General features: G+C 32.5%; 3 protein-coding genes across 3 annotated transcripts in view; 1 reads left to right on the top strand and 2 right to left on the bottom strand.

Moving 5' to 3' along the window:
- LOC143070566 (chemokine XC receptor 1-like) overlaps positions 1-1,831 on the bottom strand; it is an 18,589-nt gene extending 16,758 nt beyond the window's left edge. The window contains exon 1 of the mRNA XM_076244810.1: positions 1,667-1,831. The gene's annotated coding sequence lies outside the window, so the exon portion shown is untranslated. The remainder of the gene's footprint in view (positions 1-1,666) is intronic.
- Positions 1,832-37,477: 35,646 nt separating this feature from the next.
- Positions 37,478-45,679, top strand: LOC143071934 (NFX1-type zinc finger-containing protein 1-like). Its single transcript, XM_076246631.1, has 2 exons — positions 37,478-43,493; positions 44,309-45,679. Exons 1-2 carry the CDS (start codon positions 37,505-37,507, stop codon positions 45,040-45,042), a joined length of 6,723 nt encoding a protein of 2,240 aa, XP_076102746.1. The 5' UTR covers positions 37,478-37,504; the 3' UTR covers positions 45,043-45,679.
- A 2,433-nt stretch (positions 45,680-48,112) lies between these two features.
- Positions 48,113-63,689, bottom strand: LOC143071933 (lim and transglutaminase domain protein ltd-1-like). The gene is made up of 9 exons (XM_076246630.1): positions 63,564-63,689; positions 60,795-60,974; positions 58,909-59,097; positions 58,080-58,315; positions 55,158-56,295; positions 54,361-54,538; positions 53,126-53,403; positions 50,487-50,666; positions 48,113-48,463 (listed from the first exon to the last, which is right to left on the bottom strand). Exons 2-9 carry the CDS (start codon positions 60,972-60,974, stop codon positions 48,407-48,409), a joined length of 2,436 nt encoding a protein of 811 aa, XP_076102745.1. The 5' UTR covers positions 63,564-63,689; the 3' UTR covers positions 48,113-48,406.
- Between the last annotated feature and the right edge of the window lie 8,400 nt (positions 63,690-72,089).

Raw genomic sequence — 72,089 nt, 5'->3', positions numbered from 1 at the left:
ATTTCTGCTGCTAGGATATGACTACATAGTTGAAAAAATATATATACCCACGCACAAAAGGCAAGTACACACTCTTAGGCGCAGTTGTAGTTTGACAAAAAGTAACTATTCCAGACTTCAATTCAACTAATCATTGGAGTTTTTGAAAAACTATTACAAAAGGTTGAAAAAATTATTGTTTTATTATTATATCTTCGCCATGATACGCGTTAATATGGGTATTTTTCCATCTATAATCCATGTCTTAAGATTTCATTTTGCTCTCTAAATGTCTTAGACATAAACATAAAAAAGGATTATATATAATAATAATTATTATTGCTAAGGAGACTCTCAGCCAGACACCAAAGAACAAGGGTGTTAACACAAAAAAGTTTACAGAACGGTCTTCCACAATCATTATGAGAAAAATGCATACCGTATAGTAAAAGAATAGTTAGATTACTGGTTCCTGACTTTAGACCATCCAATAAAGAATATAGTAATGCTAAACATGTATGTAAGCCCTCCCCCTTTCTACCTAACCTGTGGTAGTGGTGTCAAAGTCCAATATGAACATACTATGAATATCAGTTGGAAAGGTCCTAACTCATCAAATCGACGAGAATCACAAAAAGAGAAGAAAGGAAACCAACAAAAAGAAGTGGAATCATTGTAGCTACCGAAAGCTGATTATAAACAAATTTCAACTATAAATATTAAACTATTGTCTGTCGGCATAAAATTCAGAAAAAAAGTATTAAGGACAGCAACTTTAAAGTAATACTTATCTAGTTATGTTTTAATTTCTTAAAAACAAAATCAATATTATAACCTATAAAGACAAAATTCAAAAAAAAAATATTAAAATGTTTTTGTTGTTGATTTGCTGGCATCAGTTTACCCAACATCTCTACTCATTCACATATATATATAATATATATATTGATAAGTTTGTAATTATTAATAATTAGTCACCTTCATGGGAACAACAATAACTTCAAATACGTATAATTTCTTGAAAGTAAAAAAATATCTAATTTATTGTAATTCTACATATAAAAAGTCATTTAATAACAGCCTTCACAAAGATTAATAATTACGTAAGTCAAATAGTGATGCAATATTGTAAATTTTCTTCAATTGAAATAACATTTCACATATAGAAAGGAACTGTTCTACGATAGATATGCGACTGTCGATAAATTTAAAATAGGTATAATCTATTTGACCTTGAAAGTAAAAAAAAATCCTTTAGTAAAACAAAAAATATAAAACATAATAATTTGTAAATATTGTACACACGGGTTAATAAATATAAAGCTAACAAATGATGTAAAATGTTATATAGTGCTTCAGATGAAATATTATTTCTCTAGGCTAGATATTTGACTGTCAATTTCTGTCACTTGTCTTTTTAACCTGTTTGAATAATCCGCCTGTATGACTATTTCACTTGTTTGACATTTACATTGAACATCAATAATTTGAGAATCCATCTTCAAGTTTACTTCCTTTGTACATCCAAACTTTTTAAATCATAATTGAAAATAATACATTTTTTTAAAAAATAAAATCAATGAACAAATATAATTTGCCGACTTTAAAAAAAATAATTGAATAAAAAAGAAATAGTGTTAAAAATTTATAACATGAAAGTAAACAGAAAGTAAGTAAAAGAACTTACCTTTTTATTAGATTTTTATCCAAAGCAAAAGTTTTTATATATAAATATCACATTGTGAATTTTCTGCACTTTTCCAGCGTTTCATAGGAGTCAACTACTTTTCAAAGTTAATCAATTCCTAAATTTAAATTTAAAACCAACCAAGAAACGTTTATCTATACTTTAACTACAGGAATAATGAACTTGAAGACAGAAACAAGTTATAGTCTATTACAATTAGTCATTAGCGTAGTCTTTATATTATAAGCAAAGTAACTATCGGAAAAACCACGTGATTAACTGAGTCAGTATTGGAAATATTCGTTATAGCTGAATTTTCAGTAGATTATATTGCATGTGATATCATGGTTTGTTTAGAATAAAGATATATATTGTTCAATACAGACGATTTTTATCAATATCCAGCAAGATTACAATAATTCCATATGTATAATCCTGAAAAATTTAATATAAATGATCATTTTAATTAAAATGGTTGTATACAATAGCAGTTTCAAGTTCTGGAAGAACATTATGACGCAATGTTCACATAAAACATGGTCTGTTAAAGACGTTTCCAAACTTATGATTTTTATCATTATTATAGATTCTGTGAAAACAGATTGATAAAATCATTTACAAAGAATCAAAGGTAAAAAAGCATGTTATGCAGCGCACGAATAACCAGTACCCATCTAAAAAGCATTTTTTTTTATAAATAGGATATAAGGTAACTTTAGGAACCAAACTTCGAAACAGTGGTGACGTTGCTTCGCTAAACTATCAAAGTTGACGTAGTGTAGTAAAGAGGACGTAATCGCTGTTTCGGAGTTCGTTTAGCCATGTATAACGAAAAATTTAGCGTGATTTTATTCATGTCGGCATCGCTTTACTTACAGAAATGTGAAATTAACTGTTCTCTCACAACTAAAGTATGAAATTATGGCAGTCACAATAAACGTCTAGAGTACGTTGACGTCACATGTTATCTGCAACCCTGTATTTGTATAATAGAAAGGTCAGTTGCAGGAGAAATAGCAATGACGTTAGATAAAAACAATCTGTTATGCATGACAAGCTAGCCTATACGCCAATGACAAAACAAACAAAAAAGACCTCGAAACATCTACTCTTCAGCATCAGAAAGGTGTTTATAAAATGAGTTAGTCTCTTACCCATCCCGAGTCTCTAAAACTTATGAAAGATTTGTTAGAATTTTTTTTATTTGAAGAAGTCGCATTGTTTGGTTAGTACGATAGTTTATATGTAGCAAATACACTTATCATAAAAATATACCAGGAGTAAATTTTGTTTTTACGTCAGACGCGCGTTTCGTCTACAGAAGACTCATCAGTGACGAATCTGAGAATTCAAAATTTAGGTATTTCCGAATTATATTGTATGTTCTCAAAACGTCAAAAAAAAAATCGAACTCTATGGTAAAATATGGAAGTTTCTGTAATAATACATCTTTATAACTATTATCTAATATGTGCTATCATAGTATTGTTATGCATCCTTAGGTTTCTTAAAGCTTTTAGACTTTTGTTTGATTTAATGGTTTTTACTTAAATTAAATAGATACCCTTTTTATACTTGGAAAAGTTGGTTGATATGACAACACATTTGACATAAAACCCAAACAAAACACCTTGAAAAGATTGATAAATAAAATTGGGAAAGGAAATGAGGAATGTGTCAAAGCGACAACAACCCGACCATAGAGCAGACAAGAGCCGAAGGCAACTAATGGGTCTTCAATGTAACGAGAAACTCCCGCACCTGGAGGCGTCCTTCAGCTGGCCCCTTTAAAAATATGTATACTAGTTCAGTAATAATGGACGTCATACTAAACTCCGAACTATACACAAGAAACTAAAATTATGAATTATACAAGACTAACAAATGCCAGAGGTTCCTGACTTGGGACAGACGCAAAATTGCGGTGGGGTTAAACATGTTTATGAGATCTCAACCCTCTCCCTATACCTCTTGCTAATATAGAAAATTAAAAGCATAACAATACGCACAATAAAATTCAGTTCAAGAGAAGTCCGAGTCTGATGTCAGAAGACGTAACAACAGAATATAAACAAAATGACAATAAAACATAAATAACAACAGACTACTAGCAGTTAACTGACATACCAGCTCCAGACCTCAATTAAACTGATTGAAAGATTATGTCTTCATCATTTGAATATCAGGCGAATATCATATGAATATCAAGTTCGTATACTCTGAGCCGAGATATGTCAAAGGTTAAGATTTCAAGGACTGAGCACATAAGCATTATTCAAATAAGATAATGACGTAGATCACTCCTATTAGAAAGAAATTGTTTTTAATAATATCCTTAAAATTTAAGTGAGAAACCGGCATGTCTTATTCTATTCAATTAAATAAACTCACCATAGATCCATAACAGGATTAAACGATTTATATTTTGGCCCAGACGCGCGTTCGTCTACAAAAAACTCATCAGTGACGCTCGAATAAAAAAAGTTAAAAAGGCCTACTAAGTAAGAAGTTGAAGTTAGTACTTGTACATGTATTACAAAACAGTAGGTTTATAAGTGTATGAACTGATAAAATAAGTAAACGGAATATAAAAAAAGACAAACAAATGGCATTAAAATTCTGCTCTTTCAATGTACACATTGTCATTGAAGCCGAACTAACTGGGTTTTCGATAAAGCGTCATTTCAACTTACAACTTGGTATTAAAAAATAGAACTCTATTTGGTAGAATATTAATTTCATAATGGAAAATTTATTGGTTCAACAAACGCTATACTAAAAATCACACACAGAACATAATCCAAACCCTTTATTCTGTAGTTGATAGAATGTCAATGGCACAGTGTAACTTATGATATCAATTCAGCAAGACACACTTAATTGAAAAAGACATCACCATTATTGTTAAATTCCCTGATGTTTCAGAGAAAGATCAACAATTTCGTCTAACAAATGGTTAGCATTAACTTCAATAGCATAATAACGTTTAATAACAAAATGACAACCAATCGCTTATATGCAGACTGCTATAAACAATGCATTCAAAACGAATCATATGAATACTGTAGTATTGTGCTTTAACGGAAAATCCAAATTATTGTTAAAGTTAATTCTACAACAAACCTTTTTACTCCCAAAACTCTAACATTGAAATAGTTCTAGCTGCTACAGCTACAGAATTAGGGGTAAATAATTGATTTTTAGGCCTGGCGAAAAAAAAAAAGGCAATAGAATGCTTTAAAAATGTAAATTGAAAAATTGTCGAGCCAAATGTGACTGGGGTTGACCAGTCTATGTCAGGTCACTGTCTCTACAACCTGCAATGTAAAACAAGATTTAATAAAACATATACCAATCTGCTTTATATAAGAATAAATAAGCTGTAAGGAGTATTACTCTTTAAGGAAAGTTGTCCAACCAAGGAGTATATTAATACGAGAGGCAAAAGATACCAAAGGTACACTCAAACTAATTAGTCGAAATAAACTGACAACGCCATGTATAAAAGGAAAAATAAAGAACAACAGACGCACAATACACAACCGTAGAAAATTAAAACCTGAATAACACTAACCCCACCAAAAACTGGGGGTGATCTCAGGTGCTCTGGAAGGTAAGCATATCCTACTCCACATGTGGTACCCATCGTGTTACTCATGCTACTACAAACCCAGTAATAAGTCTTATTTGATAGGTCACATTCGGGAAAAGGGGACGGTATTGTAGTAACGATAAAAGGAACATATCCGCTATCATATGTGAAACGGATATTCCATAACGGTCAATAAACTCGTGATGGCGTCCGAATTATTACGAAGGGATGACTTCATAACTTCTTGGTTTAAACGCTTCCTTGTGAGCAGTAACTCTCTATAATTGAAATCCTAGTAAGAAAAACAAGCCCTGGAATACCATATCAAATGATAGAAATATACTTCGTATGCAGGTGTTGCTGGAAATTGAAACTGAAGCTGAAATCATCTATCTTGTCGAATAAAGTTTTGTTTTCAACCGACTTTCATTGTCAGTTTCTAGATGTAAGTCAAGATATAAAGCAGACTTAACTGTATCTGGTGTACCCTATATTTCAAGTTCGATGATATAGATGCCTTAAACATTGTCACCAAATTTTGAATTATTTAGTGAAAGAACATCCTCTATATAGCGGAGAGTAAAGTAAACAGTAACTTCTTTTCTTTCTTCCTAAGAAGTTCATGGACGAAGTCGGAAAGAAAAGGTGTACAGTTTGCAGTGTGAAATTTAGGCTTTTAAATACGAATCAAAGACCGTTTTTACTCAAGACATGTGGTTAAATCGTAATTATACAAAGACTGCTAATTCCTTATTACGTAAACTAATTTTTTTTTAGATATAAGCAAGAAAACGTAAAACTAAAGGAAACAAAAGTATTCTTTTCTAAACAGAAATGAATTCATCAACTCCATATAATTCCTAAACTTAAAATCTTAATTAACAAGAAAGCGCAACACAATTGTTCTGTATAACATAGTTCTAAGATTTTGCCTAATCTCGCCAATTACCTGAATGTTAAGGCATTTGTGGCTGTATAAACTTTGATAAACTTATAAGATTTTTCAAACCAAATGTTCAAAGATTCAACATTTGTTTCTGAAAATCAGAAAAGTTTGTAATACATTTGACACTTGGCAGGACCCAATACATTTGACTGTAGGTGTTATTCATTTGGGCCTAACTGTTCCACCCATTTACCCTCCTTGATCTGGGACATATTATATATGGACAGTACTGTTCCGAGCTGTGATCAAATACGTGTACAGTTTACATCTATTATACAGTAATTAAGACGATTGAACTGCTTATTTATATATTATTCATCAAATTTATAAATTATCCTTATCAACATGCAATGTATCGTACCAATATTTTGATAATTTTTAGACCTTATCTTTGGAATGGAAGGGTGCAATCTAATTAAAATATTGATCTCTGATCATAAGTAGTATAACGTAATCAGAGATCAATATGACGTCAATATTTTAATTAGACGTTATACTACAAAAGTAGTATAACGTAATCAGAGATAAATATTTTAATTAGATTGAGAAGGGTGTTGTTGTTTACGTTTACATTACGGTGTTGACAATCGTTCTAGACTGCTTTAGCCAATTTAGAGATATTATGACTTATATCAATACCCTTCATTTCAAATAGACTACTTCTGATTTATTTATATAATGCTTCCATTTTCCTCGAATTGCATGTAGTTACATGTTTGTGTACGACTTGTTCCAATAAAGTAAACGATCCCGTCAATGAAAAGGGGATATGCTTGAGAAGTCACAGTCTGGGAAAAAGAAATAAGGGAAATAGCAACAACAATCATAGTTGTCTTAGGATATTGTCAACTGTTCTTAATTCTTTTTGTAAAAGTACATGATTCAGATGCTGCAATGTATTATTACGTAACAAACCAATATTCACGAATAGTCTCTTACAAATAAAATACACACACTTGGTTTATGCTATAGTATAAAGTTAAATCACAACAAATGACAGGCTGAGTTTTTTCTCGATTAGAGTTTATCAATGTTGATAAAAGGAGAATTTGTGCTAAAAGATTTAAAAAGAAAAACAGATAAATAATAACAATAATAGAAAATATAAACTAGTATCTCAATTGTTTGTAAAACAATTGAAAGGTCTTTCCTGTAAAAGTGATGTTTTCGTAATGTACTTTGTACGACCTTTCGTTTGATATACGACAAGCATACCTTCTCAAACTTTTCGCTTTTAACACTTAATGACCTCATCCGCCTACATTTTAGAGATCGGAAGTATGATATATGAAACACAGAGTAGATGAGCTTTCATTTGATATGCGACAATGCCATGTTCTAGAAAGTTTGATTTTTGCACTTAATAACCCTATCCAACTAATTTTTGGAGGTCGGGAATTTGATATTTCAAATGTACACATCATGACATTTCATTTGATATACAACAATCCTATCTTTTATATTTTTTTTTAAATTTATTTTTTGCACTCAATGACCTCATCAAACCAATTATTTGGGGACATCAATTTGAAATTTGAAATGTACGCTTTATGTTCTTTCATTTGATATGCGACAACCTTACCATCTGAGAAATTTGAATGTTTGCACTTAATGACCCCACCCGTCCCCCTGGAATGAAAAGGGGGTTTAAAATTTATATTTTTAAGTGGAGTTTATTAAGACCTTCAATTTGATATATCAGATGACCCCATTTGACAAAGTGCAAAAAATGATGCAATATCAACTATATAAATAGAAGTTATGAAACTTACAAAGTCAATGCAAAACTTGAAAATTTCAAATTGATTTTTTGGTGTTTTTTTCCATGGAATGTTTTTGGTATTTGGTCAAACATATAACTATGTTAACCTCTTCAATTTCTAAAACATTTTAAGTGGTAAGCTCTTGTTTATTCAGAAATACATGCCTCCGCTCGCAAAACTTCAAACTGCATTATCTCTATAACGATAATAGATATCTCAAATCTGTTAAATGATAAATGATCTACAGTTGAAGATCAACATTATAGAAAAAGAATTGGAACAAATTCAAATTTCACCAAGGTCACAATTAATCATCAAATATATGATGCAATATCAAACTTGAGAACCAGAAGTCGTAGAGACATTAGACTAGCACCATTCAACTCAGGACTACTTGACCTTTCAACTATCACAAGGTCAAGGTCATAGTAATATGTGAAAGTCAAGGTGAAATTTCATCATGACCTGACATTGACCTCAAATTGAAGGTCTTGAATTACTGATCATCTTTGCAGTTTATAGTAGGTTGATATCTGTTACCTATAAAAAGATATACACACAATACTATACTTTTAAGAATCATCCCGTCGTAACTTTTGAACAGACAGTCGGACATTTTTGGGCTTATTACATAAAAGGTAGAGCTCGTCGAGAGGAACATTTTATACGCTGTAAGTATGCAGCAAACTCTTATCGTTTTCTTAATATGCAAGCTTTAAATTGCAGCGTAATTTTTTTTTGCACTCGGTGACCTTTGACCTTGGGTGCAAATTAAAGTTCACATGAACTTAAGATTATTGGTGTAGGTCCTAAGTCTTTACGACTTCCGGTTCTCGAGATACAATTTTTCAAAAATTGTGTATATTTTTTCAGGGAAATAACTCCTTATAAGGGTTAACAACAAAATGATTGTATATGTTAACTAACATTGCCATCTGGTCCTGTACATGTTGTCGTTTTCAAATCGATTCTATCTTGAATACTTTTTGAGAAAAATGTAAAAGAAAAAAATTGCTTCAAGGGGACATAACTCTCATAGGGGATGATGAAATCCTTAGCAGCCTCATATGGTAACACATCATGATGAGATCTAACTTTTGTTCAAATAAGGTCATGATATCTTCAAAAACAACGAGGGGGGGCCATGTCGAAAAAAACCAATAAAAGGGAGATAACTTCTAAAGGGGATGATGAAATCCTCCACAGCCTCATCTGGTAATACTTCATAATGAGGTCTACCGATGGTCCATATTTGGTTTTGATAACTCCAATAGAAACGAGGGGAGGCCATGTCAAACAAATGCTGGATGAAAAAAAAAAAAAAAAACATGCGAAAAACAATAAGGTCTTTCCTCGCGGAGAGGAAAGACCTTAATGATTAATGATAACAAGAAAGTTATTAGGTACATGTATTTCACCTTTCATGAGAGTAGTAAACGGTTCATACAGTGATTAGAACTGTGTGATTATCTATTTCATAATGTGTGAAATTGTATTAGTGCAATTGAAAGGTTTGCTTATAAATATACGTGATTACTATAATTAAGGTCTTTCCTCTCCGCGAGGAAAGACCTTATTGTTTTTCTCCTGTTTTTAAGGTCTTTCCTCTCCGCGAGGAAAGACCTTATTGTTTTTCTCCTGTTTTTTTTTTTTTTTTTTTTTTTTTTTTTTTTTTTTTCATCCAGCATTTGTTTGACATGGCCTCCCCTCGTTTCTATTGGAGTTATCAAGACCAAATATTGACCATCGGTAGACCTCATCATGAAGTATTACCAGATGAGGCTGTGTAGGATTTCATCATCCCCTTTAGAAGTTATCTCCCTTTTATTGGTTTTTTTCGACATGGCCCCCCCTCGTTGTTTTTAAAGATATCATGACCTTATTTGGACAAAAGTTAGATCTCATCATGATGTGTTACCATATGAGGCTGCTAAGGATTTCATCATTCTCTATGAGAGTTACGTCCCCTTGAAGCAATTTCATTCTTTTACATTTTTCTCAAAAAGTATTTAAGATAGAATCGATTTGAAAACGGCAACATGTACAAGACCAGATGGCAATGATAATAAACATGAACAATCATTTTGTTGTTAACCCTTATAAGGAGTTATTTCCCTTGAAAAAATATACACAATTTTTGAAAAATTGTATCTCGAGAACCGGAAGTCGTAAAGACTTGGGACCTACACTAATAATCTTAAGTTCATGTGACCTTTAATTTGCACCCAAGGTCAAAGGTCACCGAGTGCAAAAAAAAATTACGCTGCAATTTCAAGCTTTCATATTAAGAAAACGATAAGAGTTTGCTGCATACTTACAGCGTATAAAATGTTCCTCTCGACGAGCTCTACATTTTATACACTGACCTCAAAAGAGTCCGACTGTCTGTTCAAAAGTTACGACTGGATGATTCTTAAAAGTATAGTATTGTGTGTATATCTTTTTAAAGGTAACAGATATCAACCTACTATAAACTGCAAAGATGATCAGTAGTTCAAGACCTTCAATTTGAGGTCAATGTCAGGTCATGATGAAATTTCACCTTGACCTACACATTTTACTATGACCTTGACCTTGTAATATTTGAAAGGTCAAGTGGTCCTGAGTTGAATGGTGATAGTCCCATGTCTCTACGACTTCCGGTTCTCAAGTTTTGTATTGCATCATATATATGATGATTAATTGTGACCTTGGTGAACTTTGAAATTGTCCCAATTCTTTTTCTATAATGTTGTCCTTCAACTGTAGATCATTTATCATTTAACAGATTTGAGATATCTATTGTCGTTTTAGAGATAATGCAGTTTGAAGTTTTTCGAGCGGAGGCATGTATTTCTGAATCATCAAGAGCTTACCACTTAAAATGTTTTAGAAATTGAAGAGGTTGACATAGTTATATGTTTGACCAAATACCAAAAATATTCCATGGAAAAAAACACCAAAAAATCAATTTGAAATTTTCAAGTTTTGCATTGACTTTGTAAGTTTCATAACTTCTATTTATATAATTGATATTGCATCATTATTTGCACTTTGTCAAATGGGGTCATCTGATATATCAAATTGAAGGTCTTAATAAACTCTACTTAAAAATGAAAATTTTAAACCCCCTTTTCATCCCAGGGGGACGGGTGGGGTCATTTAGTGCAAACATTCAAATTTCTCAGATGGTAAGGTTGTCGCATATCAAATGAAAGAACATAAAGCGTACATTTCAAATTTCTAATTGACGTCTCCCAAAAATGGGTTGGATGGGGTCATTGAGTGCAAAAAATAAATGTTCTTTTAAGGTAGGGTTGTTGTATATCAAATGAAAGGTCATGATGTGTACATTTGAAATATCAAATTCCCGACCTCCATAAATTTGTTGGATAGGGTTATTAAGTGCAAAAATCAAACTTTCAAGAACATGGTGTTGTTGCATATCAAACGAAAGCTCATCTACTCTGTTCCATATATCATAATTCCGATCTCAAAAATGTAGACGGATGAGGTCATTAAGTGTAAAAAGCGAAAAGTTTCAGAAGGTGTGCTTGTCGTATATCAAACGAAAGGTCGTACAAAGTAGAATACGAAAACATCACTTTTACAGGAAAGACCTTTCAATTGTTTTACAAACAATTGAGATACTAGTTTTTTTTTTTTTTTTTTTTTTTTTTTTTTTTTTTTTTTTTCATCCAGCATTTGTTTAACATGGCCTCCCCTTGTTTCTATTGGAGTTATCAAGACCAAATATAAACCATCGGTAGACCTCATCATGAAGTATTACCAGATGAGGCTGTGTAGGATTTCATCATCCCCTTTAGAAGTTATCTCCCTTTTATTGGTTTTTTTCGACATGGCCCCCCCTCGTTGTTTTTTAAGATATCATGACCTTATTTGGACAATAGTTAGATCTCATCATGATGTGTTACCATATGAGGCTGCTAAGGATTTCATCATTCCCTATGAGAGTTATGTCTCCTTGAAACAATTTCTTTCTTTTACATTTTTCTCAAAAAGTATTCAAGATAGAATCGATTTGAAAACGGCAACATGTACAGGACCAGATGGCAATGTTAATTAACATATACCATTATTTTGTTGTTAACCCTTATAAGGAGTTATTTCCCTTGAAAAAATATACCCAATTTTTGAAAAATTGTATCTCGAGAACCGGAAGTCGTAAAGACTTGGGACCTACACCAATAATCTTAAGTTCATGTGACCTTTAATTTGCACCCAAGGTCAAAGGTCACCGAGTGCAAAAAAAAAATTACGCTGCAATTTCAAGCTTTTATATTAAGAAAACAATAAGAGTTTGCTGCATATTTACAGCGTATACAATGTTCCTCTCGACGAGCTCTACATTTTATACACTGACCTCAAAAAAGTCCGACTGTCTGTTCAAAAGTTACGACGGGATGATTCTTAAAAGTATAGTATAGTGTGTATATCTTTTTAAAGGTAACAGATATCAACCTACTATAAACTGCAAAGATGATCAGTAGTTCAAGACCTTCAATTTGAGGTCAATGTCAGGTCATGATGAAATTTCACCTTGACCTACACATTTTACTATGACCTTGACCTTGTAATATTTGAAAGGTCAAGTGTTCCTGAGTTGAATGGTGATAGTCCCATGTCTCTACGACTTCCGGTTCTCAAGTTTTGTATTGCATCATATATTCGAAGATTAATTGTGACCTTGATGAACTTTGAAATTGTCCCAATTCTTTTTCTATAATGTTGTCCTTCAACTGTAGATCATTTATCATTTAACAGATTTGAGATATCTATTGTCGTTTTAGAGATAATGCAGTTTGAAGTTTTTCGAGCGGAGGCATGTATTTCTGAATCATCAAGAGCTTACCACTTAAAATGTTTTAGAAATTGAAGAGGTTGACATAGTTATATGTTTGACCAAATACCAAAAACATTCCATGGAAAAAAACACCAAAAAATCAATTTGAAATTTTCAAGTTTTTCATTGGCTTTGTAAGTTTCATAACTTCTATTTATATAATTGATATTGCATCATTATTTGCACTTTGTCAAATGGGGTCATCTGATATATCAAATTGAAGGTCTTAATAAACTCTACTTAAAAATGAAAATTTTAAACCCCCTTTTCATCCCAGGGGGACGGGTGGGGTCATTTAGTGCAAACATTCAAATTTCTCAGATGGTAAGGTTGTCGCATATCAAATGAAAGAACATAAAGCGTACATATTAAATTTCAAATTGACGTCTCCCAAAAATGGGTTGGATGGGGTCATTGAGTGCAAAAAATAAATGTTCTTTTAAGGTAGGGTTGTTGTATATCAAATGAAAGGTTATGATGTGTTCATTTGAAATATCAAATTCCCGACCTCCAAAAATTTGTTGGATAGGGTTATTAAGTGCAAAAATCAAACTTTCAAGAACATGGTGTTGTCGCATATCAAACGAAAGCTCATCTACTCTGTTCCATATATCATAATTCCGATCTCAAAAATGTAGACGGATGAGGTCATTAAGTGTAAAAAGCGAAAAGTTTCAGAAGGTGTGCTTGTCGTATATCAAACGAAAGGTCGTACAAAGTACAATACGAAAACATCACTTTTACAGGAAAGACCTTTCAATTGTTTTACAAACAATTGAGATACTAGTTATGTTTATATATTCTTGTCACGTTTATATTACTGTTGTATTATTTTCTATTGTTTGTCCATGTGTTAACATAGTTCGTTTGGTTCGAAGTCACTATCAAGTTTTTCCTCAAACAGCATCACATGTGTACACGACTGAGATAACTAAGTATTGATGCTGAAAGGTGAAAAATTTACCAAACTGAATGATGTCTTTATCATAATGATTGCCTACTGCAAATAACAACGAAAAAACTCATCACACATACCAAGATTAAAATTTTGTACGTCAGACGAACGCATCGTCTAAAAAAACTCATAAGTGATACCGGCGTCACACATTGGCGTATAGACCGACGTACACTAGACGAACCGTGAAAATTGTACCGTAAACGTTAAGGGCACTTAAGAGGAACGCTAAGCAATCGCGTGTTGCATAAATTTAAAGTTCGTCGAAATGCCAAGTTATACGCTTAGTGATCGCTTAAATTCTGAGAAATTTAAATGCTACATAAAAATTTGCATCAAAGCTCTAGCGTTTGTCAAGCGTATACCTGTTCGCTACATGTACGTAATTCATACGTTACAAGCGCGTTCGGGAACACTACAGATAAGTTTGAGACACGTTTAAAGCACGTTGTATACGCTTCAAGATGGTTACTTGGACATGTGCAGGGCGTGTTTGTAACATTCACCTGGCGTAGTTTCAGATCTCCGTGAACGAATTAAATGCACCCGTGGCATATCCAAAACGTATCCTGACATTCAACGAAACTTGTCCGTAAATTTACAAGACCATGTGTGTTTTCCAGAAGTAGTACAAACAATAAAATTGAGAATGGAAATGGGGAATATGTCAAAGAGCAGATAACAAACGAAGGCCACTACTGCGTATTCAATGCAGCGAAAAAATACCACCCTGAGATGGGCCTCAGCTGACCTGTAAATAAAAATGTGTACTAGTTCAATGAAACACGCAATGATTACATATCCCAGACACGCCTAAAGCACGGATAATCGTCCCAGGTACGACCAGAACGCGTCTCAAATACGTTCAAAGGACGTGTTTCCTTTGTAGCGTGCATTTCATCTACGTTGCTTCTCGTACGCCATAAACACGCTTAGAGCTCGTGCACACGATACAGATGTGATTAAGAAGTTGAATGCGTTCAAAACTACTAGTTTATTGGCAGCGTGCATGATTTTTTGCCGCAACCGGCGTAGGTCGGTGCTATATGATGATGTGTTACGTAGGTATGACACTAGAATCTAATAAGTAATAAAGCCAAATAAAGTAAGAAGTTGAAGAGCATAGAAATTCAAAAAGTTTCTGCCAATACGGGGTTAGATATTCCTTTATACTTTGATATAGGCACATTTTGTAAACATTTGATTTATAAATAAAATTCAACAGACAGATTCAACATTTGTTTCTGTAAATCAGAAAAGTTCTTAATTTATTTGACTTTAGGGGCTATTGGGACCCAAACTATTCCCCCGTTTACCCTCCTTCACCTGGGACATAATATATTGACAGTGTACAGTGTTAAGCATTGATCAAATACGTTTACAGTTTACATCTATAATAAAAGTAAGTCGATTGAAATGCTTCTATATTCATCAAATTCAAATCCTCCTTATCAACATGCAATGTATTGTATCAATATTTTGATAATTTTTAGACCTTATCTTTGGATAAGAAGGGTGTTGTTGTTGATATTACGGTGTTTACAAGCGTTCTGGATTGCTTAAGCCAATTTATATAAATTTAATCACTTATATCAATACCAGTATTTTTCCAGCTAAACGTATACCTTATCTTAATTTCAAATAGACTATTACTAATACTTATGATTTATTTATATAATGTTTCCATTTTCTTCGGATTGAATGCAGTTACATGTTTGTGTACGACTTATACCAATAAACAATACCTATACATCAAGTCGGGTTTCTCTGTATTTTTCGTGTCTATAGTATCTATTCAATGATATAAAACAAATAAAATTATAACAATAATAGAAACAAGAAAAGTTATAAGGTACATGTATTTCATCTTCCATGAGAGTAGTAAACGGATCAAAGTACATAAATTAAAACGGTGTTATTATTTATTTCATAGTTGTGAAATCTTTGATTCAAAGTCACTATCCTGTTTTCCTTCGACAGTATCAAATTTGTACAAATGGATGTTTTCAACGTCATTGACTGGCTATACAGGCCTTGCACGCTCGGTCACATTTGTATGCGACTGTCAAAAGTTTTAAACTGAAATGTGTATTAACCATGTGTATTCACCAAATTGAATGATGTTTATATCATTTCTTGCTAATAGTAAACCTGAAAAAAACATCATTATAGATACAAAAGAATAAAATTTTGTACGCCTGACAAAACATTTTTCGTCTAGAATAGACTGATATATTGATCATCCAGTAACGCTAGAAATACTTAAGATGAAAATGCCACATCATGTACAAAGTTGAAATGCATTAATATTCAAACTAGAGGCTCTAAAGAGCCTGTGTCGCTCCCCTTTATTTACTGATGCTTTAGAAATCATGTAAAATAAGGTTTAAATCATACTTTATCGTATAAGATATCATTAGATTCTATATTAATATCTAAGATAATAGCCAAAATCGGCAAAATTTCCATAAAATTACTAACTGAAGGGCAGCAACCCAACAACTGGTTGTCGGATTTGTCTGAAAATTTCAGGGCAGATATATCTAAATTTCATAAACATGTTTGCCAAAAGTCAGATTTGCTCTCAATGCTTCAGTTTCAGAGATATAAACCAAAAACTATTTTCAGCCATGTCTGTCATCTTTGTTGGCAGGCAGGGTCATCGGACACATTTTTTAACTAGATAATTTTATGATGATTGTGGACAAGTTTGGTTACGTTTTGTCAGTTGTTTCAGAGGAGAAGATTTTTGTAAAAAATTACAAGCATTTAAGAACAAGAGTGCACACGCCTTTCTTTACTTATCATTGATATTATGTTGATAGTCCTAAATATAAAGCTTTATTACAACTGTCACATAAACTTAACATTAACACAGAAAACAAAAAATTTACCAACGAACCATGAAAATGAGGTCAAGGTCAGATGAACCATGTCAGGCAGACATGTACAGCTAACAATCCTTCCATACAACATAGTTGACCTATTGCTTATAGTTTAAGAAAAACAGACCAAAACATAAAAACTTAACACTGAGCAATGAACCGTGAAAATGAGGTCAAGGTCAAATTAAATCTGAGCGACTGACAAAAAGATCATAAAAATTTCCATACACCAAATATAGTTGCCTTATTGCATATAGTGTTAGATAATAAGACCAAAACTAAAAACTTAACTTTGACCACTGAACCATGCAAATGAGGTCAAGGTCAGACGACACCTACCAGCTAGACATGTACACCTTACAATCATTCCATACACCAACGGGAAGGATTGTGCCTGATGTTCATATGATGAAATCATAATCTTTCAGTCAGTTTAATTGAAGTCTGGAGCTGGCATGTCAGTTAACTGCTAGTAGTCTGTTGTTATTTATGTATTATTGTCATTTTGTTTATTTTCTTTGGTTACATCTTCTGACATCAGACTCGGACTTCCCTTGAACTGAATTTTAATGTGCGTATTGTTATGCGTTTACTTTTCTACATTGGCTAGAGGTATAGGGGGAGGGTTGAGATCTCACAAACATGTTTAACCCCGCCGCAATTTTGCGCCTGTCCCAAGTCAGGAGCCTCTGGCCTTTGTTAGTCTTGTATTATTTTAATTTTAGTTTCTTGTGTACAATTTGGAAATTAGTATGGCGTTCATTATCACTGAACTAGTATATATTTGTTTAGGGGCCAGTTGAAGGACATCTCCGGGTGCGGGAATTTCTCGCTACATTGAAGACCTGTTGGTGACCTTCTGCTGTTGTTTTTTTTTATGGTCTGGTTGTTGTCTCTTTGGCACATTCCCCATTTCCATTCTCAATTTTACCAAATATAGTAGACTTATTGCATACAGTATATGAAAAACAGACAAAAACACAAAAACTTAACTATATAATAACCACTGAACCATGAAAATGAGGTCAATGTCAGATGACACCTGCCAGTTGGAAATGACACATTACAGTCCTTTTATACACCGAATACACTAGACCTATTGCTTATAGTATCTGAGATATGGACTTGACCACCAAAACTTAACCTTGTTCACTGATCAATGAAATGAGGTCAAGGTCAAGTGAAAACTGTCTGACGGGCATGAGGACCTTGCAAGGTACGCACATACCAAATATAGTTATCCTATTACTTATAATAAGAGAGAATTTAACATTAAAAAAATCTTAACTTTTTTTTCAAGTAATCACTGAACCATGAAAATGAGATTAAGGACATTGGACACGTGACTGACGGAAACTTCGTAACATGAGGCATATATATACAAAATATGAAGCATCCTTGTCTTCGACCTTCAAAAATATAAAGCTTTTAAGAAGTTGCCGCCGCCGGATCACAATCCCTATGTCGAGCTTTCTGCAACAAAAGTGGTAAAATTGACTTTAAAGGGCAATAACTCCTGAAGGGGTCAACTGACCATTTTGGTCATTTGACTCGTTTGTAGATCTTACTTTGCTGAACACTATTTCTGTTAACAGTTTATCTCTCTCTATAATAATATTCAAGATAATAACCAAAAACGGCAAAATTTCCTATTAAGGGGTAGCAATCTGAAAATTTCAGGGTAGATAGATGTTGACTTGATAAACAATTTTAGCTCTGTCAGATTTGCTCTAAATGCTTTGGTTTCAGAGTTATTTAGATTTCCCCCATACCTTGTAGTGTTAAAATAATGTTCTGACTCAGACGAAAAAGCATAACACCATTTTTTGAAGTGAAAATGTTGCATTCTTTTTCTAACTCCGAACCGACCAGTTTTTACTCTGACTTCTTATAACGCGTGCTTGGCGAGACAAGCAGTAAATAAAATATCCATTACTTTGGTGTGACCCTGTCGATGATCGGACCCCTTATGTCCCGCACTGGGGAAAAAGAAACATATATGAATGTTTACCTACACATGATTTGACAAACAATGCTTTCTTTGTAAATTCCCGACACAAAATAATTTAAGAGAAGACAGCAATTAAAAGATTTTGACAAATATTAAAATTTGACAACTATAAGCATTATCTAATCCTAAGTGTAAAATTGACCTGGTCCAGTTTCCCATTATTCAAACTGTATGATTTCCTATTTTAGCTGTTGCATTAAGATGTAGATATTTAAGACACTTTTGGGATTACTCATGACAAATTATCAGACTTCAAATATGATACTTGGACATTATATCCATTAATAAATACTGACAACATAACATGTTCTAGTAATTTCTGTACTAAGCAAAACACCAAGACCGTCTGGTCATCAATTATATTGTATTGACCAGTAATGGACAGAACAAATTGTGTGTTATGTTGCCAAATAAGTTGTTGATGTATACAGCCTGTTGTTTGTTTCTTCTGTTATTCCAATCGTGTAAAGTTCGAACCCGTTATTAGAGTTCAACTTTATAACAATTCTGGTGTTGTATACTCCGCACGAGCTTGATAGAATTATTCCTTACCATTTCTTTATTTTCAATAAACTAAAACTTCTGTCCTGAACAAATAAAAGGAATAATTTCGAACCTTGTGACATTATGTTTTGTACGATCACCATTAAACTTTGACAAGAGACCAAATCTTTTCGGAAATTGTCCGTTTTCGTATATGTATCTGCAAGGATCACACTTCTTAAATTTCACTGTAATAGTTGATGATTTGTTATGAGGGTTTTCGTTTCAAGTTAGTTCGATAGACTGTCTTTATATTTCCTATAATCAATTTGGTTTCTTGGAGTGCATGTGTTCTACGACTCGTTTTCCATTGCTTCATTGTAACTTCACAAACGCGGGGATATTCATTCCAATTCGGACTACGTTACTATAACATTCTTGTTAGTTTTGGAATCCATGAGTTTTAACACGCATTGCTAAGATGTAAAATGGACAGAATTCTCTAATCTAAACATTTAATTCTAAATTCCTTTTGTAAGAGTAAATCACGGTCACATGACAAAATTATGTCTATGAGCTGATAGACAAAAAAAAACCACATACCTAGCAGGTAATCAGAGGACGTGTTACGCCCAAAATTATATTATTAATCAATGTTGTAACGAATATGTAGGAAGACTATCGTGAGATATGTAGTTTAATACTGGCATTAATGTTTCTATCACGTTTCTAGAATATTACTGTTGTTGATTCTAATTTCTACATAATGTAACATGTTTGTCTGTAAATTGAACCTCGACCCAATATATTAACCGTATAAAAACATACAAAACAAATAATTTGTAACTTTAGAAGTGTCATTAAAATGTTGATGAAATTGTCGATTCCACGACCTCAATAGATAGTAGTAGGATCTCTGTTTCAATTATTAATAAGTTAAATATTTATATTTAGCAATTTTGTACATTTATTATAGGATTAAACGCCTTTCTTAAGGAATTTATTATTTAACGATTATAGTGATGTGACAATATATATTTTTCAACGTCGAGCCCGGGACTGTGTAATTATCGTCCTTTTTCCAACAATAAAGTCAAAAACCACTACCGGAAGTCCTCTCAACCAATCATATAAACGTATTCCCTAATAGGAATTACTAGCAGCTTATTAATCGTGACGTATAAATAAGTACAATTCATACACCGCATGCGCGTAGCTACGTTTACGTCAAAACGCCCGGGCGTACACTTGAATTTGGCAAAAAAAAATCATCTCAATAAAATTAAAAGAATTAAATAATAGTACATCAACCTTCTATGTCTTTCTTCAATCATGGCTTGTAATTGCGAATAAAAGAGACAAACATTTTTATCATATGATATTTTTGTTCATTTTCTGTCAAAGTCTTAATATACCGTGAATTCTTTACTCACTTTCCTTTTCTTTTTTTAAAGCAATTCATTATGTGCTAAGATTCGATATTCGGTTTTCAATTTGTATCGAGCCATTGCCATTTATGTCGCAAAAGCGAGACATTTCGATCCTAAAGAGGTAGAGCCAATTTGCCGGCGATTTGTTTCATTCGATTAGATAGGTAAATCATGCTTTAAGTAGCCCGATAGATGTTAATTATAGTACATGAAAATACGTCACATCATTTATTTTCATACCTTGAACAGGTATTCCTACAAAGACAAGGCCAAGGCTATTGATTTTTTAATATTGATTTTATTTTATTATTAACATCCTTTATGCAAGGTGCCATACCACGTAACATGCCAAGGAGCCAAATAACATGGAACAAATTCAAATCTTGATTTTCTCATTCTAAATATCTGTATATATGTACTTTTCCTGGTCTTTTAAGGTTTTATCGCCTATAAGATAAGATAAGATACTACATGTATATATTTTAACCCGAGAACATTTTACCGTCAGTTGGTCATATATCACCCTGTGTTACTTACACATGTTATATTGCCTTTTCTGTCATTTTAACAAATCGGACCTTCGTTGTGATACAGATGCAACAGCTTCTTGATGTTTTACCTTCAATCACGATTTGTAGTGTAATTGATTGTTCTGTTGTGTTGTTTTATTTTCTGATGACTTAGGTACCGGTGTAGGGACGTTGGTAAATATATCAGTACTAGTATCTAAACAGTTTGTAAATTGGCGACAAAATTGTTGTTGACTGCATTTGTTACATAGAATACCATGTTCAAAAAAGGTTTCGAAAAATAGTTTGTGTTGTTTTGAAACTTGTATACAATGGCCTTATTTTAAGTTATGTGTATATAACACCCGCAACATCACTGGGGTAAAGCTGATGACCGTAACTGCATTCACGGTCATCCCAAGATGTCGGATGCAAAATTAGGTCAGTTTCTGTATTGTCTGTTAAAGTGTTTCTATATCATTTTCTTTACAAATCATAAATTGAAACGATGTAAATTTATAAAAGAATCACTCGGAACTCACTAATTACTTCTGAGAAATGTGCATGAAACGGGAAATTCGATTTGAAAAAATCGCCAAGATGACCGTAAATCACAATCGAGATGACCGTAACAGAATCAGCGATTCATAACAAGGCTGACCGTAACTGCTTTTAAGATGACCGTAATTTGTAAATGATGACCGTAATTTTTAAAAGATGACCCTCAATTCTAAGAAATATCCGTATTTATATAACTATCTTGTTGTATCAAATGATTAATCGTGTTGGTATACACATATTAATATGAGAGTTTTATCCTATAGGTAGAAGAAAATGAGACGTGCTTCAAATGCCAAGATTACCATATGTATCTTTTTTACAGTAGAGGGTTTAATTTTTAAAATGAATTTGCCAAAAGACATGCAAATGAACAGGAAGGGAAAACATGCTACAAAAGCGCGATAAAAGGACACCTTACAAGCATGAAAAAAATGCGGTGCACAGCCTTCAACTGCTCGACAAAAGATTTTTTGTTTGTTTCTGGGATTCCTTTTAATGACATATAATAAATACACATTTTTAAAAATGCCAAAAAATTGCATGTACACCCATTGATATTATATCGTCTTTCATTTTGTCTTGCAAATAAAATAACAGAAATATTTTGAAAATATCATTCGAATAAACTATTGAAGGTGAGCTCCAGCAAAGTAGATCCTTAAAATAGTATTGTACGAAAAGCGTATCACAAGGCGGAACGTTGTCAATTCATGTTATTCATACAGTCAGGATTCTACTTCTTCAAAATTATCTCCCCATCCCCAGTTCATGCTCACAATCGTAGAAATGGAAGCCATTGTAGGGATGACACTCTGCCAATTTTGCTCTTGAAAACTGATAAATTTATCCACGTAGCACCATTACGATCGATCGTTATATGTCAGTTATATTTTAAAAGACAAATGTATCTACTAGCTAATGAGCATTAGTTAATGATCTTGTCTGCGTTGATTCAACTTAAAAATATTGTCTGTTCAGATGTCAGATGGAATTTTTGAAAAAATTCTAATTAAATATTTCGTGGAAGGGCAGACTAAACATTTTCAGTGGTTGAAGATTATAAACCCTAGTTATCACACACAAGAAAATCATATTTTTTCGAAGATATCCATTTTCATCATCCAAATTAAAAGACTCAGTCGGAAACCAGGTTGAAATAGAACAAAAGAATCGAAGCTCTCTATTAGAGAAGGCGATAAATGTTTACTGTATTGTTTACTATAGTGACAAATTTTTAAAAAGTTAATAGAAACAAACAAAACTGCAATTTTCTTCTCAATTACGAGGTGTTTTATTTCAAAAACACCATTTGCATAAGTTTTCAATTTATCTAGTACATAGTTAAGCAGAACAATTAGATATCAAGTCGACGACATGGGTATCTTTCAAGTTGGATGACAAAAATGCATAACCTCCGATTTTTTTGAAAAAATTACCACGGACGGAAAAGATATCAATCTATTAGTTCAGTAATTTTCGTGTCTGCCCTTCCATTATGTGACTGAAGAAAAAATTCCAAAAAATAGGTAACAATTGTATCGAAAAGAGAAAATCGAGTGCACCTTTTTATGTTAGGGCGTGTTTGAGTTGAGTATTTTGTCTTGATATCGTTCAAAGTAAGAATATTTCATACATCGTCTCGCTTCAGATTCTATCATTTTTATATATTAAAGCTATAGGTTGACTTTATAACACACAAAAATAACAGTACTAAAAGATGAAATATATGGGTCAAGTGAAATACCTATCTAATGAGTCACAAAAACAGGGAAGGTGTGTTCGAATAGCTATTTTTTTACTGAAAGTACTTGACGACAGTCTTACAAGTTGGATGATGAAAATGCATATCTTCGAAAAATTCTAATTTTTTGTGTGTGATAACTAGGGTTTATAGTCTTCAACCACTAAAAAAAATCTAGTCTGCCCTTCCACGAAATATTTAATTAGATTTTTTTTAAATGTTTATTATTTTTCGAAAATTCCACCTAACAACCGATCAGACAATAGTTTTAAGGTGAATCAATGCAGACAAGATCATTAACTGATGCTCATTAGCTAGTTGATACATTTGTCTTTTAAAATATAACTGACATATAAGGATCGTATTGGTGCAATGCAGATACATTTATCGGTTTCCAAGAGCAAAATTGGTAGCGCGTCATCGCTACAATGGCTTCCATTTTTACGATTGTGAAATGAACTGGCGTAATGGGGAGATAATTTTGACGAAGTAGGATCCTGACTGGACTGTCGTCAAGTACTTTTAGAAAAAATAGCTATTCGAACACACCTACTCTGTTTTTTGTGATTCATTAGATAGGTATCTCACTTGACCCATATATTTCATCTTTTCGTACTGTCATTTTTTTACGTTATAAAGTCAACCTGTAGCTTTATATAATAATGATAGAATCTGAAGCGAGATGCTATATAAAATACTCTTGCTTTGTACGTTTTAAAGACAAAATATACACCCCATGCAAACATGCCCTAACATAAAAAGGTGCACTCGATTTTTCTCTTTTCGATACAATCGTTACCTGTTTTGGGGAATTTTTTCTTGATTCACATAATGGATGGGCAGACCCGAAAATTTCTGAACTAAAAGATTGATAAGTTCTCCGTCCGTGATAAAAAAAAATCGGAGGTTATGCATTTTCTACATCCAACTTATAGATACTATATATAAAAAAGAAGATGTGGTATTATTGCCAATGAGACAACTATCCAGAAAAGACCAAAATGACACAAACATTAACAACTATAGGTAACCGTAAGGCCTTCAACAATGAGCAAAACCCATACCGCATAGTCAGCTATAAAGGCCCCGATAAGAACCATGTCGTCGACTTGATATCTTATTGTTTTGCATTACTATGTAATAGATACATTGAAAACTTATGCAAATGGTGTTTTTAAAATAAGAAAATTGTCGTTTTATTTGTTTCTATTAACTTTTTAAAATTTTGTTACTATATCAAACATTACAGTTAACATTTATCGCTTTCTCGATAAACACAGAGCTTCGATTCTTTTGTTCTATTTCAAAAGTGTTTCCGCCTGCATACATCAAGACAAATTAAGATTTTAATCTGCTTCCTCTGGATCCATACACATGGGCTCGATTACCAAATATTCGTATGTATTATTAATGTTTTTAATGCTTCTTTCATTGGCATTATGTTTTTATGGTCTGTGCGTACGTTCGTCCGTTCGTCTGTTTGTTTGTCCGTTTGTCCAGCTTCAAGTTAAATAAAACTGAAACTTAGTACACATTTCCCCTATGGTATGATCTTTTTAATTCTAATGACAAATTAGTTTTATCCCCTTTTCATAGTCCACTAAACATAGAAAATGATAGTGTAGATGAGGCATCCGTGTACTAGGGACACATTCATGTTTCTTCAAATTTTCGTCGTATCGCTGTCAATTTGTGTTAAATTTTAACGTCGATATCAATAAATATTTCATTGTTTACGAGAAATATGCAATTTACTATCATTGTTATAAATCCTAAATATGGCCAATTATATTATAGTTTAAAAAAAGAACTTTATGAAACATATTTATATTCGCTAACCGCTATATAAATTACAGTCAGTCTTTACAAATTACGGTCATCCTTTACAAGTTACGGTCATCTTTTTACCAATCACGGTCATCCTTGTTTTATGTTACGGTCATCTTGAAAATATTTTGATTATGATTTACGGTCATCTTAACGATTTTTTCAAATCGAATTTCCCGTTTCATGCACATTTCTCGGAAGTAATTGGTGATTTTCGAGTGATTCTTTTATAAATTTACATCGTTTCAATGTATGATTTGTAAAGAAAATGATATAGAAACACTTTAACAGACAATACAGAAACTGACCTAATTTTTCATCCGACATCTTGGGATGACCGTGAATGCAGTTACGGTCATCAGCTTTACCCCAGTGAACATGTAGGTTTCATTGCTATAGAATTAATTCTCGTGTTATTGGTTATGTACAGGCCCCTACATCAGTTTGACGGCAGTTGGTCCTTGAATATATGTAATAAATGTAACCACATGGATAGAAAGTAAGTCAAGGGTATGGATAGTCTAGGAATGCACACAATAAGCAATACATTATTTTTTTCTTTGATACATGTAAAATGATAAACTAGTAAACTATATAGTCAAAATGAACCAGAATGACTCTATGAATTAAGCAAACATCCGAAAAAATATGATAGAAACATTAAAATTTAATATAACAACACAAAAATGCAAATATTCTGAGCGAGATTCGAACCCTTTCTTTCAAACCATCATTTATTAGTAGTATTGTGCTCTATTAATGGAGCTACGGCGATGCTTATACATATCTCTCTTATTAAGCAGCTATATCGGTACAATTTATCGATGTTACAATTTTTTCTTTAAAAAGTTGTTTTTTATGTAATAAGGACACTCTAAACCAATTTCATTTTTGAGGGAACAAGTAGTATGAATAACAACAGTCATAAAAAGCATAATTTTTTTTTGGTTTAAAATGTCCTTCTGAGGGGATTCCCTGTTTTTCTCACCTAAAAACACCTGAAAATCCGCATATTGGACTTTCATCCTTTTTTAGGGTCAAATTAACTTTTGATCACACATGTCATAATATATGTAAATCGAGATATTGATCAAAAAGCATGTTTATTTTTTGTTTTTATAGTAAATTTTATTCTTTCGGCACTTTTTGAAATTGGCCCTTCTGTGAAAAAAATCATCGGCAAATTGGCCCTACCTCAAATTTCGCCAGCGGTGCCAATATTATAACTATGTACATTTAGGTTCAGTATGTTGTTAAAGTTTTAAGATATTAATAACTTTAATTGTCAAACCTTCGTAAAATTTTACGGTAGCTGGACAAAAACTGTTGATGGTCAATAGAGTATCCAGAGTATAATGACAAAATTATTTTATGATGAGTTTTCCCGTAATTTATGGATAAAAGGAATTCATTTTGCATTTACAGTCTGAGATTAAAATGTGTTACATGTCAATTACTTTGTTAAACATTCGTCGAATTTAATGAAACTTTATTGAAGTTTTTTTTTATGGTTAATTTTAGCTAGAAGCAAACTTTTTTTCGTTCAATTTTCCGTGTAACTGTTATAATGACAGACAGACTTTAATATCTTTACGCAATTTAAATCAGACGATCTGGAATTTTTGTCACGTTTGTTTCGAGCGACATTGATGTGTCCTTTGTAGACGATACGAGCGTCTGGCGCAAGTACAAAATTTCAAAGCTGGTATCTATGATGAGTTAATGTTCGTGATAAATTTATAAACCTCCGTAGTTTGTCATGAAACTTGTGCAGAAATTAATATTCCTGACCAAGACAAAATATCTAATGAAAATATTTGATTTGTTTAAATCCTGTAATGGACTGATAAATTATTTGTCGCTTGGAGAAATCCCAGGCGAGAACCAGGGTTCCATAGAGAACCCTTTACAAATTTTAATATTTCACCTGAACAACTCATTTACGACATTTGCACATGAAAATGTGTTTTCGTTGATTGAGTGCTTTACCCCACGGCCCCCTAAGGCTTTAATCATATTTGAAAGTAAACACAATGAATAGATAAAACATCAAAAAGAAACAATTTTTAATCTAAAGAATGTTGTTATTGATGAGTTTTCATTGACAGGAATGGTAATATGTCATTCTCGATAACGCATAAACTTCCGGAGGCTTCACCCCCGCTAATCTACTACCAACAGGTTCTTTGGCCTGGATCCGCTTGGGCCTTCAGGCCCCTCAACAAGGTTCGGGCGTACACGTAAAAATAACCTAGCTACGCCACTGACACCAGAGTACATATAATAAATCCATGTCTTACATCCCGTTTGGTTTGTCATTAGAAAACTATAATTATTGTTTATGCCGGGCAAGGAAAGACATGATCATGCCTCAGTAAGAAGTTTTTTTCTCTCTCCAAAACTACAAAATGTTTTAATATCAATGAAAAAACGTATATCTATAATACTAAAATAAAGAGGTCCAATTTGTCAGCCGTCATGGGGTGAAAACGACAAATCAAAGAATTCAATTTTATATAAAGCCAATAAAGGACAATTGTGTTGATTAAAAATTACACCACTCTAGACCCTTTTGTTTTCCACATAAATAACATTCACTTGCCCATAATTATCAAGTTCCGGGTCGAATCCGATACCAATATTCACCTGTTACCTATTACCTTATCTGTACGTTCCGCATCTGACAGGCGCACCATCAAATGGTGTATTTCGGATTTTGCTATCTACACGGGTCATAATCACAGGGTTGACACTACTAAATTCAAGCATTGCCTATTGTAGTATTTTAATCAGTAAGAATTTCTCAGATGACAATACGAATACTAAAAATCTGGACTTAAAATAAGGCGTATAGGTAGTTTTCAATTTGTTAGCGGGCATGACGGTAAAACAGCGAATCAAAGAATTCAACTTTATTTAAAACTAATGTAGGACAATGCTATTGATTAAAAAATACTCCATTCCTGGAACTTTTGTTTTTCCAAATAATTAACATTACCAATAATTGATTAGTTCCAGGTCGACGGGTTCAAACAGAAAGATGATTTTGAAAGCAGAGAAAACTGTGCATCTTATAATCGGCATGACAATCCCAATACTAAAATAAGGTTTACGCATAGTTATATACTTTAATTCAGTCACGGACCTGCGATATCACGGGTGTGTTCTAGTAATTGTTTAAAAACTTAGTTCAATGTCATTATAAAATTATACCTTCGGTTATTAATATATATACACATATGATATAAACTTTAAAATTAACAGTCGAAATTAAGGCGTTATCATCAATTTACGAGTAACATCTTTAAAAAGGTACATGTATATGTTTTTTTTTGTTTTTTTTTTATTATAACCGACCATGCGAGGGCAGTATAGCCAATCAAGGTCGCTATTAAATAACTTCCATTATCATTTTGATTATTATCCGCGTCAGGTGTATTGAATGGTGATGTAAGCGTAAAAGGCACCGATTCAATGTGAGGTTGTTGGTAAACAGATTTCACCCCATATGGAATTTACTGACCCCATATATACCGTATTAGGTCACTAGCACACTATGTAACTAATATTCTAATATGACGTCCTTATTACGCTTTGTAAACAAAGCCGTGTTCTAATGAGCACAACATATGTTTGACACATGCGCACGAATTAACTGTGTATATTAACGTTATTTCCATCGTTATCCTTTAAAATATATACATTTAAGCAGCTAACATAAACTTTTATTATATGTTTTTTTATAAAACAACATATATTTACCCTGCTTGTAATTTTTAAACTTATCAAATATGAAATGTAATGCACAGACTCCTCGGGGAGGAAATTAGGAAAAGCCAAACATTTTAACGATATTTTCGTACGCTTCGACCTATAAAAATACTGTATTTGTCCTATTAGAATCGAAATAATTCCTTTATGTCATGCTCTATGCTCATTTTAACATGGGTAGGCATTACATTTGACCACATTTTACACCTCGCTAACGCTCAGTGTAAAATATCGACAAATATAATGCCTACCCATGTTAAAAATGAAGGAATTATTTCTTAAATATACTGTGATTGGGTTTTTATTTCGTACTATTGTGAACATTTTAAAGTCAAGCCTGAGCTTAGAAGATGTACATGTTGTTTTGCAAATTGAATTATTTTCGTAAAACATAAGGAATAACACAAACGACATTTTCATTGTGTTGCTTTTTCAGAAAGACTCTGTATACGTCTAATCTAAATCAAGGCGAAGTTACATCCCGTTATCTGTATTTGTTCGTTTGTGATACGTGATTTAACTGGAGATTTCAAGCTAAAATTATAAAATATTAACCATATTATCAAATTGAGAGACTATTGCATTACCACACCTTCTAGTACTCAATTGAAGATAATTCAAATGCTGTCTCTAACTACACATGTCAGGGATAATCAAGAAGTACTTTAGTGTTTAATACCATACAACATTTATATTCTTGACAAACAGATTTCCTATGTTCGTGCCAATGAAATGTAAATTTTAAATTATGTCTTCTATTTTCTTTAATTTTCTATATTAGTGCTGCTTGTATCTGAACTCTTTAGTAGCATGCAAATCATTACTGTCTAATATCTATTTTGTAAATTTTAATAATTAATCATGAAATCATTCCTTTCAATAAAGCATTATGCAACTGCCTGACTTTTTGTGGTGACCTAGTTTCAATCAATCTGTTTTCATACGATCAAAATGCACATGATTCAGCAGCTGCGTCAGCTCTATGTTTTTTTCTTCTATTTAGCAAAATGTAGCAAATACGGAGATTTTGTATGTATGCCAATGAGACCACTATCTACCAAAGTAATAATGAATTAAATATAATCAATCATAGTCAACCGCTCAGGCTTCAACAATGAGGAATCCCGAATGAAAAATGTAAAGGGCGTAATTTATAACAAAACAATTTACGATTTTTTTTTTATAACAGAAATGAACCAACGATAACCACTGAATTACAGGCTCCTCACTTTGGGTAGACACACACTAAATGAGGCGGCGTTAAACATGTTACATGACTGTGTTAGAATGCGCAAACACTCGTCCTAACCTGCAGTAACGATAAAAGACAAAAAATACTAATAAACAAAAAACAAATATGAGAATAGAAAGAAAAAAATACCCACCCGACAACCTCTCAATTACAGGTCCCAGACCTGGGATAGACGCTTAAAGAATGTGGCAGCGTTGATACAAAGCAGAAATAAACCTCAGTCTACCAAAAACACATACCGGACGTGATAGGGAAGTTATACATCTCTCAACTAAAACGAAACAAAGTACAGATCCGACTGCGAGTACTCCGTTGTTTAATTAAGAAAATATTAAGAAACTAGAAAGCTAACTAGACTTAAAATCGGACTCTTTACTGAAAGGAAAAGTTGACCGTTTAAGATTTACGGATATTCTTATAAGGTCCGATTTTGGTTATATATAATAATAATACATCCCTGGCTTTCAAATCTTCAAGTTAGTTTGGATGTTTTTAAGGTCTTTCCTCTCCGCGAGGAAAGACCTTATTGTTTTTCTCCTGTTTTTTTTTTTTTTTTTTTTTTTTTTTTTGTTTTTTTTTTTTCATCCAGCATTTGTTTGACATGGCCTCCCGTCGTTTCTATTGGAGTTATCAAGACCAAATATGGACCATTGGTAGACCTCATCATGAAGTATTACCAGATGAGGCTGTGTAGGATTTCATCATCCCCTTTAGAAGTTATCTCCCTTTTATTGATTTTTTTCGACATGGCCCCCCCTCGTTGTTTTTAAAGATATCATGATTTTATTTGGACAAAAGTTAGATCTCATTATGATGTGTTACCATATGAGGCTGCTAAGGATTTCATCATTCTCTATGAGAGTTACGTCCCCTTGAAGCAATTTCATTCTTTTACATTTTTCTCAAAAAGTATTCAAGATAGAATCGATTTGAAAACGGCAACATGTACAAGACCAGATGGCAATGATAATAAACATAAACAATCATTTTGTTGTTAACCCTTATAAGGAGTTATTTCCCTTGAAAAAATATACACAATTTTTGAAAAATTGTATCTCGAGAACAGGAAGTCGTAAAGACTTGGGACCTACACCAATAATCTTAAGTTCATGTGACCTTTAATTTGCACCCAAGGTCAAAGGTCACCGAGTGCAAAAAAAAATTACGCTGCAATTTCAATCTTTCATATTAAGAAAACGATAAGAGTTTGCTGCATACTTACAGCGTATAAAATGTTCCTCTCGACGAGCTCTACATTTTATACACTGACCTCAAAAGAGTCCGACTGTCTGTTCAAAAGTTACGACGGGATGATTCTTAAAAGTATAGTATTGTGTGTATATCTTTTTAAAGGTAACAGATATCAACCTACTATAAACTGCAAAGATGATCAGTAGTTCAAGACCTTCAATTTGAGGTCAATGTCAGGTCATGATGAAATTTCACCTTGACCTACACATTTTACTATGACCTTGACCTTGTAATATTTGAAAGGCCAAGTGGTCCTGAGTTGAATGGTGATAGTCCCATGTCTCTACGACTTCCGGTTCTCAAGTTTTGTATTGCATCATATATATGATGATTAATTGTGACCTTGGTGAACTTTGAAATTGTCCCAATTCTTTTTCTATAATGTTGTCCTTCAACTGTAGATCATTTATCATTTAACAGATTTGAGATATCTATTGTCGTTTTAGAGATAATGCAGTTTGAAGTTTTTCGAGCGGAGGCATGTATTTCTGAATCATCAAGAGCTTACCACTTAAAATGTTTTAGAAATTGAAGAGGTTGACATAGTTATATGTTTGACCAAATACCAAAAATATTCCATGGAAAAAAACACCAAAAATTCAATTTGAAATTTTCAAGTTTTGCATTGACTTTGTAAGTTTCATAACTTCTATTTATATAATTGATATTGCATCATTATTTGCACTTTGTCAAATGGGGTCATCTGATATATCAAATTGAAGGTCTTAATAAACTCTACTTGAAAATGAAAATTTTAAACCCCCTTTTCATCCCAGGGGGACGGGTGGGGTCATTTAGTGCAAACATTCAAATTTCTCAGATGGTAAGGTTGTCGCATATCAAATGAAAGAACATAAAGCGTACATTTCAAATTTCTAATTGACGTCTCCCAAAAATGGGTTGGATGGGGTCATTGAGTGCAAAAAATAAATGTTCTTTTAAGGTAGGGTTGTTGTATATCAAATGAAAGGTCATGATGTGTACATTTGAAATATCAAATTCCCGACCTCCATAAATTTGTTGGATAGGGTTATTAAGTGCAAAAATCAAACTTTCAAGAACATGGTGTTGTTGCATATCAAACGAAAGCTCATCTACTCTGTTCCATATATCATAATTCCGATCTCAAAAATGTAGACGGATGAGGTCATTAAGTGTAAAAAGCGAAAAGTTTCAGAAGGTATGCTTGTCGTATATCAAACGAAAGGTCGTACAAAGTACAATACGAAAACATCACTTTTACAGGAAAGACCTTTCAATTGTTTTACAAACAATTGAGATACTAGTTTTTTATTGTATTTGTAGAAACACTTTAATAACAATTCAGTCTTTATTTCAGGCTTTTTTTCCCAAATCAAACAATCATGCCGGTTCATTAAATATGAAACTGAAATCTTCTGTCAATAGACAACAGAAAGGATATAACTAGCTTATAGTGTACGTAGAAGTACTATGTATCTGACAGTCTTAAAGTATTATAATACTTATACATATACGTTCGATACGAATGACCGCGGATATTTCTTATTTACATGTTCAAAAAGCCCAGTATTTTAAAATCGGCATGTACTAAAAGGTGGAGTGGAGTGGAGTTGTGTAGTGTTGGAGTGGAGTCATGGAGTGAAATATATTTAATATATCAAAAAACCAATATCAATTTAAAAATAATTTATAATTGCTTTTTTTTTAAATTGCAGCACAGGATGTTTTATATTATTTCATTTGACATATTTGATTAATTCATCAAAGTTGGACAATGTTTTGGGTAGCATTTTATGACAGCTTAGATGGAGGGGGATAATGTTGTTTATCGTGTAATTTATTTTACTGTCCTGAATAATAGTGTATTTCTAATAAGAAGGGGGAAAGCAAAGGCCCAGTAATCTATGCAGTTAAAATAAAGTTTAGATGAGCTCACAAAACTTTTATCAAAATACACACAGTGCTTATAATAATTTTCAAATTGTGTTAGGTTTAGTCGGTAATTTAAAAAAATGTATGTCTAATTTCCGGCAAAATATGTTAGAATCAAACAGAGACTAAAAAACATCTTGTGATAAAAAATTTAAAATTATTAATATTTTTGTTATCAATAGACTATGATATAATAAAATAAAATTGTCAATCAACATTTTCACTTTGATTTTATCTTGCATGTTAATTTAATGAATGTACTATTTAAAATAATGTGTTTCTTCCAACTAAAAATAGATGAGGAAACTGTATCTAGCCACCATCGCTTGTTCAGAGAACCCATAAAACTGTCATTACTATAACCTCTGAAACTAAATAGCTTTAATAGATGAGAAATGTTTTTTTTTAGTAATTTGATAAAATAAACAGATGTTAAATCAGGAAAAAACCACACATTATATGTTCTGCATATTATGAAAACAAGACAGATAGAAGTATACAAAGAAAAAAAAACATTTTCAACAAATTTGATTGTAAAATGAAGACTTTATCTTTTGTGCTGAACATTTAATGTTGAATTCCAAGCGATTTAGTAAAAGCAAATGCTCATCTGACAAACCTTGCTTTATTTCATTATGGATTCAAACATCTTTGAATTCAAACTGAGGATCCTTTTTTTTTGCACGGTCACCATCTAAATGAAAATATGTGTTTTGTGAAGAAAGATTGTTTCAAGATTTTAGATCTTGGACTTAAATACATTCTGTAATCATATCTTTTCAACACAAGATCATTTGGAACATTTCATTGTTAATCTGAAAATGATTGTCCACAGTCGAATCATTTTCTTATTATTCCAGCTATGAAAGTAAGATGGAATGGTTGTTTAGTTAAATCATGTCTTTGAACTTCAGTGTCTTGTCTTTAAAATTATTTCATCAGAATGTTGTTAACTAAGGTAAAACTGCTGAAACTTGCTCCTAAATTATAGAAATCTATCATATAACATTAATCTTATTTTTTTTTGGATGCTGTTGAAACATTTATGGTTTTTATAGCTACATATGTATACAAAAATATCTTATAATTTTTTTTTTATACTAAATCCATGTTTTTACACCGTGACTCCACTCAAAAACACCAGCACTCCAACACTCCACCACTCCACTCCACCACTCCGCTCCACCACTTCACTCCACCTTTTAGTACATGCCTTTAAAATCTTAGAAGGTAAACAAATCATGGTAATGGTATTTTTTAGTGCAAAAGCTTTGTCGAGATTTCTGTATAATATTATCAGTATCCGTTGAATTTATCTTTGTTAATGATAATATTTTAGTTATCGACTTTTAAAAATCACGTTATAGGTAATTTAAATTAAAATCACTTGATTAGATTATTGATATATGAAAGGTCATTCACCTGACTACTGGGAAATTTTCCTATTCTACTTTCACTTTCGATTTTGCGAAATGTTTATCAACGTTGTACTGCTATGATACTGGGGACAACATGGTGTCAGGTATGTTTCAATTGTCCGCCTAAAGAAAATATTGTAAAAGGAACTGCAACATATGCTTCAAATCCAAATGATAAATGAGGACCAATGATGAAATGGTATAGATTTAAGAGCCGTGAGTATAGCTTAGCCTTGGCTTAGACAAGCTTTAAATCAGTCAAACCAAAATAGATATTACTGGACAGACAACGGCACAATACCATACTACTTCATTTTGCCCAAAATTTGTGTTTGATTGTAGACCATAGACCCCCCACCTCTATTTTGAAAGGGGTTGGGGCAACCGACCACTCTACCTCCTCCCTTACTCATACGCATATGTGTGTTATAATTTCATCGGACCCAGTTAAAATGGGTCGATAAAACAACCATAGTTTTAACCTGTGCAACATGTTCATGTGCCTATATCGAAAGTCTGAACCTAAATGATTGTCTTGAATTTATTACCTTAAAATCAATATTGAATGTTTCTGGTCGATTGTCTTGTTCTTTTAGACAGATTTTAAGTATATTGTATGTTTAGTTGTTTTAGAGGAGGGGCGATTTTGAGATTGAAATATTGTGTTGGCAATTAAAGTTCTTTATTGACATTTTTATAGTTTTATTTTGTTTTATTTGATTTGTCGTTAGGTCGCTGTTTTATTGATATACACTACATATCTCAGACTCTTCTTATTCACACCCTAAAAATTTCTTAGCTTTAAACCTCATTTTCATCTAAAACGTAACTTGATTGCTCTTTTTCAGTAACCTTTATATTGACCTTTCGAAGACAAGACCAGCCAGGAACCAGAAGAAAAACAGAAGGTACGAGAGTAACAGAGGATTAAGAAAAAAATCTGCATAAATAGTTATATAATAGAAGTATTTCGTATTGCACCATGTGCACGAATAGAATCATTTTCATAATAGCGTAGACAAGATCATTTATTTGGGCGCTCAGGTTATCAGTTGATTTGGTCAGATTAGGTGAACGTTCGTCTGTAAAATCACTGTTATCAATAGCCTGACAAATATAGTTCAGTATTATAACCAACAAAAGTCTTGCGGTTGCCTACACTGTTATGAAAATGATACTATTTAGTTGTTAATATTGCATCTTAATCTAAGGTAAAGAAATTTGACTTCTTTTTCTTTCATTATTAAAAAAAATGTACTAAAATACCGTTTTAAAGAAAAAAACAAAAAATAAGTAAAGTGCTTGAAAATTACGATAGTCGAGGTGAGCCGACAAAAATATACACTTTAAATTCCGGATCTAAAAATAATAGTGGTTAAATATACAAAGAAAATACTTGTACGTTTTACTTCTTCTCACCAGGAAGTAAAAACAAAAGTATTTAATTGGTCGTAGTAAGGTTCATTTGTTATTATTTGCCTTCCTCTACAATGTACAAGTTTATTGAATACAAACGGGGATGCACCATGTAGTTTGGGTATGTAGTTGAATAAAAATATATTATATACATTTTGAGCGATATGAAAGAGACACCAACCTCAAAGATAATCTGCGTAATGTAAGGCTAAGGGTTTATTATTACGAGTAAAAAAAAATCTGTAAGCCATAATGAAACTTTTGACATTTTGTTTTTTAGCAATCACTTTTTTGCCATAAAATAAAGAATTCTATATTTTACTTGGTTTTTTTTATTGGAATTTTACGTATGCAATGTAGTAAAATATATATAGTTTACCTTAATTACTTAAACATGTTCGTGTACGTCTTGTTGTGTTTGATCTGACCTTGACATGATGTACCTGATTGCTAATGGATAATTTTAATTTTACGTAATACGTGTAGTGAAACCTTTATTGTCCAGAGTCTCCCTTAATTGTGTCAACTTTTTCGCCACCTCTTTTACTAAAACGATATTTTTTCGCCAACTGATATATTTTTTCTTCATTCTTTCTAACAAGAACGAATCAGGTTGCAGCAGTGTCCTCTCATTATTTATAATTATACATAGTTGTATAGTATCATTGTAATAAATGAACACTCAAACAGAACAAATAAACCTTAAACTGTAAGATTTTACTTCAGGAAACACAGGAACCATCATCCATCAGTAAAGTGGATATTTAATGTCTAGTTGATAGACAAAGAAACAAAACCGTATCTAGTGTAACTTTTGCACATCTTCTTTGAAACCATGGTTTTCTTTGGTGAACTATCACCAAGAATAAAAATTGAGACACAAAACTACTGCCTTTAAAAAAGGTATGCTGCTAAGAAGCATGATAGCCATCGATACGGGTTCAAGGTGGAATCTGAGTTCAGTTAAATCAGTGAGAAAGTCAAAGAAAAATGAAACAAATTAAAAGATAGGCAAAGTCAAAGTAATATTTGTTACACTAAATTCTTTAGCTGATGATGTTTTTTAATCGCCACAAATCCCTGCTTTCAACTTCAATTCAATCTTAATCAGTAAATCCGGAGATACATACATAACCGAATGATTATTGTTGATAGACATGAAAAGCAGTGTCATTATTGACTTAACTTATTCAATAATGTGAAATACATTATTATTTTTCTTATTATTTCAGATCTTAATTGATTTAAAAGTCAGAATCGAACAGTAAAGATGTCTTTAAAAAGTCATGGAAATTGTTTGACATCTAGACGCATATTGGAAATGTTTGAAAATAACATAGACGATAAGGAATTATTGGTCTGTATAACATCGACAAATAATTTAAAATATTTTATGAATAAATCTGATTTGAAGCTGGAAACAATTTCTGCTTTTGTACATATTGTAAGCAAGGCACTTAGAAGCAATGGTAATGCAGACCTAATATTACGGCTGTTATGCGATATCTCAGATTCAAGCCTTCTTGGTTTAAATGGCTTAAGCCTAATACAACACTATGACGAACACCTAGAATGTTCCCATCCACTAAACTGTCTATTGGATGATTTTATTCTGATAATTCAGCAGCTGTTTATGAGAACACCGAGTTCGGCAATGACACCACAGACAATTGGATTAGTTGATTTTCTAAACCAAACGATTATAGCGAGCGACATTTTAGTCGAAAAGGAAACAAAACTTAATAGCGTATCAAAATTAAGGCACGATATAATTCACACTTTAACAGAAAAGGCAAAATGTAAGACGATACCAAAAGTTGAAGACGACTTTGAAGATAAACTGTTACCGTCAGACGATTTTCGTCGACTTTCCATCATACCGAGCGATCGAGATGTATTTGAACCAACTGAATTTCTTCGTCGAAACAAATCAAAGGGACGGTATACAAACCTTGAACACTATCTTGATGTTCAATTTAGATTATACAGAGAGGATTTTATTTGTCCACTTAGAAGCGCAGTGAAAGAGTACATACAAATAAATCATGACGAAAATCAACCGCGTTGTCGTCATATTCGTTTAGAAGATGGACGGTTATATCGTAATGTAAAAATTATGGGCACAACGTTATCACATGAGTTTGGAACGGTTTATGAAATCGAGCTCGATTATCAGCAAGTTAAGAAAATAAACTGGTTTACCTCAAAAAGACTAATTTATGGGTCTCTTGTCTGTCTTTCATTTGATAATTTTCGCACAGTTTTATTCGCAGTTATAGTTGATTCTGACAGAAAAGATTTGGAACGGTCAGGTGTATTCAAAGCCCAAATATTCATAACTAGAAAGGATCAAAATATATCACGTAACATTAACGGTGTAATGATTGAGTCATCATCAGCATATTTTGAATCTTATCGCCATGTTTTAGCGGCATTAAAAAAAGTTAAAGGGCACATACCATTCAAAAGATACATTGTCGATTGCGAAAGAGATATTTTGCCACCGAGTTATATAAGAGAAGGGTCTCAAACTTATGACTTCATGCCTGTCTCGGAACAAAGAACTTTTGTGAATATTTTGAATATTGAAGAATGGCCTAGTATGGACGATCTTCACCTTGATGCTGCTCAATGGGAAGCATTTCATGCAGCTTTAACTAAAGAGTTCGTTGTTATACAAGGTCCTCCAGGTACAGGTAAAACCTACATAGGACTTCAAATTGCTAAAATACTACTTTACAACAAGCTCGTTTGGAGTGATAGGAATGTTTTAAGGGATGAACGTAGGTTATACAGGAGAATTCCAGATGAGGAAGATATGTTTGAATATGAATGTAAAAATTCTATCATGGTTGTCTGTTTTACAAATCATGCCTTAGACCAGTTCCTTGAAGGAATAATAAAATTCCAAGGGTCAATTCCGAAGGAAGATATTGTTAGAATAGGGAGCCGCTGTAAGAATCCATCAGTTGAGCAGTTTACCTTGTTCAAACATCGATCAAAGTTCCTATCGAACTATCGTAAAACAGCCTACAAACTACAACGTTTAAAAAATATAGATAGCAACACCATTACACTCGTGGACAGATTAAAATCACGCATGGTGCAAATCAAATCCAGATTGACAGCTATTCAAAATGAACAAATTGTTCTTGGCTTCATTGTTTTAAAGACTGTCATGTCTAGCGATCATAGAAAAGAATTCAGAGAAAAGCCAGACAAAGCTTTCTACCGATGGCTTGAAGTTACAGAAGGATTTTGGTACAAAGAAGTTGAGAAAATCTACCAAGGACGCCAAAATGGTTCAACAGGCCGGTACAAACACAACCACATTGCTAACGATGATGCTGTATATATTGATATTACAAGTGAGGCAGAATTCGAATATGCTGAAAGACACATAGAAGATGACGAATACAACGAGGTATATAGTACCGAAAACTTAGGTTTAGACATAATAAAACAGCTCAAGAAAAACGAAAAGAAAAATGTTGAGGAAAGATGTCGTGACGTATTGCGCAATGAGGCAGAAAAGGTAAAACAAAACATCAGATTTGGAGAAAAGGTGATCAGAGAAACAGCAGATATCATCACAGATCTCTGGGAACTAACTTTAGAAGATCGATGGAAGTTTTATCGTTTCTGGGTCTCCCAGTATATAGAATCACAAAAGCAACAACTGCAAGACACCGAAGGACTTATCAGTGCATTATTTGATCGATACAAACAAGCCAAATTTCAAATTGATGAACTTATTATGAGCAAAGCATCTGTAATTGCACTGACAACAACGGCTGCAGCTCGATATTACGATTCTCTAGCAAAACTGAAACCAACAATTACAATTATTGAGGAGGCAGCTGAAGTATTGGAAGCACACATTGTTACAGCCCTCAGCCAAAATTGTCAACACGTCATTCTTATAGGTGATCACAAACAACTAGAACCTAAACCAGCTGTTCACGAACTTGCAATCAAATACAATTTGTCAGTCTCTCTTTTTGAAAGAATGATAAATAACGAATTACATTATTATTGCCTACAAAGACAACACAGAATGAGACCTGATATTGCAGATCTGGTGAGACATATTTATCCTGCTTTGGAAGACAACGAAAATGTAACGTATTATGAAGATGTTGGAGGAATTCGACAGAATCTTTATTTTATCAACCATTCGAGCCCTGAGGTTTACAGCGATGAAGGGAGAAGTTATTCAAATGAATTCGAAGCTGACTACGCAAGAGAATTATGCAGATATTTGCTGAACCAGGGTTACAAGCCGAGCCAAATAACAATTTTAGCAGCTTATTCGGGTCAGATGTATTGCATTCAAAAGAAAATGCCAAAAGCAGAATTCGAAGGTGTCACCATATGTGTTTTGGACAACTATCAAGGCGAGGAAAATGAAGTCATCATCTTGTCCTTGGTCAGAAGCAATCAGGAGGGGGTGATTGGTTTTCTTAATAAAGAAAACAGGATATGTGTTGCATTGTCTCGTGCCAAAAAGGGAATGTACATCATAGGCAACATCGATACCCTAACAAGGAAATCTAAACATTGGCAGGTTATATCAGATACACTAAAACGTAAAAACAGTATCGGCAAAGGTTTGTTTTTGTATTGTCAAAATCACCCCGAAAAGCAGGAAATTCAAGCAATATCTCCAACAGACTTCTTGAAAGCCCCCGATGGTGGATGCGGTATTCCGTGTGAGTTTAGGTTGAATTGTGGTCATGCTTGTCGATTTAGATGTCACAGTTTTGATAGGGATCATATAGAATACGAATGTATGAAAAACTGTCCAAAGACATGTCCAAACGAACACAAATGCCCTCGAAGATGTCACGAATCAAATCCATGTGAATGCTGGGTAAAAATAGAAAAACAACTTTCATGCGGGCATATTAATCAAGTAAAGTGTTATATTGAGCCAATGGAGCATAAATGTTATACAGAAGTACAGAGACTTCTCAAATGTGGCCATACCGCTTTAATGCGTTGTCACACAATAGTTGACAGCTATAAGTGTAAAGAAAATGTAATCGATACAAGATCTAAATGCGGTCATGAATACGAAAGAGAATGTCACGAATCGAAGCGTGTATTCGAAAATGAAATCAAATGCTTGATACAAACAGAAAAGACTTTCAAGATGTGCAAACACACACTAATCGTAGAATGTCATACTGATTTAGATAAAATAAATTGCATGGAGTCCGTCACAAAGAAGTTCAACTGCGGACATTCAGTTGAATCAGATTGCTTTATGGCAAAACATGCAACTTGCAAAGACAAATGTAGGAAGCTTTGCGACAAACTTCATGTATGTAACAGGACATGTCATTTTCCGTCTTCCTGTTATTGTTCCGCAATTATAGAAAGAGTTATAACGGGATGTCAGCATATGCAGAAAATGTCTTGTTCAGAGGACTTAAACACATTTAAATGTTTGGAATTTGTACAGAAAACTTTACCAAAATGTGGCCATACAAACAAGGTAGAATGCTATAAAAACCCGGAACAGATTTGTTGTTCATATGATGTTCAAAAGAAAATGCCCAAATGTCAACACGAACAAATTATTTCATGTGGTGTAGATCCGGCATTAGAAAGTATTAAGTGTATGTCAAACGTTGACGTATACTTAAAAACATGTGGCCATACTCTAAGCGTTGCATGTTGGGAATCCAAAGAGGAAAGAGAAGGTTCAGCTTTGCAATGCAATGTAACAGTTCCATATACTTATCCGTCATGTAACCACACAACAAATATCCCATGTAGTATGAAACAAGCAATCGATAAAATCGATACGGCAGAAAACCCGATGAATACGAATGATATACCTTTATGTTGTCATCACGTTTCGCAAAAATTACCCTGTGGGCATTCGATTGAAATTGAATGTTATAGAGCTGGACATCCTATAAAATGTACTTCAAAATGCCAAAAACGGCTTTCCTGTGGCCATATTTGTACGCATTTGTGCATTGAATGCCAGGGCGGCTTGATCCACAAAATATGCCAAAGAAAATGCGAAAAGGAGCAGCTATGTGGACATAAATGCAACGGTTACAATTGTCTACATTGCAAACCTTGCAACAAACCTTGTACTTACGCTTGTGACCATAGAAAGTGTACCAACATATGTAGTCAACCATGTAAACCGTGCAAACAACCGTGCGTCTGGCAGTGTCCACATTCCAAATGTTCCAAATTATGTAGCGAAATATGCGACCGTCAAAAATGTAGTCAACCATGCAAAAGTATCCTGGGATGTGGACATATATGTTCTGGATATTGTGGCGAGCCTTGTCCAGATATCTGTATAGAATGCAAACCAAATCAGTTTCCGGGCGATAGTAGCAATCCGTATTCAAAATTTTACAAAACAGTAACCCTGAAAGAATGTGGTCACACATTTACGGATACAATTTTAGATGCATATATGAGGAAATCAAAGGATGCTCTTGTTATAAAATGCCCAACCTGCAAAACAATCATTCATAAACATCCACGATATGACCGTGTCCTCAAATGTAAGAAGCAGTTTATCGAAGCAGCTAAGAGCAACATTTTGGAAAGGAATACCAATCGTCAAATAACATTTCCTTGTTATAGTGGAGACATTGTAAACCTTATAAATACGTATTTGAAAAAATTCGCAACCTACAGACAAATTGTTAAGTATTTAAATTCTGATCAAAACTTTGTTGACAATTTATCGTTCACAACTTCAATTGCTAATAGGATATACGATACTGTTAACCAGGGATTAAGTGATATACATAGTTTTGAAGACTTGTTTCAGGAAATCTATAAGTTACATACTCTTTGGGTCGTAACAATATGTTCAAGTAAACCGGATGTTTTGGAAGCTGCCTTTAACGACAAGCGTGTTGCTGAAGGAGTCAAACCTCTCGAAGACAGCAAAATGCAAAGTCATTTGATTGAAAGTGATGTTCCTCTTGATATAAAACATGACTCCTTTACCGCTGCAGGAGCGAGACCTAAAGATATAACAAAAACGACAAACATGACCTACATTAGCATTAAGGGGAACGATGTAGTTCACTTCATAAAAGCACAAATTGTTCGAGCTGAATATGATCACCAACATATTGATGAGTTACTTTCCTTTCTTATCGCAAGCCTTGAGAGTATAGAGGAAGATGTGCATTTAATTAATGCTGAAGCATACCCTGTCCTACGAGATAAGATGGGAGTTCATCAGGATGAGTGGGCCATATGTAGAAAAGGTCAGTACAGTTCACACACATATACGCGTATTCATAAATAAAGGCAACAGTAGTATACCGCTGTTCGAAATGCATAAATCAATTGAGAAAAAAACAAATCCGGGTTACAAACTAAAACTGAGGGAAACACATCAAATATAAGAGTAGAACTAAGACACAACAGAAACACAAATTTAAAATGTAACACACAGAGAAACGAACTATAATATAATAAATGTGAAATAAAGATAATTGATTGAAAAATTATTTCATTCGTCAAACCTTCAAAAAGAAGAATATAAAGTAGAAGAAAATAGCTCTAACTTCTTTCAACGAAAGAGTTTATGATTTAATCACCATAGATACAAGGATAAAAATGTATGACACGAGAGTTTCGTCTACAAAATACTCGAATAAAATAATCAAAACGACCAAATAAAGTATGAAGTTGAAAAGCATTTAGGGTCTTAAAATCCGTAAGGTTTTGCCTAATTTAATCGAGGTAATCACTTGCATTTGTAAAAATGGGTATTTTGAAGAAAAAAAAATAATATTCATAATTTTACTTTTCTATAAACTCGCGTTTATCGGACTTCTTAGTTATATTTAGTAGCAAATGTGTACTTTATTTGTGTTTTTTTTACGTTGGAAACATAAGGTTAATAAATAAAGACGACGACGATGAGTATTTTTAAAGTTGTACTACACAAGGTACACGTAACAGTCCGCAAGATGCCGTACTTATTATTCTGAAAGATGGATTTCTCTTCAATTGTTGTAATTCATTTGAACATAAACATTTATTCTATATCATTTGCTCATGAATTCTTTTAAAGGTCACATCTTCTCTATAACCAACGATGATATAACGTGTTGTGTATGCCGAGAATCAAGGACGAAAAAGCAACACAAAGAGTCCGTGACACGAGATGCAACTAAATTGGAGTTTCAAAAAGATACAAGGAGTTCCCCAACACAAATACACTTTTCAAGGGGCGAAGTAAGGAAGCAAGTTTCAGACCAGACTCACTTTAAAAAAGAATGGGACAGATCAGTTAAAGGTAATGGACAAATGAAAGAGTCTAGATTCGCAATTAATGAACGAGCAGGAAGAAGTAGTACACCCCAGAGAAGACCAAGAGGTAACTTTAGAGGTCGAGGTCGCTCAGCCAATGAAGAAACACGTGGAAATCGTTCAATGTCACTTAATGACTTTATCACGCCGTCATCAAGTGAACGTATCAAAATAAAATCCCTTCCGAATCAATCAACTGGAATTTCCGATGAATTACGAAACATAGTGAGCGCTGAGGAACAAGAAGACTTTCCAATTTTGACTACAATTGATAAGAAACCGAGCGGCAATCTAAAATGGAACTGTCCAAAGAAAGATAATCCGACCATAGCAACCACAAAACAAAACATGATTAGCGCAGAGGAACAAGAAGACTTTCCAACTTTGACTAAAATTGATAGGAAACCAGAAGGCAATCTCAAATTTTACCGTCCAAAGAAAGACAATTCGACAATTACAGCCACAAAACAGGAGAAACGAAAGAAGAGACGATGATTATTTTCACATTATTAAAGGGAACCATACTATTGACTAGAAAAACAAAGTGAACAATCAAATACTTTTCACTGTGAGGGTTTAAGTTATGTTCGCTCTTATAGTCAATTTTAACATGCGAATGATGCCACTAAGTAAACCAAACAACTGTTACACATAATCTGAGGTAGAATATTAGTACAAATTTGTTATAATGTTTAATTTAAGGGAACACTTTTGTTTATCCATGTTTTTTATACAATGTACAGATTTACTGTTACTTGAGGTTTCTTTAAAACAATTTATTTGTACAGGTCAGATTCAGATATTCGTTTTTTTTTTATTTTGCCAAAACTTACTGAAAAATGTGTTGATGTGCCATTAATAACTTGTGATACACTTTATTCGTACTTTGCTTAAAGGTTTTTTAATACATGTAGATCCGTTTTCTTCGTTTTCTCTTCTTATATCGCAAACTTGGTTTTGAACAATAACTAGTTTCGTCGAAGAAGTGTTTTTATATTTATGGTTAAATGTTTGGTGTATGAAGTGTGATTCAATTTTCCGTAATTTTGACCACCCTTAAAATACTATATGCAGTGTAGTATTAATAATATTGTGAATAAAACATTTGTAAAACATGGAACTGATTATCAACATTTTTAATCAATTGAAAATAAAGTTGAAATTTTTTTTGTTCATGATGTTTCTGATGAAGAAATGGTGATTGTATGCTCAAGTAAATAATATAAAAAAAGATATGGTATGATTGCCAATGAGACAATTATCCACAAGAGACCAAAATGACACAGACATTAACAACTATAGGTCACCGTACGGCCTTCAACAATGAGCAAAGCCCATACCGCATAGTCAGCTATAAAAGGCCCCGATATGACAATGTAAAGCAATTCAAATGAGAAAAACTAACGAACTTATTTGTATAAAAAAAATGAACGAAAAACAAATATGTAACACATAAACAAACGACAACCACTGAATTACAGACTCCTGACTTGGGACAGGCACATACATAAATAATGTGGCGGGGTTAAGCATGTTAGCGGAATCCCAAAATTGGTTCTCTATATGCATTAAAAAGTCATTATAACTGAGGACGGGCAACTCTGGCTCTTTATTGAAATTCAATCATTGTGTATACATATGTTAATTTTCAGTTAAATTGTATACTTGGTTTGCACTTGCCACACACTTTTTGTTAAAGTTTAAACCAAAATGAACATTTGAGTTTCAATTTGAATTTGTTAAATATCAATGCATCTGTGTTACAGGCATTGTGTTTTGTCATAAACTTAATAATATAAGTTTATATGACAATCAATACACATTGTGAACACGAGTTTGTTAGATGTTAAAAGATCTTGTTTACAAGCATTAAAATTATTTTCATCAAGTCTCACTTGTTATTGATTTAATAAAATTATATAACTGAAGCTACTTTTATTTGATTTGTGTTAACGTTTTGTAATTCCGATATTCAAATATTTGTTTTTAAATGAGGGTTGATACTTATAAATTAAGGAATGTATCTCCCCCATGCAAAGCTCTGATTCCTTTCACGGATTTGGCTATACTTTTTGGAACTTTTGGATTATAGCTCTACATCTTTAATATAAGCTTTGGATTTTACATATTTTGGCCACGAGCATCACTGAAGAGACATTATTTGTCGAAATGCGCATCTGGTGCAGAAAAATTGGTACCGTTAATGTTATTACTAACACTGGGTCGATGCCTCTACTGGTGGACTGTTAGTCCCCGAGGGTATCACCAGCCCAGTAGAGTACTGGCATGAAAATACGGATTTTTTGTGTTATAAAATTTGCCGTTACAAAATGTTAAAAATTATTATAAATTAAGGAATGTATCTCCCTCATGCAAAGATCTGATTCCTTTCACGGATTTGGCTATACTTTTTGGAACATTTGGATTAAAGCTCTACATCTTTTACATAAGCTTTGGATTTTACATATTTTGGCCACGAGCATCACTGAAGAGACATTATTTGTCGAAATGCGCATCTGGTGCAGAAAAATTGGTACCATTAATATTATTACTACCACTTGGTCGATGCATCTGCTGGTGGACTGTTAGACCCCGAGGGTATTACCAGCCCAGTAGCCAGTACTCCGGTACTGGCATGAAAATACGGATTTTTTGTGTTATAAAATTTGCCGTTACAAAATGTTAAAAATTATTATAAATTAAGGAATGTATCTCCCTCATGCAAAGCTCTGATTCCTTTCACGGATTTGGCTATACTTTTTGGAACATTTGGATTATAGCTCTACATCTTTTACATAAGCTTTGGATTTTACATATTTTGGCCACGAGCATCACTGAAGAGACATTATTTGTCGAAATGCGCATCTGGTGCAGAAAAATTGGTACCATTTATATTATTACTACCACTTGGTCGATGCATCTGCTGGTGGACTGTTAGACCCCGAGGGTATTACCAGCCCAGTAGCCAGTACTCCGGTACTGGCATGAAAATACGGATTTTTTGTGTTATTAAATTTGCTGTTACAAAATGTTAAAAATTATTATAAATTAAGGAATGTATCTCCCTCATGCAAAGCTCTGATTCCTTTCACGGATTTGGCTATACTTTTTGGAACTTTTGGATTATAGCTCTACATCTTTTATATAAGCTTTGGATTTTACATATTTTGGCCACGAGCATCACTGAAGAGACATTATTTGTCGAAATGCGCATCTGGTGCAGAAAAATTGGTACCGTTAATGTTATCGGATATAAAAATCCCACATGTCGAAGGAAGACTGATATGACCATTGAAAAAAGGAAAACAAACAAACAAACAAACAATCAACTATTACAGTTAACAAAAACACTACGCTGACGACTTATCATTCAGCATCATGAACAACATTAAAAAACGATGGTTGACTCAGGTGCTTTGGGGAAATCGGTATGCGGTACCTGCACTACTATAGTGACCATGAGGACAATCATCGTCTTGCTTGTTTCAAGATATATCCTCGCGACAAGTAACATTCAGTAATGTTCATAATTGTTCTAAAAAAAATTCCAAAAAAATCACATCATCATCCAAGCATACAGTTTGAAGATGTTATCTTTTAAAACAATATTTTATTGACAAATGTTCTCAACTCAATGCATGATTCATTATTTCAGTTAGAAACATGTAAATTAAATAGATCCCAGAAATGTAAAATGGCACAGAAGTTTATTTCAACAGGAGAAATGAAATTTTTTTATTCATTTTGATGCATTTGGGCTTACTGTCAAATGGAAATGCATGTGATATTTCTGCGAGTGAACTGCAAACTACGAAACCAGCAACCTTATGTCTTGTTGTCTTAAATCCTTTTATCTGATTTATACGTTCTCCTGGTCTAATCTCTTATGTTCTAATTTGGAGATAACATCAGTCACCTGAAAGACAAAATTATTACAAAACCATTTATTTTATTCTGCGACATGATATATACATTTCTATATCCTTTTATAATAGCATACAAGGTCGCTCAAAAATGCAAGTGATTACAAAATTCTTCGAGGTAAGGAAAGGTGTAAATAAGTTCAACAGCAAGAAAAAAAATCTTTAAATTAAAAAACACCAAAGTTGTATAAAAAGCAAGATGTGGAATGACTGTTAATGACACAACTCTCCACAGAGTCCCAAAGAAGAAGATTTGGTCTCTTTATGTCATATATAAAGCTATAAAAAGCCCCAAAATGTCAAATGTAAAACGATTCAAACGAGAAAACAATCAGCCTCCATTTTACTATATTTTGTTCTTCATTATATGCTTGCAATTTTCTGCAGATCTCTTTTACAAGCTTACCTCATAAGAATATAATTATAAAGAGCAATATAAAAGTCTAATTGTAATCTTAAAACGGTAATTTCTAACAAACTCGCTAAAGCTACCCACAGAATTGTTCGATTACGTAAAATGGTGTGCAAAAGGAACTAGAGGCTCTAAAGAGCCTGTGTCGCTCACCTTGGTCTATGCATATGATATTAAACAATGGACACAGATGGATTCATGACAAAATTGTGTTTTGGTGATGGTGATGTGTTTGTAGATCTTACTTTACTAAACATTCTTGCTGCTTACAATTATCTCTATCTATAACAGTACTTTCTGTGGAAAATGTTATTGAAAATCTTCAAATTTTAAGAAAATTGTTAAAAATTGACTATGAAGGGCAATAACTCCTTAGGGGGTCAATTGACTATTTTGGTCATACTGACTTATTTTTAGTTCTTACTTTGCTGTACATTATTGCTGTTTACAGTTTATCTCTATCTATAATAATATTCAAGATAATAACAAAAAAACAGCAAAATTTCCTCAAAATTACCAATTCAGGGGCAGCAACCTAACAACCGATTATCCGATTCATCTGAAAATTCCAGGGCAGATAGATCGTGACCTGATCAACAATTTTACTTCCTGTCAGATTTGCTCTTAATGCTTTGGTTTTTGAGTTATAAGCCAAAAACTGCATTTTACCCCTATGTTCTATTTTTAGCCATGGCGACCATCTTGGTTTGTTGGCCGAGTTACCGGACACATTTTTTTAACTAGATACCCCAATGATGATTATGGCTAAGTTTGGTTAAATATGGCCCAGTAGTTTCAGAGGAGAAGATTTTTCTAAAAGATTACTAAGATTTACGAAAAATGGTCAAAAATTTACTATAAAGGGCAATAACTCCTAAAGTGGTCGACTGACCATTTTGGTCATGTTGACTTATTTGTAGATCTTACTTTGCTGAACATTATTGCTGTTTACAGTTTATCTCGATCTATAATAATATTCAAGATAATAACCAAAAACAGCAAAATTTCCTTAAAATTACCATTTCAGGGGCAGCAACCCAACAACGGAATGTCCGATTCATCTGAAAATTTCAGGGCAGATAGATCTTGACCTGATAAACAATTTTATCCTGTCAGATTTGCTCTAAATGCTTTGATTTTTGAGTTAGAAACCAAAAACTGCATTTTACCCCTATGTTCTATTTTTAGCCATGGCGGCCATCTTGGTTGGTTGGGCGGGGCACCGGACACATTTTTTAAACTAGATACCCAAATGATGATTATGGCCAAGTTTGGTTAAATTTGGCCCAGTAGTTTCAGAGGAGAAGATTTTTGTAAAAGTTAACGCAGGACGACGACGACGGACGACGACGGACGACGACGGACGCCAAGTGATGAGAAAAGCTCATTTGGCCTTTCGGCCAGGTGAGCTAAAAATAGATCTATAATAATTTCATATTTTTCTTTAAACTAAGCCAACATCGTAAACATTAAATATCGAATGACTCATTAACTTTTCACAGTTGTCTGACATTATTATTAATGAAAGGAAATAATTGATTTTCATAATAAGACAGCAACACATCGACATAAATAACACAGCAGACTAATAAATAAAAACGTACCCATTTATGTATCTGTGCTGCTGCTGCATTTTTCTTCCTTGTTTCCTCATACGAATACTTCTTTATAATATTCATTGCCCTTTGTGCATTTTCCGGTTTTAAACTTGCACTTCCAGTGTTATTTTGGATTGCAATTTTGTGTTTTGCTTCTCTAGAAATAGCTTGTAAATCATCTACTGTCTGCGAAAATAAATACAAAATATCTTTCATTGCACAGTTACAAAACATCGTCAAAATCGCAACCAACGAAAAGCCAAAATATAATCAACACCCGCGTATGGCACGCCGTTATTATATTTATTCAATTTCGAGATATCTTATTTAGTTAAATAAGATATCTTATAAACTAATTGAGATATCTTATAAACTTTTAGAGATATCTTATACAATGTATATTAATTGAGATATCTGATTTATTAAATAAGATATCTTATATATTAAATAAGATATCTTATATATTAAATAAGATATCTTATTAGAATGTTTATAAAGATATCTTATTAAATATATAAGATATCTTATTTAAAATATAAGATATTTCTATTAATTTATAAGATATCTTATTAACTATATAAGATATTTTTTATATAGTTTATAATAGAGATATCTTATTTACTTAATAAGATATCTCCATAAGTTAATAAGATATCTCTATTAGTTTATAAGATATCTCTATTAATTAATAAGATATCTCTATTAGTTTATAAGATATCTCTATTAATTAATAAGATATCTTATAAAGTTTGTATTTAAAAGATATCTTTATAAAGAAGTAAGATATCTTATATACTTTTATGAGATATCTTATTAATTAATAGAGATATCTTATTAACTTATAGAGATATCTTATAAACTTTTAGAGATATCTTATTATCTTATAGAGATATATTATTAACTTATAGAGATATCTTATAAACTAATAGAGATATCTTATAAACTTTTAGAGATATCTTATTAACTTATAGAGATATCTTATTTAATTGGTTATAAAGATATCTCTATTAGTTTATAAGATATCTCTATTAATTAATAAGATATCTCTATTAATTTATAAGATATCTCTATTAATTAATAAGATATCTTATAAAGTATGTATTTAAAAGATATCTTTATAAAGAAGTAAGATATCTTATATACTTTATAAGATATCTTATTAATTAATAGAGATATCTTAATAACTTATAGAGATATCTTATAAACTAATAGAGATATCTTATAAACTAATAGAGATATCTTATAAACTAATAGAGATATCTTATTTACTTTCAAATTAAATAAGATATCTTATAAAAATTAAAGATATCTTAATACTTAATAAGATATCTTGTTAAATAAATAAGATATCTTCAAAATTGAATAAATATAAAAACGGCGTGCCATACCTGCGTATATATATTACGGAAGTTACGTACTATAAGAAGCAGTATCTGCTAACCTTAATGGAGCACGTCTGATAATCACGCCCAGTGATTGGTTGGGTAAAAAGTTGTAGCTCAGTCTTTAGTTTTTCTATTTTACGTTATGTGTAGTGTTGTTTGTCTGATTGTCTTTTTTTTTTGTTGTTAAACATGCCATTTCAAGTTTATTTAACGATTTCTGGGTTTGAATGTTCCTTTGGTATCCTGGTATCATTCTTTCTTCTGTTATAGACCCTATTACTCAATCAGATTTGATATTAAAAAAAGTTTTTAAGGGAAAAGTTTGGCAAGGAATATGTAGACTTTTTTTTTTTAAATCAAATTTGGCCCAAAAAATAAAGACTTTATGTAAATTTTTATAATGTCTTTTGTTTTTTTGTTTCTAAAGCAAGATTTTGATTTTGATTTTAAAGAGTTTATGGTGAACAGGTCTTTATAATTGCTGTGTATTCAAATCATAAGTAATTTACAATGTTTGTCAATGGATTGTACATGTGAAAGTCTGCCATTAATAATCATCATAATTAATCTCGTGACCAAGACCCATATGAAAGGGTTAACGTACCTTTTTTTTTAAATTGGCACACTTAAACTCAAGGGAACTTCAATAATTTTAAGAGAAAAAATTAAAGGTAAAACTAAAATGATGGTTTTGGATCAAAATATCGAATCAACTTGATTCTAACTGTTTCGCTGGAGCAACCGATACATTTGAAGTGAATTGTGTCGTAATATGAAGTAATAGAGATTTTATATACACATACTAAATTTTTTTTTAATATTCTTTTCAAATGGTGTCATTTGAACTGCTTGTGATCGACTGCCGTTTTTTATTATAAGGTAACTTTCGTAAGATTATGGAGGACTGGATCAGGATTTACAAATGAGTAATAATAAGCACACATGCACTCAATTAGTTTTGATATATGTATCTTTTTAACTAATTAAAACTTTATCAAAAATTTTTGTATTATGAGAGAAATAAATGATCTAACAAAATTGAGTTAAGTATGATACTAACAATAGCAAGTGGTTCATGATATGAGCTGGATTCTTGTCAGCTCATCCATGTTGTTTAAAATTTTAGAGTTCTGGTATTATTTTTGACTGTCCTTCGACAACATTGAACATGTACTACATCCTTTGTATCTTTTTTAGAAATCGGTACCATAATATAATGCTATAGAAATTAGTGCAAATGTTGCCTATACATTTTAATACCTCTATTTCTTTCTGTTTGTCACCAAAAAGTACAGACAAAGCACAGAGAGTATTCGCGACCTGCTCATTGGTTACGTGTGTATGGTTAAATTCACCAACAGCATGGAGGATATCTGGTAATTGTTGTGTGAACCCTTCCAACGATTTTAGTTGTGAGGCGAATTCTTCCAAATGTCTAATGCTTTCGGTAAATATTCTTTCATATGGAGATTTGTGCAACCTTTCAATCGTTTTCTCTGTTGTAATTAAATGTCTTCTCATATAAGCATCATGGATATCTGAAAAAATTAAAAAAAAAAAACAGTATTGGAGACATGCGTTAAGTAAAAAAATAATTACATTCTACATTGTACAAACTACATAATTTTTATACAACGTGGTATTGAAAATATAAAAAAAAAATGAACGTAGTGTTGTGCTAAGTTTAATACCCCTACCTGAATTCGAAATCAACAGTTAAATAAACAGTAAGTATGAATTTATTAGAACTCATCACTGAATAGTTGCTGACCAAATATGAAGTCAATGACATTATGATAATTAGTATCGGAGATATTTCCGGGGGGAAATTTCATTAACTACGTTTCAAACAGGAAGTAGGCATCTACCAAAAATCCGAAAAACAAATCTTTTCATGTACGTTACAACTCATCAAGCTGATAACAAATTAGAAGTTGTGCGTAGTTTCCAAGAACATGTTGACGAAATTATATGTTCAACTGCCAGTGGAAAACAGAAACAAACATCATTTTGCTCAATGCAAAAAGTAAGTTATTGTAGGTTATTCTCTGAGATCAAAGGGTTGAGATCTCTAAAACTAGTTAAAGGAAGCCATAAGTTCATACGTTGTCCCATTATTAAGGAACTCTGTCAATCTTCTCAGAGGTCTAAATGTTTTTTGTCATTTAAAATGTTTAATGGCAAATCAATGGTAGACAGATTCCCAATTCTTGAGACACAGGGCGATTAAGAGCTTGACATAATGTATAGGCACGTGTCTCTGATTTTCTTTGTCTTCAAATCGATTCAACACTTTTATTTGAATGTACCTAGTCTCGACCTAAAAACAATGGCAATCTACAGAGAGGTATTAATTGGTTATTTATCTATTGATACAATGTGATTTTTTTACATGTAAACTCGTGATTGTACATGTTTGGCGCTTTGTTAACAATAAATACATATGCATGTAAGTGGACGTTGATATTTAGAGCAAGAAAGTTTTATACACGTACCTTTCCTAAAGAGTAGAACTTGCAGTTTTCTTTCTGCATTTTCAATGTCTGAATCCGTTTCCGGAATTTTCTCTTTCTTACATCTTTGAATGCCTTCCTCAATTTTTCCAATTTCTGCTATCCCAGCATTTTCAATAAAAGCTAGAAGATTGTGCCTTGCAAGACGTTTGTTTGTTTTCTATAAAATCCACATAAAACCTAATTAAAAATATCAAAAAAATCTCGCGAAGAAAATACAACTTCAAATGTATATCTGAAAATCATATAGCTGTGGAAAAGAAATTGACCATTAATAAATTAATTAACAAGAACTTAAAAATACGACTGATTACAAGGGTATAAAAACAACCAGACTAGTTTGTAAAATGAGCAAAACTAATACCTTATAGTAAGTTACAAATACATGATATACGAAATGAGAACAGATTCGAAAGAGGAAACCGATAGTCATTTGTTTATCTTTTTGTTGTTTTAAGTTTGCCACGGTTTATGTCAAACTTAAGCATATAACTATCCCGGATTTTTTACCTCGTTTTTATTACAATAAAATGATTGAAAAACAAACTACCGTCAGCCCTGATCTGTTCTGAGTCATATACGAAAACGGAGTTTGGATTTCTGGATAATTTATAACCAGGTTTAATCCACCATTTTCTACATTTGAAAATGCCTGTACCAAGTCAGGAATATGATAGTTCTTGTCCATTCGTTTTTGATGCGTTTGCCATGTGATTATGGACTTTCCGAATTGATTTTCCTCTAAGTTCAGTATTTTTGTGATTTTACTTTTCACTAACCTCATGTGAGAATTTATACGATGTTGTAACGAAGTAGTTGCAAACAACACGCATGGTAATGTTTTCATCACTTAAACTCCTACGTTTTCCGGTTAGAATCTTGATACCGTAATCTCCTTCTTTAATAAGCGTTGTCGTGATTTTAAGTTCCTTTTTCTCAATTGTTGTTACGACTAAAGATGACTGGTCTTCATTATCTGAATCCCTCAATTCTGTTCTTATTTCTATAGATTTTGACATTTCACTGTCAAGGAGAAAACTTAAATTGGTTGGTTTATTTTTGTCTGTTGTTACAAGACCATTACGGTGAGATGGGAGAAGCAGTCCTGCTCGTTCGCTTGTTAGACTTGGTCCAAATCCTAACATACCGGGATTGAAGGGCGTTAGTCGACAGTTTTGTGTTCTGGTAGTACATCTTATTTGAAATTCACAAAGTCTTAGCAATGGTTGTTTTTCAGGCGCTCCATAAATTACTATTCTATATATTCCTTCTACAGGAAATTGTATATTAAAATTCCATTCGGACCCATTTCGTATTTTAGCTACTAGTCGTGGCATATTTTCTGGTTTCAACATTTCATTTCTATCTTTCTCTTTTGCGCTTTCTTCTTTTAATAAAAAGTCATAGTCCATATTTAGTTCGTTGGCTGTTTCTTTGGGCCCTTGGAATGTTATTGTAACAGCGTTTCCGGCAGCTTTCAATGAGCATGAATTTTCACTTAATAGTGTTAACCCTAATGCCCAAAAAGGTGGTAGAAGATATGCTTGATCAAAAAACTTATCTCTTGAAATCGGCTTTGATACTAATTGCCAATTTGATTCGTCAGGATGACATCTGTAAATAAATTGATTTGGATCTGGCATTATATAGTATTCTTTAAATGCATTCCTAAGCACTCCTTCATGAGCTTTTTGTTTTTGTCCAATGGATTTTCCACTTTCCTCTATTCTTATCCAACCACCTGCCCTTTTTCCAAATACTGACCGACAAACCCAAAATGGATGAATTATATGCCATGAATCTCGCAAATAAACAGCGTTCCAGAAGCATGCCAGGTCTTCACCATTTCTGTCTCCAGGTTGGTAATCTCCAGCCTTACAGACACCATGAATCCGAACACATTGTATGTCGGCTTTTCTACAGGTAAGCAAATCTTCAATTTAGTCATATCGGCAAATTACAAAATAGCATCTGGAGAAAAAGTTTTTGTCTTTTATCTTACTTTTTCGTATTGCATTTGTAAATGCACTTAGATATTTGCAGTCAACATTGCATGAACTATTTATGTTTTTTGTGTGAAGCAGAGGATTTAACTAAAAAAGTATGTTCCCAAATAACTTTTTTAATACTGTAATCATATTTTGTATGTCTAAAATAAGACTTTCGCACTTGAAACTGGGCGCTACCAAGCATCGAGTAATCACGTCGTTTATGTATAATTTGCCGTCAGTGTATTGAAGAAAAGTTCTGTTTAATCTTAGTGTGTTCGAAATATAAGGAACTTAGATTGGAATTCATGAAGAAATATTACTGGTCTAGGCTAAGTGTGTTAAATTCTTTTTAGCTTTTGAGTTTAAAGAACGCCAAACATTTAACCAATTCAGGAAAATACAATTTACTGTATTTAAAATCAGAGACAACATAATAACATGAACATTCTCTGTCTGAAAACTTGTTAACTTTGAAATCTTATATTGACACCGATGAATTTTAAAAAATGTATGTTAGAAAAAAACAAACAATATGTTTAAAACAAATGAAGTTAGAATGGAAAATATTTCAACAATTTTTGTTAATTTTATTTGGAATATACATGTGTAATATTCGTATACTTTCATAAAAGTACATATCAAACTTACTACTAGTAACTAAAATGTGTATGGCATAAACCATTAGTATATTTGCTTCCAAATCATTATATAATATTCATAGCTGAGATTTTTTCATGATACAGATTGTTAGAAAAGCTCTCAATTTTGTTTCATTTTTTGACTTTTTACCCGTGATGTCGTTTCGTCAAACATCGCACCGTGTAAACGCTTAAATCGGATCTCGTTTGGTTAATCAAAATGTAGTCATTACCCCTTCTATGTCGTTGATGTAAGACGCTGGAATTTATCCATGCAAACTTTTAATGCTCCACCTACGATAGTAGAGGGGCATTATGTTTTCTGATCCGTCTGTCCGTCTGTCCCGCTTCAGGTTAAAGATTTTGGTCAAGGCAGTTTTTATGAAGTTAAAGTCCAATCAACATGAAACTCGTGTTCCCTAGGATAAGATCTTTCTAATTTTAATGCCAAATTAGAGTTTTTACCCCAATTTCACGGTCAAATGAACATAACAAATGATAGTGCGAGTGGGGCATCCGTGTACTGTGGCCACATTCTTGTTGTATACTGAAATAAGTCTGCAGTTATAGAAGTTATCTATATATAAATTTTCTATGTCTAGATGTGGATATCATAGTTTTTATAATGATTTCTATCCTTTGCTTACATTAGCAATACTACAGTTGCCACATGTGGAACAAGTATATTGTATCTCCCCATCCTTCCGGAACACACGAGAGCACCCCCGGTATTTGATGAGGTTTGTGTGGGTCGTTTCTTTAGTTTTCTATGTTGTGTTTTGCTCACTGTTGTTTGTATTTAGTTTTTTGTTTCTTTTCCATGGCATTATCAGTATGTTTTCAACTTATGAGTCTGAATATCCACCAGGTATTTTTTGCCTCTCTTTAATGCATTCATTTTCAGTTCATACTTTTGCCTTAGCTCAAAGCGCCAGGTATATCATGTGACAGGTTCATACACTATCGTGAATCAATAATTATAATTTCTACCAAATATATAATGGTAAGAAGTAAATAAATACTTGTAAAGGTATCTTTGACGTAACATAAACTCAACATGGCCGATAAATACCTGCAAAGTAATGCGAAAAATGAAGGATATGTGCTTCGTTTATGTCCAAGAAGACTGAGAAATCCTTTTGGTGTGTTGTCATCTCCTTTCATAGATGTGAAGTTTTCTACTTCCTGATTACTTAACCAGACTAAAATTGCTCGAACCATTATTTCATCTCGGGATTCCTTACCACGGGCTGGCTTATCGAGATATGAAATAAGGTCTTCAAACTGATTCAATACTGATGCCGGAGCCTTAAAAGAGATATTTTTCATTTAATATTTTCAACAAAAACTAAATAGATTCTTCCAATATACAAACAGTCCAGTAATTTATATGTAAAACATAAGTTGAAACGTTAATAAATTTCAGATATTGGATAAAATAGACACAATTATAACACTTAACTTTCCAAGTATAACTATTTAGTTTCGGTCGATAATTGGAAATATCGACATAAGAGTACATTACCGATCTAGCATGGCTCCCTAGTTCTGCCTGAATAATTGGTAACAGTTATAAAACACATAGTCTTCCTAGTAGCATGGCTACTTAGTTCTCACTAAGTAATGTGTACACTAGAAATAAACAGACCTACTTTTCTAGCATTGCTATTTAGTTCTGAGTATTCAAATTGATAAAATAGACAAAAAGCGCAAAACTTTTCAAGCATGGTTATATAGTTCTGTCTGAGTAATTGGTTAAATATACTAAAAAGCACCTCATTTTCTTAGCCTGACTATCAAGTTCTGCCGGAGAATATGATAAAATAGACAAAAGCATCTCACCTTAATAGACCTTTGTAGTTCCACTTGAGTAATTAGTGAAATAGACAAAATGATCTAACCTTTCTAGCATGGCTATCCAAGTCTGCCTGAGTAATTGGTAATAGTTCCTCCTCATTGATTGCATCGTCACTAGTTGTATCAGGATCCCAATTATCAAACATTTTAATTCCACCAGGTAATTTTAACTTTTTTTCAATTTTAACTGGTCTCGCATCTGGGTAGTCGTTTTCTGTGGCTGGAATCTTCACCTAAAAACGTAAATATTTGTTCTCTTTTTATTGGCCGGACATGCATTGATAAGTTGTTTACGGGATAATTTGCGATTTTTTCCAATTTCAATTACGCTTGCCAATAATTTTTTTTTCACAGAATGTCAGATGTAGACTATTATACATTATCTTGTGACCGTTATCAAGTCTTGCCTGAAAATGATTAATTGTAAAAGCAGAAGTATTTTACTAATAACAGGTTACTTTTGCATTGGTTATTTATATTGATGGATAACAATAATACCAAAAAATTGACATAAGGGGTCGCCATGACTTGATGTCAAGCCTGAAATACTACTGCCAAGACAACATGTGAATAAAACTGCCGTTCATTTGTAAATTAAACTTAATTTGTAATATTTCACAGGATTTTACACGTGTATTCACAGTTTATCATTTCTTTGCAATAATGCTGAAAGAGCTTGCCTTGCACATATTAAAGAAGTTAATATTTACAATTTATGTATCTACTAGTTTAATTTTGCAAAACACTAAAATAGTTATAACATGTCGGGACCTTGTATAGCCAACCATATTGTACAGATTTTTCTCATGTTAAAGGCAGTACGATTGGCTATAATTGCTAACATTCAATACATTTGAACTTTGGTGGATAGTTGTCTCGTTGGCATTCATACCACACCTCCTCTTTCTTTTTTTTTATACTTAATGAAAACACATAGCATCTCTAAGTATTAATAAAAAAAACATTTTAAAGCCGAATATGCAATATTTCGTGTTATAGGTTACCCTACAGTGTTTATTATTTTTCTATACTTCTTTTATGAAGTCGTATCTAATTTGAAAAAAAAGTGCAACATGTTTGTAGTCGTTCCGTTTTCATTATAAATTTTTAAATAACTCTATTATTTTTCCTCCATAAAGCTGCAATCTAAATTCACGTGGCAGTTTTATTTTATTTTATAATAATTATTAATTAAGTTAATCCCTGCCATTCGTGATTTTAGTTGTATTCGCTTCCATTCGTGATTTTAGTTGTATTCGCTTCCATTCGTGATTTTAGTTGTATTCGCTTCCATTCGTGATTTTAGTTGTATTCGCTTCCATTTGTGATTTTAGTTGTATTCGCTTCCATTCGTGATTTTAGTTGTATTCGCTTCCATTTGTGATTTTAGTTGTATTCGCTTCCATTCGTGATTTTAGTTGTATTCGCTTCCATTCGTGATTTTGAGTGAATCGCTTCCATTCATTATATTAGTTTAGAAGAAGATCACTAACAATATTATCTTTTAAAATATTTTATCTTATTTTTTTTTTTAAAAACATGTAAAACTTAATGGTTGACCGATCTTGTAGCGTTACTCTGGTTAATATCTTTTTACTGGTTAAGTGAAATGAAAGCTGTAAACACTTCCACTTGTTCACTGCTGAGGATTCTATCTTGTTTCCTTTTCAAATTATCAAGTTTTGTCGTTCACTTGAATGAATAAAGGCAACAGTAGTATATCGCTAAAAGTCATAAATCGATTGCAAGAAAACAAATCCGGGTTACAAACTAAAACCGAGTGTAACACATCAACTTTAAGAGGAAAACATGGAAACAACAGAAAAACTGATGTGCAACAAAAAACAAACGACAATGCAACACACACAGAAACGAACTATAAGATAAAATGTAACAATTGCCATAACACTTTTTTGAAATTCATACTTACCAATAGCTCGTCAGAGTCACTCTCAAAAGGGATAATGAAACTCTCGAAATCTGACGTTTTGTTCATATCATCAGATGAGCTACTTGAAGGCGCCCTAATGAATTCTGAATCTAAAATAGATTCTTCTTTTTCTTCTTGTTGCGGCGTTTGGATCTCTGGTTTACAAAAAATGTGTCCCATCTGCAATAGGAATATTATTGTTTATCTTTCCTCCTATGCATTTCTTGGAATAAATTTGGTTAAAAGCAACTACGTGGAGACCATGTATATTCCATATTAGGTTAAAAGTATGCAGGGCTTATTTCAAAACACGGTTAGTAGTGGTGTTACGTCCCTTTATAAGAACAAAACAGTACTGAGAAAGAAAAAAAAACTGTAAAGGTTTCAACCAACAAAGAAATTGATTATGAAATATTGAAAAAAAGTAATATAACACACTCAAAGCTAACAAGTTGTTATTGTTAGAATTTGTTTGTGTATGACCAATGGAAGTAGTTTCTTAATGCTATAAACGGTATTGAAGACTAATGTCTTGCTCACTTTTATAGGTAACTAGTCTAAAAACCACATATTAAAATAGTCGGTAAGCTAAATTCGTTACATAATATGCTAGTGACGTAATACGGTATATATGGGGTCTCATCCCATATGGAATTAACTGACCCCATATATAACGTATTAAGTCACTAGAAAACTATGTAACTAATAATGGTAAGGTTTTCCAATGTTTATGTATGATAATCATATGTTCCCTACAACAGTATAATATAAATGACTTCAACTACTAGAATAGCAAAATGTGTATTGTTATATTTCAAGCTATAAGCAGAGGCGGATTTGGAGGGGGGCAGGGGGCCCGGGCCCCCCTTTTTTGGAAAAAAATTGGTTGCTTATATAGAGAATCACTGAAGCGTGACTGGAGCGGACCCCCTCTTAGGCAGTCAGTGGGCCTCCACTTACATGTATGAAAATTTCTGGATCCGCCACTGATAAGTCCAAAGAAATATAGATAAGTTTTAAGAAAAATCAAATACAAATGATTGCTAACATAGGTTTAAACGGGTAGCATGAGACTGACAACAGTCACGATTGCATTAAATTGATGCAGATCGAGACCAAATAGCAGAATAATCATATTAGCTGTGTAAATACATTGTACAGAAGGTACTGTTATTAATATTTTTTTTTATATCTCTCTTAAAAATGTCAAATATATCAATAAAGTATGATAAAATTGCTAAAAAAAACCAATTCCTATTAAAATATCTGTGTGCAATACCGATCATATGCATATAACTCTATATGGATCTGTCATCCAAACTAAATCATTTAATGGAAGAAAAATAACAACGTAAAAGAAAATTGACGGAAGACTGAACTGTTTCGAAATCAATTCTTACAAATTAAAATTTCAATTAATTCAAGTATATAAAGAGATTTTGAAGAATGTACTTTGTCACCCTTTAAATGCCTACTTATTTGTCGTTGGATTGCGGTCTCATTTACTTATACACCCTAGCTTCTGATAATTGTCACCATGGATTTTCGATTCCTGTTTACCTAAAAAAAAATAGCACGGATAACGATTCCGATTTAAATTTCTTTTTGTCAACAAAGCTCTGACTGCTATTCTTTTCAGCAAAATCCTTATTCTTAAAAAAAAAAATCTACCCATATAACAAGTTATATGGTTCGCAACTGACCCCCTACGGATCCATAGAAGGTAAGTAAAATTCATAGGGGGTGAGGCCGGAGGCCGAATCCCCTATGGCTTTAATTCATCTCTATGGTTCGTAGGGGGTCAGTAGTTAACCGTAAAAATATTTCCTTTCTCCATTTAAACCGTATACCTAACAACAAAATTATTTTCATTTATCTTTGTATAATACTAATGTAAATGGTTTTGGCCCGAAACGGAGAAAAAGCTCGGCAGAGCCTCGCATTTCTTCGTTTTTAAGCCTCATCCTTATATCGTTGATATGTCAAGTCAATGCACTTTTATTGTCTATGTATCATAGATCAAATTTATTCGGTCAGTTTATGTTCACTTGGTTTATTTTGATTGATTTAAGCTATTTCAATTGATGTTTTATAGTGTATCTTTCTATGTTGTGTTGTAACACTCAGTGACTATTGTTTTAGATAAGCGTGAAGGTTTGGTACAATTACAACGTTTACACACACTGCAATTGTTTGGACCTGTCCTAAGTCAGGAATCTGATGTTCAGTAGTTGTCGTTTGTTGATGTGGTTCATAAGTGTTTCTCGTTGTTTATGTAGGTTACTAGACCGTTGGTTTTCCCGTTTGAATGGTTTAATACTAGTAATTGTCTGGGGCTCTTTATCGCTTGCTGTTCGGCGTGGGACACTGCTACGTGTTGAAGACCGTACTTTGACCTGTAATGGTTTACTTTTATAAATTGTGACTTGGACGGAGAGTTGGCTCATTGGCACTCATACCTAATCTTTTTATATCTATATACATGAACAATGAAGCAGATCGAGAAGAATGATATACTCACCGTCTTTTTAAAGGACTGGTCATTATATAAAGTTTTTTTTTTATTTTGGGGTTGGTCATTTAGACGTTCATCTTTTGATTTTTTTCTTTTTCAAACTGAAATTGAAAACATCATACATGACTGTATAAATTACCATGCATTTTAGTGTAATCAACCATTAGGACCGAGTATCAATCAAAAACTTAAATCTGAATAAAAATAATTATACATGGCTAATAAACGAATAAATAAATAAATAAAATACTTACTTTCAGTATCAATAAAATTTCTTTCCAGTTCTTGGAACCAAGTCACATAAAGTATAAACGCTCACAATAAACATGATAAATAAGACAGTGAATCGTTATATTTTTTGTTTAGTTGTTTTGTTTACGGTTAAGCATGTGCATCATACTTAAATAAATGGTTATTTAGTTATTGATTGGTTCGTTAGTCACGTTAATTTATTTTAGCATTTAACAAAACACAATTACTGCCTTTTGTATGTAAAGAGGAATGGCTAAAGTATAGTAGTATACTTTAAATATACAATGAATAATGCTATGTTGTGCCAAATCTTCGTTTTTTAAATTTTTTAAATGAAAATCTCTGTGTTGAGTGAGTTAACTCATACAGCATATGGAAACTGCCAATCGAGAAAATCGTTTCTCGTGTTTTGTTTTGTAAAAGACACAAATTATCGGTAAATTTCAAATGATTTTTTACATTAATTTTGTAAATGATATTTGTTCTACACCAATGCAAAGTTGCGGTAGGTATTTTTGTAAGAGATAAATTTGTCCTGGTAAAATATGTCTGGGCGGACACATATGGGTCATTTTCAAAAAATGTCGAATTTTCAGTACACACATGCTAAATGTTTTATTTCTAATGGAAATTTCAGTTGTAATGGTTTAAATGAAAGCTTGTCGGATTTGTGATTCGGAACATTAATAATAAACACACCTTACATCTATTTTGATAAGATTAAACTGCATTTAAGTCCGATTTTGGGGGTATTTGTGTGCGTACATTGTCAGAAAAACACATTTCAAATGATTTTTTTCCGATTTTCTGATCGCCTTGATATCTGCAAAAGGGACTTTTTAAGAACGTTAATTATAATTCTAAGGAAAAATCGTAGCTTCTTTAATATTGTATGTGACAGATTATCTACAAACTAAATTCAATCAGCGTACAGGAGGTTCATGTCTATCCTGTTACCGCTACTTAAATCAGTCGTTAAATTATTCTCCCTATGAATATTGAATCAGTCAGTGTTGATTTCGAAAATGCAAAGTAATCTTTACATTTAAAACGCCTCGTTTCTTGAACGACAGTGTAGAGAAAAGAAATTTCAAGACATTTAGTGAAAAAAATAGAGCGTACTTTTTTTTTATTTCTATGCTGTTACCAACCATTTTGATTAATTACACTAACAGTATGGTTGTAAAAAGTGCAATAACGTGTTGGAAACCAAATTCACAATAGAAAACCATAATCACTTCACCAAAGGGAGTAGTTATTTCACAACAGCAATCAAAAACGAAGAAATTTGTCTATCCTGTTATGTCTATCCTGTTACTAAGGTTGCTATGGTTACAGTAACAGGATAGACAATTATAGACAAAAACGTAGTTAATTGTTTTATCTTAACATGTAGGTGGAAAACGAATGAAATATTTCATTGTTTGAACCCATCATAAGATTATAACGTCTTAATCTTCCCAATTAAGCATTTGCATGTGCAATACTGATATCGGTAACAGGATAGACAAAAAGGTAACAGGATAGACTTTTATATAGTGATATATCAGAAACGTACGTTCCTGTTACCAACGAAATAAAGAGAAAAGTAAATTAACTTATGAGGGATTTACTTGATGTTGGGTTTATTTGAAAGGGTGAAAAAAAAAGACCGAACAATATAAATTGCTATCTTAGACTTGCATTACTGGTGGTAATTTTTACAATCTTTGAAAACCAATTTTTAGAGCCATTTTTCAGTACAACCTAGAAAATTAGCAAATAATCTATTATTTTACAGAATGAATATATATACATGTATATAGAAGTTTATTCTCTTGAAAACCATCTAATTGGTAACATAAAACAAGCTTAACATTTTATCTAAACCTTTTCTTAATAACCCAAAATTTCTTTTGAAAATGGTAACAGGATAGACAAAATATTGTACCACCGATCAAAAAATGTTTCAAATATTCTTGTATGACATCATTAAGATTGCATCTTCTAATATGTTGTTCTTAAAGTATTGTTTGTTTTGATTTGCTTATGTAGAGGGTTGTTTGAATAAGTAACTTTTAATAAATTTTTCAATTTCAAAATTCGACATTTTTTGAAAATGACCCATATAACTAGTAGAAAAAGTCCATGGCTACAAAATTTACTAGTTTTTTTTGTCCGATGTTAGTAATTTATGTCCCCAGACTAATTTTCCTAGGAATTTTAGTCCATGTCATTAATATTCCTAGGTAAAAACGTCCATGTCCTCTTTATAGGAAAAATATTAATGAATCAAATCATTTACGTTTAAACAATGGAAACTTATGAGTTTTGTATTTATATTTTTAATAAAATGTACTATGTCCCCAGACTAATTTTCCTAGGAAATCATGTCCATGTCATTAATATTCCTAGGTAAAATCGTCCATGCCCTTTTGTTTTTAAAGGTAAATAAAAATGTTATATTTTGATATTGTTATAAAGAGTTGTGTATCAATTCTTTTAATAAAGTTTATGTTCCCAGACTAATTTTCCCAGGAAATTTTGTCCATGGATTAATATTCCTAGGTAAATTCGTCCATGTCCTGTAATCTAAAAGGAATGTTTTAATGAAACAAATTATTTACATGGAAATGCAATTTTTATGTTTTTAGATATTGTTCGGATCAAGAGCTCGGGCATTAAAAATTAAATGAAATGTATGTCCCAGGACTAATACACCTTATCGCTAATCCCGGCTGACCCGGCCGCTTGAACTTTTGACGCAAACAACAATCACTTTTCCATTGTGGCGTCAGATATTTTGTTCTATGACGTCAAAATTTAAAGGGAACCTGTGTGATTTCTAGTAATGGCGGACAAATAGCGATAAGGTGTATTTTCCTAGGAAATCATGTCCATGTCAATAATATTGCTAAGTAAAATGTCAGACCTGTATTTTAAAAGATAAACATAAATGTTATGTTTCAATATTCAGTTTTAGAGTTGTGTTATAATATATCAATACAATTGATGTCCTCAGACTAATTTTCCTAGGAAAATTGTGTCCATGTCAATAATTTTCCTAGGTAAAATCGTCCATGACCTTTATTTTAAAAGATCATTATAAATGTTATGTTTCAATATTCGGTTATAGAGTTGTGTATTAATATTTATCAAAATCTATGTCCCCAGACTTAATTTCCTAGGACATCCTGTCCATGTCATTAACATTCCTAGGTTATAACGCCACTTTCCTTTATTTTAGTTGGAATAAAATAAGGAAATTTTCAAATCTTAACTAAAAATATGGTCTGTTTTTATTTTCAATAATTGTTGTAATATGATAAAAATTACTAGTATAACGTCTTAGGAAAATTTTACCTTGAAAAATAAGTTCCAGACATATTTTACTACCTAGGAAAATTTGTCCTGGGACTTACGTTCCTAGTAAAATAATGATCATGGACTTGATTTCCTAGGGAAAAAAAATCTGGCGGACAGATTTTACTACCGGACCAAATTTACTGTTACATTTTCACCACTGAACACCACCGCATAACGTGGAACACCACCGAACACCCTAACATTTTTTTTTTATCTTGTATCGTTATAAATTTGACCTTAATATATTTTTTTAGTTATTAATTTTCAACAAATAATAAGTTTAAGAGACCAAATTATATGGATTGATTTGACCACTGACAACATGCCATGGTCGTAACTCTACATAATAATCCATGAGACCATGCATTGATTTGACCACTCACAACATGCCATGGTCTTCTCTCTACATAATTATCCATGAGACCATGGATTAATTTGAATACCCACAACATGCCATGGTCCTCACTCTACATTTTTATCCATGAGACAATGACTTGATATGTCCACTCACAACATGTCATGGTCTTATTTCTTCTTAATTGTCCATGAGACCATGACTTTATTTGACCACTCACAACATGCCATGGTCTTATCTCTGCATTATTATCTATAAGACCATGGATTGATATGTCCACTCACAACATGTCATGGTCTTATTTCTTCATAATAATCCATGAGACCATGGATTGATTTGACCACTCACAACATGCCATGGTCTTATCTTTACATAATTATCCACGAGACCATGGATTGATTTGAATACCCACAACATGCCATGGTCCTCATTCTACATTTTTATCCATGAGACAATGACTTGATATGTCCACTCACAACGTGTCATGGTCTTATTTTTTCATAATTGTCCATGAGACCATGGAATGATTTGACCACTCAAAACATGCCATCGTCTTATCTCTACATTATTATCTATAAGACCATGGATTGATATGTCCAATCACAACATGTCATGGTCTTATTTCTTCATAATAATCCATGAGACCATGGATTGATTTGACCACTGACAACATGCCATGGTCTTATCTTTACATTAAAATCCATGAGACCATGGATTGATCTGACCACTCACAACATGTTATGGTCTTATTTCTTCATAATTGTCAATGATACAATGGATTGATTTGACCACTCACAACATGCCATGGTCTTAACTCTACATATTAATTACTTCACAGTTTTTTAATCTACATTTGTTAAGGTCTAGACAAAAGTTTCCATTCTGTGTTTGTTTTGTAGACCTATCCTTATTTGTCTTATAATTACACCATTTAACTTTGAAATAAGATGCTTGGAAAATACTGTATTTGTTTATTTTTGAATGTCTGGAAGTACCTATCAGCCACGTTTGCCTATTCTCCAGGACCCAACACATCGTGTTTCTGCAGTACAGAATAGGACAAACTCTATAATATTCCGTGTCTCATATGAAGGGTGGATGCTTCATCAGGGGTTCTGACCCAATCCTTCATATTGTACTAAGCTTTGACTACCGATCATTTCTTCTTTTTGGCGCCCAGGAAATATGGCTTTAGATTGATTGGAGCATATCAATTTTATGTAGTTTTTTATATGCATATTCTCATGGCAAAATGGAGGTCAGGATTGGTTTTAATGATTTTGATTTTGGTCGTTCAGTATTAATAAATTGCTTTAACAATAACCCTTATAATGTAAGAAAATCCAGAAGACATTATGACAGCGCTTCTGTTTAGTCTAGTTTTCTTTCGTTCCTGCCTAGCTCGAAGAATATTTTTGCGCTATTAAAAAGAATTTCTTATTAAGGGAGAAAAATACAGTTCTGTTTCTATTGTTTAACCCTATATTTTTGTTTGTCATCTTGAGAATGAAAAAAAACCAAAGCAGTTCAACAAAACAGTTGTTTGTTTGGATCTATAATATACGAAGTACTCTATGTGGAAATACAATGCAATAAATGTTTTAAAACAGTTTTAACATGTCTTTATTTTATAAGGCAAACCGTTGTTTATATGTAGAGATTGTAAGTTGGATGTTTTTGTAAGTCTTAACCTGTACAGTTTTGAGCAGATAGTTATACATGTATACTGAAAGGAGTAGGGACATAAGGCCCGCTTTTAGTCCAAGAAAATTAAGAGTTTGATAACTGTTTCAAATTTGCACATAGTGTTTGGAAATGCAAAAGGTCATGAAATATAAATAACTAGAGACTCTAAAGATGCTGTGTCGCTCACCTTGGGGTATGTGCATATTAAACAATGGACACAGATGGATTCATGACAAAATTGTGTTTTGGTGATGTTGATGTGTTTGTAGATATTATTTACCTGAACACATTTGCTGTTAACAATATATCTATCTATAATCTCACCAAACATAAAGTTGATGCGCACATACATTTCCAATCTAAAACATACTTAAAATTTGAAAAAAAACATGAAAAATCACAAATTTTTATTACAAAATATGTAAATTTAGTTTTGGTTTGTTGCCATGGTGACTCATTTAATGTGAAATTTGTTTTTATTTTCTGAGAGTAAATTAAGATTAAGAATGGTAACTTTTACATTTGAAGTAATTTTTAAGCAAAAAAGAGCATTATTGCCCTTACTCCTTTTAGTCTTACTTTCAAAGAAATATCTGGTGTGCTTAGTCAGTCTAGTCACTTTAATTAAAATCCATCATCTTGGTCCTAAATATTTTCTATATTATTTCAATGTCATAATAAAGTACGCAAATAATTTAAATGAATGTGTACTGTGAAATTTTAAACCCTGGACGGTCCGTGTATATCTGCGTCCATTCGTTTTTCGTTTTGAAATATCAAAAACAAAAAACAAAAAACGAAAGTGTTTTCATTTTTCGTTTTTGATTTCATAAAAACCAAAATGAAAAACAAAAGTGTTTTCATTTTTCGTTTTTGATTTCTTAAAAAACCAAAACGAAAAACGAAAGTGTTTTCATTTTTCGTTTTTGATTTCTTAAAAACCAAAATGAAAAACAAAAGTGTTTTCGTTTTTCGTTTTTGATTTCACAAACAAAAAACAAAAACAAAAGTATTTTCATTTTTCAATTTTGATTTCACAAAAACAAAAAACGAAAAACGAAAGTGTATTTATGTTATCTTTCCAACACAGTTTAATTGTCATTCAAAAAATGACAATGTTGTCATTTGTCATTCATTTAAAGTATACATGCAAAGCGGTTGTCAGATCAATACTACTTTAATCGAAGATAATGTCGACGGATGCAAAAGTCTTTAGCAATCGGAACAATATGGGTGCGTGAACTTTATTACTTTTAAGTTTAGAAAGGTCGATCCAAGATTATTAGAATTGATGACCAAGATCCATCTGCCAGTATTTTACGAACTACGAGGACGATAATGTGTTTTGCTCGATCAAATTTTTAAAATTTCCGCAATTTCACAATTCAAACTGGGATATTAAATTGGTTTGTCATAAGGAGCCTATAGGAAGGTATTAATTTTGCTTATTTGTGAAGACTATAAGGTGACATTAACTAGAGGTCGTTGATGGGGGATTATGGAATTGAGGATAGTGGACAAAAATATAAATAATAGAGACAATGGACCAAGAAATAAATAAAATAGCTAGAATAATGGTGTTAAAATGTAATGATAAGAGAATAATTGTCAAAAAGTATAAAGAATAGAGAAATATGGCATAAAATATCAAAGAATACAGAAATTAAAAACCCCGAATCCAGACCATCATACTAGTTACCTTAATGCACGTTAGTTTGTCTCTGGGAGATTGCTATTGGTTATCATACGGTTTCTCTTTATTTCTATGTCTATTAATTGAGAAGCATGCTTTCATTATTTACCAACATTTTACATATCACATTATAAAAAAGACTATTATTTTGCAAACTTTGTGGACCTCAGTTACCCACCCTACCCCATCATTACATAAAAGTTAATAAACAAATGTTTACGGAAATACTTCTGTCCGAATAATGTGTAAAGGGGAGCTTGGTAGCTGATGTCTGTTGGAGAAAAAAATCAAGGTTGCTGTTTAGCTTATTTTTTTTCAAAGATAGGTCCAAAGTTGGGGTCGAACACCGAACCCCATCCTTACTGAAAATGTAATAAAAATTGTCCTCACTAGGTGCAAAGGGAAGCTGGGTAGTTGGGGTCTACAGTAGAAAAATCCAGGGTGTTGTTCTGCTTAGTTTTTTTTTCTAAAGTAGGTCTAAAGTTGAGGTCGTATACCCTACAAAAACCCTTACCAGACAGTTAATAAAAAAATTCTGCGGCAATACTTTTATCTGCTTTGGGTGAAAACGTAAGCTAGAGATCTAGGGCCTACTTGATCAAAATTACAAGTTAATTTATAGCACGGATTAATCTGTTTTAAGCTAATAAATAATTTACTTGCCCACCATACTTTGAATACAAAAAAACAAACCTTTTGTCCAGTCATATTTAAGCGAAATCCACTAGTTCAGAGGTAGAATGTTTTGTAAAAACAGTTTTGTGTGGCAAAAAAAAGTTAAAGCACGAGTGCAACTTTCTTTTCTTTTAATGCAGAATTATTATTACTTTTCATGAACTATTTGACAGGATGCCGATAATAAGGAAAGCTATTTCACCCAATAGTGCAATTTTGCCATCATTAAAAAAATCATAATTATTTACGATTCTATGAACACTCCAAGTGTTGACTATTTAAAATGTAAAGCGGGCAGTACGCTGTGTAATATATCGAAAGCGATTGATTTTGGCTTTATGTAACTAATAATAACATAAGATGACGTATGTTTCATTATAATTCGTTATTCTGATTGGCTAACTGCACATCTCATGTTACATTACACAACGAAAATCATTATTCATGATGACACGAGGTCCCATAATAAAGTGCAAAGGTGAATTTAATAAAAACTTGATAAAAATCGTGTTTTCATGATCCTAGCTAAAACATGTAATTATAAATATTGAATGCTTCTTTTTGTAACTTCATAGGGTTGTAAAAGCGTTGACCGTGCGTACATTTTCAGAATGAAGCGCTTCCGCTTTTCATACAAAATGTATTTCGGTCATCACTTTACACCTCAATGAAGTAACAAAAAAAAGCATTCAATTCTTAAATAAACCAGAAATGAAATTTTAAAATTCATTGAAAAGTGTCTTTGACTGCTTAATTATATTTTAAAAACTGATG

Source organism: Mytilus galloprovincialis, chromosome 4 (genome assembly GCF_965363235.1).
Source record: "Mytilus galloprovincialis chromosome 4, xbMytGall1.hap1.1, whole genome shotgun sequence".
Taxonomy (NCBI): domain Eukaryota; kingdom Metazoa; phylum Mollusca; class Bivalvia; order Mytilida; family Mytilidae; genus Mytilus; species Mytilus galloprovincialis.
Note: the sequence above shows the minus strand (reverse complement) of the source record. Positions and strands in the feature narration are given on the sequence as shown.

What these genes read in the sequence shown, in the direction of transcription:
- LOC143071934 (XM_076246631.1), top strand. Translation starts at nt 37,505, where the DNA reads ATGTCTTTAAAAAGTCATGGAAATTGTTTGACATCTAGACGCATATTG. An exon ending in GTGGGCCATATGTAGAAAAG is followed by an intron (nt 43,494 to 44,308) that starts GTCAGTACAGTT and finishes ATTCTTTTAAAG; the next exon opens with GTCACATCTTCTCTATAACC.
- LOC143071933 (XM_076246630.1), bottom strand. Translation starts at nt 60,974, where the DNA reads ATGGGACACATTTTTTGTAAACCAGAGATCCAAACGCCGCAACAAGAA. An exon ending in TTTTTCGCATTACTTTGCAG is followed by an intron (nt 56,296 to 58,079) that starts GTATTTATCGGC and finishes GCTTACCTGTAG; the next exon opens with AAAAGCCGACATACAATGTG. An exon ending in CAGCACAGATACATAAATGG is followed by an intron (nt 48,464 to 50,486) that starts GTACGTTTTTAT and finishes TTTGTCTTTCAG; the next exon opens with GTGACTGATGTTATCTCCAA.